General features: G+C 54.8%; 5 protein-coding genes across 9 annotated transcripts; 4 read left to right on the forward strand and 1 right to left on the reverse strand.

Moving 5' to 3' along the window:
• The first annotated feature begins 4,016 nt into the window (after positions 1 to 4,016).
• Positions 4,017 to 10,244, forward strand: SP6 (Sp6 transcription factor). Its single transcript, XM_045488582.1, has 2 exons — positions 4,017 to 4,433; positions 6,630 to 10,244. Exon 2 carries the CDS (start codon positions 6,688 to 6,690, stop codon positions 7,816 to 7,818), a length of 1,131 nt encoding a protein of 376 aa, XP_045344538.1. The 5' UTR covers positions 4,017 to 4,433; positions 6,630 to 6,687; the 3' UTR covers positions 7,819 to 10,244.
• A 4,153-nt stretch (positions 10,245 to 14,397) lies between these two features.
• Positions 14,398 to 18,032, forward strand: SCRN2 (secernin 2). Its single transcript, XM_045488583.1, is given in 9 exon segments — positions 14,398 to 14,506; positions 14,851 to 15,024; positions 15,269 to 15,450; positions 16,039 to 16,238; positions 16,688 to 16,903; positions 17,042 to 17,207; positions 17,309 to 17,349; positions 17,352 to 17,488; positions 17,752 to 18,032. Coding segments are annotated over 8 exon segments (1,275 nt in total). The 5' UTR covers positions 14,398 to 14,506; the 3' UTR covers positions 17,911 to 18,032.
• Positions 18,033 to 18,529: 497 nt separating this feature from the next.
• On the reverse strand, positions 18,530 to 23,699 carry LRRC46 (leucine rich repeat containing 46). 2 transcript variants are annotated; one of them, XM_045488585.1, is made up of 8 exons: positions 23,337 to 23,699; positions 23,140 to 23,245; positions 21,679 to 21,787; positions 20,468 to 20,514; positions 20,081 to 20,190; positions 19,818 to 19,887; positions 19,339 to 19,466; positions 18,530 to 19,020 (listed from the first exon to the last, which is right to left on the reverse strand). In XM_045488585.1, the coding sequence occupies exons 1-8, from the start codon at positions 23,344 to 23,346 to the stop codon at positions 18,653 to 18,655; spliced, it is 948 nt and encodes a 315-aa protein (XP_045344541.1). In that variant the 5' UTR covers positions 23,347 to 23,699; the 3' UTR covers positions 18,530 to 18,652. The 2 variants fall into 2 exon arrangements, with proteins under 2 accessions (XP_045344541.1, XP_045344540.1); XM_045488584.1 differs by having other exon boundaries at positions 19,318 to 19,466.
• Positions 23,700 to 23,770: 71 nt separating this feature from the next.
• On the forward strand, positions 23,771 to 29,587 carry MRPL10 (mitochondrial ribosomal protein L10). Of its 2 annotated transcripts, XM_045488587.1 has the most exons (6): positions 23,818 to 23,897; positions 25,806 to 25,962; positions 26,045 to 26,214; positions 27,289 to 27,453; positions 27,668 to 27,812; positions 28,611 to 29,587. In XM_045488587.1, exons 3-6 carry the CDS (start codon positions 26,110 to 26,112, stop codon positions 28,865 to 28,867), a joined length of 672 nt encoding a protein of 223 aa, XP_045344543.1. In that variant the 5' UTR covers positions 23,818 to 23,897; positions 25,806 to 25,962; positions 26,045 to 26,109; the 3' UTR covers positions 28,868 to 29,587. The 2 variants fall into 2 exon arrangements, with proteins under 2 accessions (XP_045344542.1, XP_045344543.1); XM_045488586.1 differs by lacking the exon at positions 25,806 to 25,962 and having other exon boundaries at positions 23,771 to 23,897.
• Positions 29,588 to 31,200: 1,613 nt separating this feature from the next.
• OSBPL7 (oxysterol binding protein like 7) lies at positions 31,201 to 47,584 on the forward strand. 3 transcript variants are annotated; one of them, XM_045488588.1, is made up of 23 exons: positions 31,204 to 31,380; positions 32,726 to 32,880; positions 32,997 to 33,122; positions 33,308 to 33,361; positions 33,997 to 34,110; positions 34,468 to 34,578; positions 34,699 to 34,816; positions 35,465 to 35,568; positions 35,939 to 36,031; positions 36,117 to 36,249; positions 36,332 to 36,426; positions 36,616 to 36,711; positions 37,810 to 37,947; positions 38,497 to 38,590; positions 39,252 to 39,499; positions 40,390 to 40,527; positions 43,731 to 43,794; positions 43,926 to 44,004; positions 45,322 to 45,583; positions 45,687 to 45,831; positions 45,920 to 46,046; positions 46,268 to 46,390; positions 46,542 to 47,584. In XM_045488588.1, exons 2-23 carry the CDS (start codon positions 32,806 to 32,808, stop codon positions 46,648 to 46,650), a joined length of 2,646 nt encoding a protein of 881 aa, XP_045344544.1. In that variant the 5' UTR covers positions 31,204 to 31,380; positions 32,726 to 32,805; the 3' UTR covers positions 46,651 to 47,584. The 3 variants fall into 3 exon arrangements, 2 of the variants coding, with proteins under 2 accessions (XP_045344544.1, XP_045344546.1); XM_045488590.1 differs by having other exon boundaries at positions 31,207 to 31,380; positions 45,439 to 45,583; XR_006714928.1 differs by lacking the exon at positions 46,542 to 47,584 and having other exon boundaries at positions 31,201 to 31,380; positions 45,662 to 45,831; positions 46,268 to 46,382.
• The last annotated feature ends 19,422 nt before the right edge of the window (positions 47,585 to 67,006 follow it).

Consider the following 67,006-nt stretch of genomic DNA (forward strand, 5'->3'; position numbering starts at 1 on the left):
CAGATATACTATCCTCAGCTGGGTTCATCTTCTAGACTAAAAACAGATGTGGATGCCAGTGAGCGTTGGATTTGTAATAGATTTAGGGTCCCGTATAGTGCCTGGCCCTAGGTAAGCCCTCAATAAGTGCTGAATGAATACGGATGAATGAAGGAGAACCATTTGGTCCCAGCTCTGGACTCTGCCCAGTTTCCCAGGAACATGGGAGAGCAGGGTGGGAAGAGGGAAGGATAGGAGGAACGTGTTGGTGTCCAGGATCATTAGTTAGCAGGTTTCCGAGTGCAGCCTGAAGGCGGGAGTGGAAAGTGGAGAAGAGAGAACAATCGGGAATTAGGAGATGGGGGGGGGGGGTTGGTCCCTGCTCTGCTTCTGACTTTCTGTGTGACTTTGAGCTACGTGCCTCCCTGTTCTGGGGTCCAGTTTCCCTACCAGTAAAACAAGGACTTGCATTGGACAATTGTTAAGGGCAGACCAGCTTTAATACTTTCGTAGGTCAGTCTCCACAGAAGGACAACTGAGATTTAGTTATTTTTTTTTTTTAATTTTTTTTCAACGTTTATTTATTTTTGGGACAGAGAGAGACAGAGCATGAACGGGGGAGGGGCAGAGAGAGAGGGAGACACAGAATCGGAAACAGGCTCCAGGCTCTGAGCCATCAGCCCAGAGCCTGACGCGGGGCTCGAACTCACGGACCGCGAGATCGTGACCTGGCTGAAGTCGGACGCTTAACCGACTGCGCCACCCAGGCGCCCCAGGACAACTGAGATTTAGAAAGGACCCCGGATATAACTGTGACTTGTCCCCGCAATCCAAGATGGGACCCGTTTGTCCTATTACAGTCGGGATCATGGATGGCTTTGATAGGGAGTTCAGTTTAAGAATGCCACCCCCTTCACCTTCTGCATCTAGGGGAGCCGGACTCTCTGGGCCATTACTTCTGCCCTAGCGAGGCCAGATGGAGTAGCAGGCAGAACAATGGCCTTGGAGCCTGACAGATCTGGACTCCGTTTCCTTCTCTGTCTCATTTAACAGCTCTCTAATCTTGGGCAGGTCATTTCACATCTTTGATCCTCAGCTCCTCGTTTGCACGATGGGAATAATAATAATAGTGACTTTGCTGCATGCCCGTGAGAATTAGAGATATTTGTGGGAAGCACCCGGAGCATAGTATATGCTCAATAAAGACACGGCAGCTATGGTGTCCACGGGGACTAGTGAGGCTCCTCCAGGTACAAAATGATTGCTGATTGCTGACCGTAAATGAGGTGTAAGAAGAGGGGTAGCAGGACTGGACATTTGTGGCAACATCTATCTATTTACGTCTTTGGGGGAATGACGAAGAAGGCTAGAAGTGGCCCGATTCCTGGGCAAATCTCAGTCTGTGTGGGAGACGACGTGGTAAGCAGCATTGTTCAATGTTGAGAAGACATAAGAGTACCGGGCAGTGGTTCTGTTAGCAGTCATATCGACATCAGACCATGGGCACCGTTTAGTAGGAAAACGTCTGGCCAGTGGGAAATGGAAAGGACTGGAACCAGAAGAATGCACGTAGAGGGGGACCTGGAAGAAAGATAGCACCCCGAGTCAGAGGCAGACAGCTAGGCAGGGCAAGAAAGCAGGATGGCTGAATTTTTCTGAGAGGACTGGACTGGGACCCTAGGCGGCTGCCAGTCAGGGTGGGGTGAGATTAAAGGGGGCCTGGGGTGAAAGTGGGGTGGGAAGTATGCTATCCAGGGGCTGGATCCCTTTCTCTGTTGCTTTCCAGGGAATGATGGAAGGAGCCAGGAAGATAAGATAATCTGGTGCCTATAAATAAACGGGAGGGTGGACTCAGATCCCTCAGCAGAGTGTTAGCACCTTAAGAGCAGTAGCTTCAGGAATAGCCAGAAGGCCAGCGGGCTGCAGGGAGGCGGAGGCAGAGAATGCCTATGGGTAAAATCAGACTTAACATAGGAGCCTGAATCACAGGTTCCCTTCTGGACGTTGACTGTGAACTGGGATGCAGACCCAAATGGCAGAGATTTGCAGGCTGAGTGAAAAGAGATAAAACCATGTTGATAGAGAATTGTTGATGTTGCAGGGGCCACAAAGACCCAGAGCAGTTCTAGAGAGTTCTACATCACAGGGGTCTGAGTGTCCGGAAGAAGGAAATTCGACTGACTGGAAAGTATGATCCCTGACATCCCGCAACACCCCGAGGCTCCCCAGGAGCTTGTCTTTTACTCTGCAGGGCAGCTGCTCTGCCTGCATTTAACAGAGGAGGAGACTGAGGCTCAGAGTGACTTAACCCACCAGCTCAGCTCAGCAAGTACAGGGCTGGGGCTACAATTTGGGTCCACTAACTCCCAGTCCAAAGATCTTGTGAATATACCTTAACCCAACGAACATTTGCTGGGAACCTACTTATTTAATAATTACAACCACATCTTCCCTTTTCTGCGACCTTACCAGGGGACCCAGGGGCTACGTGTTTTAGGTACATCAATTCCTTTAAGCCCCAGGAAAGTCTCCCAACTTGAACTCAGGTTGCCCAGATGAGGGAATTGAGTCTTAGAAAAGAGGGAGATGGACAGAACGAATCAGACCTTGACTCTGAATCTAAGAACGTGTGTGTTTGGGGAGGGGGCGGGGAGCACACAAAGACTGATTTTCAAGTGGCTTGTGGATTCAGTTTAGCCGTTTTATAGTGGCACTTCGAGCGTGTCCCAAACGGAAATTCGAGTCTAGTAAAGCGATAGTGGCGGAATCGCGGCTGCAGAGGTGAGATTGAATCAGCCTAAACTTTGGTGCTGCTGTGCCTAATAAGGCTGTAAAGACAAAAAACGAAATTTAAAAGGCGGATGGCAAAACGCGTAGGAAAAGCCAAACGGCGCAACGAAGAAAAAAAAAAAAAAAAAAAAAAAATATATATATATATATATATATATATATATGGAAATTGATCAGAATTCCGGTGCAAGAAAGGAGTCGCTTCGGGAGGTCAAGGCGGCGGGTAGAGGAGGCACCAATCACCAATCGGGAAGGGAGCATCGGACTATCCGGGCGGGCGCACAGGCCAGCCCGGCGAGGAAGAGGGAGGAACTCCTCTAACCACCGGGCGTTCCGTATCTCGATCAACTGGGACCTTGAGAGTTTTTCGGTGGGCGCCGTGAACTCCCTGAAATTTTGCCAGAATGTTGCCCTGTGTATGTGCATTATTTTCCTCAAAGGAATCCCAGACCCTTCTCCAAACTTGGGTTTAGACAGTCAGGTGAGAATCGTGGCAAGGGGTCGCTCAATTCTTTCCAGAAGTGTCCCTTCCCAGGGCCATTCAGGAGCCTGCCCCAGCTTTCAGGGCTGGGTGCGCGGGGGGCAAGGGTGGCAGGGCGTATGTAGGCTGAGCAGCTCCCGGACGGAGGGGGCCGCCTACTTGAGAGGTGGTCTTAGGTGGTGCTGGGGTTGCTGCCCAAGGGGAGACGGGGAGTGGGGACTGAGGGGGTCTGGGAGACGAATAGGGGAAGGCAGACCCGGGCAAGTTGGGGAGCAGGGGAGTAGGGCAGAGGAGAAGAGGAGTCCACCCCAAAGAGGCGAGCGGCCGGAGAGGGGGGAAGCCAGAAAGGCAGGGCGAAAATGCCCGGGGAGGGTGGTGTTGGTGGAGAGGAGCGGCGGAGAGAATGGTGGAGGAGGGCCACAGCCCAGAGTTCTCACGGCCTAGGCCCGAGGTAGACCGGACACAGCCTTGGCGCTCAGTCCTGTTTCCTTTTCCTCTCAGTACCCGGACCGCGCTGCTGGGCCGGGCGGGTGGGTCGAGCGCCCTGGAAGCAAGCGGCGCCCCAAAGGAGTCTCCTTTTCACGCGGAGAACCCGGCCCCTCCTCCAGGCCCCCAGGGTCCGAGTCCTGCTTCCCCCGCCACCCGGAGCCGGCTCCGGGGCAGTTTTCCACCCGAGGGGCGTGTCTCGGAACCTGGGGAACGCTCCGCCCAGGACCCCCTCCTGAGGACTGGAGGGGCGAGGGAGGAGCGAGGGAGGGGCGGGAGGCGACCCAATTAGCGAGCCCGCCCCCTCTCCGCCGGCCGGGCCTTGCCGGGCCTCCCGTCCGGCCGAGCCCGCAAGGGTTAAAGGCGGCGGCAGGTGAGGTGGGCGGGGCCGCGGACTCGGGGAAAAAGGAGCGCAGGGCAGAGGATGAAGGCAGAGAGCGCGGGTGAGTCACGGGCGGAGCTGGCCTCGCTCGCTCGCTCGCTCCCTGGCTCCCGCCCGCCCTCCGCCCTCCCGCTGGCCCTCCGCCCCTCCTCCGCCTCCCGCTGCCCGCCGCCCGCCGCCGGGTCCGGTCGCGGCCCCCGCTCGTCCTCGGCTCCTGCCCCTCGCCTCCGGAGAGCCCGCCGGCGCGCGGGGCCCATGAGCGCCCGTGGGTAGCGCGCCAGCCAGCCGTGCCCGGAGCCCGAGCGCAGCCTCCAGGTAGGAGCCAGGGTCTGGGCGGCCAGGGGTGCGCGATCCCGGGCTCCTCTCGGAAAGACGCGCCGCGCACTCGCCACAGCCTCCCGTGGCCTTGGGGGAGGTGGTCCTAAAGAATCCGAGGGGCTTGGAGCCCCGGCCGAGTGAAACCTGGGCGGAAGGGCGAGACGAGGGACCGAGGAGGCTGGAGACCGGGGAAACTGGAGCGACTGGGACAACCGGAGGACTGGAACCTTGAGGACTGGGAGTACGGAAGTCCTGACCACCTGAGCGCCGGTGATCGGGAGAGGGAGGCGGCGGAAGGGGGAAGAAGGGTGTCTCTACCCGGCTTCCTGCGTTGGGGAGCGGGAAGCCGGGAGTGCGCGCCCTGCTGTCTCCCTTCCCGAAACTTTGCAGGCAGGCCACGGCATCCCAGGACTGGACTCCCTGGCCCTGTGTCGGGAGAGGCCTCTCTGGAGCCTGGGTCGTTAGCTTCCCTGCCCCCCGGTCCCTGGGGCAGTTCCCAGACGCCAAAAGCTATTAGGGTCCCAGGCCTCTTTGCTCCCGCCCAGCCCCTTCTGGGCTGCCCCGCCTGGGCCTGAGGCTCCATTCCTGCTGCTTCATCCTTGTTCCTTTTTTGTGGTAAGGCAGCGGGAGCCTGAGTAGGCGCCCCAGTCCCCCTCTCCCTCCCTCTCCAAAACTACCAGGGACACCTCTTCGGTCCCAGAGGCCAAAGGTGGTAGGGTCAGCTGCACCCTGCTGTGGGAAGAAGTCCCTGCCCTAAACCACTGCACCTCCTCCCCCACCCTCAGAGAAGGCCAGGCACACAAGCCCGACACCTGAGGCACCAGGGCTCCCAGGCTTTAGAGAGGTGGTGAGAGAAAAAGGACTTTCAAGTCACAGATATGTGGTTAAGAAAGAGAGGGGTGGGTATCTTTTGGTTCCCAACGGTGTAGGGAAAGGGTAACAGACCAGGAGTCCGGAGACCTGGTTCACAGAGATACATAAAGTATGCATTTGTTGATTGAACAAATAAATGAATGTCTGTTCAAGTCATTTCTCCAAATGTTCCCTCAGTTTCCTCTTTTTTTTTTTTTTTTTTAATAAGAGGGTTGGCCTGAAGCAGTGATTCTCAGTTTGTCTGTATATTAGAACTGTCTGCAGAACACCTAAGAACGATCGAAGCCTAGAATGCACCCCCTTATATAGTCTCTTGGGGTAATTCTTCTCAGTGTCTGTGATTCTGGCTTTCCTTGTTGCCCTTCGCTGTCCCCACTTCGACTCTGCATCCCGTAAGGGGGTGACAATTTTACCTTTCAGAGCTTGCTAGTAAGCTCATCTCTCGTTGACCCCCTTCTCTGGAGAAGCTGACCCCTCCCAGCTTCACATCTGGGTCTCCCCCAGATTGGAGGAGGGCACGGGTAACAGCCAGCCAGCCAGCTGTGTGGCTGTGTGGGTCAGGACAGGAAAGGAAGCTTAACTTTCTCTGGTGGGGAGAAGTCCCCTGGGAATCAACACTGAACCTGCACCCCAGGGAGGTGAATTCCTGCCTGAGAGAGAGGGGTGGGGGCCAGGAATGGAAGTGGGTTTGGTGGAGCCATCTGGACAGAGAGCGGAGGGCAATGGTAGAGAACAGTGAAATGCTCTTCCTCATTGAACATGCCTCAGGGGCGGAACGAGGTCTCTTTCCCCAATATCTCAGAACCTGCTTTGAGCTTTGGAAAATCAGGTCACCTCAAGCTTTGAGTTTCAGAAACAGACCACCTCCCTCTCCTCATCTGTGTCCTGAGTTAAACTAGGGAAGCCGAGATGGGTGTTAGAGCCTCCATTTGGGCTGGAAGCAGGGCTGCAGAAGGTAAACGCCACACTGCCCTTTGCGCTGGTCTGGGCAGATAGGGTGGGGATGGTTTTAGCATGGAACTGTAGGTGTATCTGACCTACCAGCCTGGGACCAGCCCAACTGCCAGGATGAGCTGGGCCCCATAGGAGGGATCAGCTAGGAGAAGGTAGACTCCCCCGCCTTGGCTGAGAACTTCACACCCTCAACCCTTCCTAGCACTCCCAAATTCTGTTAACTGGTCGTTAGTCCCCACTCGGAGGTGTGCTCCTCTTTTGCAGCGGCCAGTCGGGAGAGGAGCACTTTGCGGGGAGGCCGTCTGGGTTAGGACTGAAAGTGACTTGGTTACTTTGCTCACTTCACCTCCTCTTTGCCTCCTTTAGGTCCTACCTGAGGTGCCCCTGACCATCCCTGTTCCCCACCCCACCCCGGATCCCGGCAATGCTAACCGCTGTCTGCGGCTCTCTGGGCAGCCAGCACACGGACGCGCCTCACGCCTCCCCGCCGCGCCTCGACCTGCAGCCTCTCCAAACATACCAGGGCCACACGAGCCCGGAGGCCGGGGACTACCCCTCCCCGCTGCAGCCTGGAGAGCTGCAGAGCCTCCCGCTGGGCCCTGAGGTGGACTTCTCACAGGGCTATGAGCTGCCGGGGGCCTCCTCTCGGGTAACCTGCGAGGACCTGGAAAGCGACAGTCCCTTGGCCCCGGGACCCTTTTCCAAGCTCCTGCAGCCGGACATGTCCCACCATTACGAATCGTGGTTCCGGCCAACTCACCCAGGCACTGAGGATGGCTCCTGGTGGGACCTTCATCCGGGCACCAGCTGGATGGACCTCCCCCACACTCAGGGCGCGCTCACCTCGCCTGGCCACCCCGGGGCGCTTCAGGCTGGCTTGGGGGGCTACGTCGGAGACCACCAGCTTTGCGCACCGCCTCCCCACCCGCACCCGCACCACCTCCTCCCAGCCGCCGGAGGGCAGCACCTCCTGGGGCCTCCCGATGGGGCCAAGGCCTTGGAAGCGGCCGCCCCGGAGTCCCAGGGGCTGGATTCCAGTCTGGACGGAGCAGCCCGGCCCAAAGGCTCCCGGCGGTCAGTGCCCCGCAGCTCAGGCCAGACCGTGTGCCGCTGCCCCAATTGCCTGGAGGCGGAGCGACTGGGGGCTCCGTGCGGGCCCGACGGGGGCAAGAAGAAGCATTTGCACAATTGCCACATCCCGGGCTGCGGGAAAGCCTACGCCAAGACGTCGCACCTGAAGGCGCACCTGCGCTGGCACAGCGGCGACCGTCCCTTCGTGTGCAACTGGCTCTTCTGCGGCAAGCGCTTCACGCGCTCCGACGAGCTGCAGCGCCACCTCCAGACCCACACGGGCACCAAGAAGTTCCCCTGTGCCGTCTGCAGCCGCGTCTTCATGCGCAGCGACCACCTGGCCAAACACATGAAAACCCACGAGGGCGCCAAGGAGGAGGCCGCCGGGGCGGCCGCGGGCGAGGGCAAGGCCAGCGGAGCGGTGGAGCCTGCCGGGGGCAAAGGCAAGCGGGAGGCCGAGGGCGGCGCGGCTCCCTCCAACTGAGCTCCTCCGGTACCGCCCCCCCCCCCCACATTGGTCTCCCCTGGGGGCATCCGAAGAGCTTTCCTCCTGGCCTGATGCCTTTGGGGGGCGACTTGAGGAAGAGGAGAAGGTGGTTATTTATTGAGGGGGAGGAAAAGTGGTGCCGGGTCGGGGAGACGGGGCGCTAGGTAGGGGTGTTTTGGTCTCGGGGCCGGACGAAAAGTGTTTGGCTAGGCTGGGGGAGCTGCGCATGCCCCTCTGTCCCCCCCCCCCCTTCATCCCTTATTTCGCTCCTGTCCCCAGGCTCGGGGGTTGGGGTGGGGTACCCCTACCGCGCCTGGAGGGTGGAGGGGACCTGCTGGAAGAGACGGCGCGTCCCTGGAGCAGAGAGGAGTGGGGCCGCCCCGGGCGCTGAGGGTAGTTGTCTGGACACGTCCTTAGCGCCTGGGAACCGGGACATAAAAGCGCCTCCGGACCCGCCCTGCGGCCCGGGTCCCTTTCATCCCGCTTTTAGTGCTTCTGTCCCTATGGTTTCCCGAGGGAGAGCTGAGGTGGGGTAGGGGAGGCAGGGGTCCCCCTTAGGGAGCGGTCTCTATCTGGTTGGGAGGGTTGTTGCTGTAGAAATAACTCCTTTGATGTGCCTCCCGGTTAACCCTTCGAAACCCACTCTGATGGGGCCATGAAGGAAGAGAGGAAGCGGCCAGAATCCGGGACAGCCGTGCAGCCAGAGCTGTGGGGTCGAGGGGAGAGCTAGATTGGGAAGGGGGAGGGCAAAAAAAAAGTCCCCTTCTAAAAGGAGAGAAAGGGATTTGGCGGGGCAGTGGAAGGAGCTAACCCCTTCCCTCTCTAACTCGGATTCAGTCCTTAACTCATGGTTTTTATGAAAAATAAAGTTCAGTATAGTCCACATTCCCCATCTGTTACCTGATGTAGGTTTTCAAAACCGCCAGAAGCCCCCACCCTAGAATTGATGTAGGTCCCTCATCCCAGGTCACCCATCATTTGCTTCTCCCTTAGGGACGAGAGGAAGAGGGTTACTTGGTTGACCAGCGAGTAGGTGAGGTGTCCCAGCACAGGGACCTACAGTGGTCCCCACTTGGAGCGGAGGACTCTGCCCCTGCCCACCTGCTCACTAAGCCCCAGCTCTTTCTTTGCTCTGCCCTTTCCTTTCTCTGCTGCCTGCAAGACTGGCCCCTCCTATAGAGTGTGTGTTAGAAGGCTCCTTTCTCCCCATTTTGACTCTGGGCAGGGGGACTCCCTTTGCATATGAAGGAGGTGTTCTCCTAGTGGAAGGGGTCTGTCTTCTGAGGTGATACCCAGGAAGCTGTTCCTGTCCCCTTCTTTAGATGCTAGAAATACATCCTGATTGTGATCCTGGAGTGGGGACTGGGGAGGGGAAAGCCTAGCAGGGGCAGAGCCAGAGTCAGGCAAAGGGAAGGAAGCTGATGGGGGAAGGATCTGGAACTAGCGGGCTTTCCCAGGCTAGAGGTAGAGGCCATAACATTCCCCCTGACCTCCCCTTCCCCCTTGCCCCTCTTTCTCTACCCGGACCCCTATGCGAGGATTAGTTGTGTATTGATTTTTAAGTTATAAGCAAAAGGTATTTTATTTAATATTAGGGCACGTGTGTGTGCATGTTGTTTGTACGTGTGTGTGTGTTTCTCTACTGAGCCTGGGGTCTCCAGCTAGAGAGACCCCACCTTGTTCACCCCGTCCAAGGTCCTAGGACATAGGCCCACAGCGTCTCTTCCTCCCTTAGGGATGCTGGAGCCCAGTCCCCAGGACTGGGAGCTAAATGGGAAGTGGGTCTGGGGTCTGGGTAGGAATATGTGTTTGTGTAAAAAAGGGAGCCCTTCTTAAAAGGGACAGGGTGACTCTCCCGAGAGGCTCATGGGCCTGGGGTAGTTTAAGAAGTAATGTTCTTTCTTTTTGCTCCCTCTTTTCCCTACCTCTTGCTACCCCAACCAGAGGTCCCTTTCCTTGCTGAGAGGGTTGGGGGCAGGAGAGATCTGACAGCGCCTGCAGGCTGCCTGGGCAGGTGGAGAGAGGGGGAGAGAGGGAGGGCACTGTGGGTGTGGGATGCCTTTCTCCTCCACCCATCGAAACCAGCCACCCCCTCCTGGTGCCACCAGGACAGTCTTCCCCAGTGACCATCCTATGGGGAACTCCTGAATGGCTGTTCAAGGTTGTAGGGGGACACCGATGTTCCCCCTACGGAGGCCTTGAGCTCCAAGGGTGCCGGTGCGGGCTTCGGATAGGTTTTCTTCTGCTCCCCTCCTTCATAGATCTAGGTTGCTTGGCTGTCTGCCCCCTTCTAGGCAGCCCCCTAGAGGAGAAATGTAGGATTTTTTTTTCTTTTAACTGCTGTGAACCCACTTTGGGGGCGGGGGGAGGAGGAGGAAGAAACAGCCTGTGTTTTTTATGCCATAATAAAGTCGTCAACCACATCATTGCTTCATTTGTCTTCCAGCTCTGGTTTCCTTTTTGACTCAGTGTCCCTTAGCAGTGAGGACGAGGCCGGCTGCTGGGTGGGGTGGACACTTCCCTTTGATCCTGCAGCCCTGCGCAGCCTCACCTCCCTTTGTTTGGGGCAGAGCTGAGCCGATTGAAGAAGGGTCAGATCCTTCCCTGGAGGTGGCTAATGCCGAAGGAAGGAGGAGCTCCCTCAGGGTTGATAGCCGGGCTGACTGTCCCTTCCTGGGGGATAAGAAGGGTGTAGATATTTCCTTCCTCCACATATAAGCCCCCTCTTTCCCCTCCTCTGCCAAGAATGCTGGTTCCCTGCCTTCCCAGGGAGAACCAGCCTCTGGGGCCCCGTCACCCCGCCCCCGTGGGGGTGTGATCAGTCCCTCTGGCTGTCAGTGAGGCGGGGGTGACTGACAGCGATTTCTTCACCCAGGATGATCCCTATCAGGGACAAGGCGATGAAAGGCAGCCAAGATATCTGATGGGCTCCCGCCCAGCTGGAAAGTATGAGGGAAGGATCCTACTGCAACTCTCAGCTAGAGGGCCCGCCACAGTTACACAACCACAGTGTGCACAAACGCACCCTCACTGGACCCATCGGGCATCCTTGAATATGCAGAAATGCCCATCTGTATACACTTTCCCGGGCTGCCCAATTTCTGGTATTGCAGCTGGTGCCTAATTCATGTGCAATGAGAAACAAACACCTTATGACTCCAGAGCCGCAAAGCTAGGAAGGTTGACAGAGGATCGATTTGGGACTCCAAAGGGGCAGGCCAGATTACTGTGTACTTTTACCTTACCATCCTACATTTTGGCCAAAATTATTATCTTCCCTAGTGGGATTCCTGTTTCCCCCATTCCACCCCTAGCCCAATTTCCTGGAGCCAAATCTGGTACCCAGATTGGCTCCTCATCACTTGTTTGGGAGAATCTGGAGTCACAAAGTTTAAGGCCACTTTGGGATATGGGGGGCGGGGTATCAGAATGATTTAGGGGGTGGAGCTGGAAGCAGACTCATTTTGGGGGGAGCAACTGTTTATTTTCTCTTGCTCCTGGATTTGGAAGCCTGGGAAGAGGGGCGGGCACACAAAGTTCCAGCGATGGTGACCTCATGCCCATCCGCCCCACTCCTTGGGGTGCTTCTTTTGTCTTCCAAGAGGTTGGGGGCGGGGGGGGAAGTTAGACCCCAGGAGCCTGGTGAGTCCTCTCCTCCTTTAGCCCATCGCTGCCCCCAGGGACAGGAGGGCAGCTGTGGGGCCGGCTGGGCCTGTCTGGGCAGGGCCAGGGCCACCCCTCCTCCCCTCACAGCTCCTCCTGCTGACCCGCATTCTTAGCGGGGGCCTTTGGTGGGGCTCTGATGTTTGCTCACTGGCTCCAACCGGCAGCAATGCTGCTTGGCTGGCCTGGCCCCCCTGAGGGAGCCCAAGGCCACCATTGATGCCTCAGATCTGGTGCCCCCACAGGGATGATCCTGGAGGGGCCAGGAGGGAATTAGGGAAGTCAGACCATGTGGGCTGACCCTTTGGGCAACCTCTCTGAGTGGCCATCTGCTGTCTTGGGAGGTGGGAGTACAGGCCTTCTAGGGTGTTGGAGTGAAATCAGGAATGGGAAAGTGACCGAGCCGCAGGCCGCCTGGGAACTGCAGCCTGGGGCTGCGCTGTGGTCCCGCGGACACACACTGCCCCACCGCGGGCAGCAGGGGAAGTGCAGGAGTGGAGCTGGCTTTGCGGCAGGCTGCTTCGGGTGCTCATGTTCGTCAGCACGCAGCCTTGATGTTTGCTTCTGGAATGACGTCCAAGGGCAAGCTCACAACCCCTCCCCGACAGCGCACCTGAAGACGCCTTCACTTTCCATTAATTCTGGTGAGCCCGACTGCTCAGCATGTTAGCCGTGCAGGTTTGAAAAGAGTCTCAGGATCCAAATAGTCTGGCTGTTTCCGCCTGGTAGAGGGCATATTAGAGTCACCCATGGAGTTTTTCAAGACACCCTGATTCATTTTCCAGCACCCCACCAAGTTATGCCCTTAGGGACATATTAGAGCAGCGCTTCTCAAACTTGACACTAGGGGTGGTTTTTAAAAAAAATAACTCAAAAAAAAAAAAAGTATTTCTTTATTTAGAGAATGCAAGCAGGGGAGGGTCGTAGAGAGAGAGGGAGAGAGGATCCCAATGCAGAGCCTGACGCAGGTCTCGAACGCACAAACCTTGAGGTCATGACCTAAGTGGAGGTCAGACACTTAACCAACTGAGCCACCCAGGCGCCCCTGCACTGGGGGTGTTGTTAACATGATTCAGTAGGTTTGAGGTGGGGCCCAAGATTCTGCATTTTTAACAAGCTTTCAGGTGATGTTGATGCGGGCAGTCTGTGGAACACTGAGTAGTGGAGTATTAAAGTATTATGTTGTGCTGTGGGAGTCACGTGGTTGAAAACTAATGCCTCTCCTCCCTCCCCAAACCATGGCTGAGAACCACTGATCTAGTTCAATGCCATCATTTTGCCACTGGGGAAACTGAGGCCCTCAAAGATAAAGTGACCTGCCCAGACAGCCACTGCAGCTCCATAGCAGATGCAAGACAAGATGCCAGTGTTTAGAGTTCCAGGCGATGCTCTTCCCTGCCTCCAGCCCAGCTTCTAGGTCAATTCATCTTACAAGTGGCAGTCCCCCTTCTGAAAATGAAGCCCACCTCCTTGGGGACAGCTTCCTCTTCAGAATCAGCCTCAGATACCTACAGGCAATTAGAAAGTATCTTAGAGGGGCGCCTGGGTGGCGCAGTCGGTTAAGCGTCCGACTTCAGCCAGGTCACGATCTCGTAGTCCGTGAGTTCGAGCCCCGCGTCAGGCTATGGGCTGATGGCTCAGAGCCTGGAGCCTGTTTCTGATTCTGTGTCTCCCTCTCTCTCTGCCCTTCCCCCATTCATGCTTTGTCTCTCTCTGTCCCAAAAATAAATAAACGTTGAAAAAAAAAATTAAAAAAAAAAAAAAAAAAAAGAAAGTATCTTAGATTTCAGCTCCCCCAACACCCTTATCTGGTACACCTGCCCACAGTCGGCCTCCTGGGGAAGCCATGGCCTCTGTGCCTTCATTCCCATCCCAGGAGAGACCACAGGCTGGGACGCTGTGGCCAGGGCTCTGAACAGCAACCCTGACTGTTTGGCAGGATGGATGTGGGAGAAGTAGATAATCTGCAGTATCTCTCCTGTCCCCATTTCTGGAGGGCTTCATAGAGCAAAAAGGGGTGAGATGCGTTTGCTTAAATGCTGGTAATGGAGATGCATTATAGAGGAAAATGACCTGGAAAGCAGAACATTTGGGATCAGAGTCCAAATCCCCACACCGGTATGTGCCCCCTTGGCCAAGACTTCTCCTTTGTTGTTTCAGTTTCACTATATATAAAGGCACAAAATCTTTGGACTAGAAATTTCCAAATTTCCTTCCAAAGCTATTTTCCTATGAGTTTGAGAACTGTGGGCCAGAATCTACCTTTGGGGAGTCAGATGGGGTTTGAGCATATGTGCATTTAAAAAATGCATTACAGGCGCCTAGGTGGCTGGGTTGAGCATTGGACTTCCGCTCAGGCCACGATCTCGCTATTTGTGGGTTCGAGCCCGCATTGGGCACTGTGCTGACAACTCAAGAGTCTGGAACCTGCTTCGGATTCTGTGTCTCCTTCTCTCTCTGCCCCTCCCCCATTTATGCTCTGTCTCTCAAAAATAAATAAATGTAAAAAAAAAAAATTTTTTTTTCTTTTAATGCATTAACTTAAGTTATCCCTAGACCTCCTTCCCTGTAACAATCTTTCAGATCTTATGCCCTGGGGGGGAGGTAGGGCTAGGTTGCACCTTCGTAATTGAAACCAGGACGCTGCGAGCTGAGGTTTTTCCTCCAGATGCCCCAGCAATCCGCGCTCTCTAACAAATCTGGCCGGTTTTTCTTTCCTCTCTTTTTACGTGGGTTCCTTTCCACCTGCAGATGCCTCTCCCCATGGTGTCTCGGCTGGAAGTGTCCCTGAGCCGTCCGAGCTAGGAAGGGCAGGCGGACGGGCAAGGTCTCCCACGCTGCTGCGCTCCAAGAAGTAGTATTGGCGCGCACCCTGGTGGAAAACCAAGGAACTGCAGGCGCTTGGTTCCGGCTCCGCCCCCCGGGTCAAAGCCTTCCAGGTCACCTGTGAGCCTCCGCCCAATGACCCGAAGCGGAGGCGGTGGCGCCCGGGACTAAGCCGGGGATCTTGGAGGGAGACAGGGTGAGGGGCAAACGGTATTGGGGAGGCGAGAATGTGTACAGAAAAGGGGCGAGGGAGTGGGGTGGGGTGGCGAGGGAGGTGGTCCCGCGACGGCACTGGTGGGTCGGGCTCCCCGTTGGGCAGGGCCCTGGGAGCTTGCGGTGTGCGCCCGCCTGCTGCCCCCCAAGCCTGGAGCCTGGGCTGTGCACGCCGCGCATCGAGTGTGTCCAGAACCCAACAGCAGTGTCTTCCCTGAGTGCCTGTTTACACGCGTTGGGAAGCGGGGGGCTCCCTACGGCTGAGCTCTGGCCAGGATGGTGGAGAGGCGGCGTGAGGGGGACACATGCACCTTCACCTCTCCCCAGATGGCTTCGTGGAGCTCTGACACCCCGTGTTCCTGCGATTGCTTTGTTTCCGTGCCCCCGGCCTCGGCCATCCCAGCTGTGATCTTTGCCAAGAATTCCGACCGACCGCGGGACGAGGTGCAGGAGGTGGTGTTTGTACCAGCAGGCACTCATGCCCCTGGCAGCCGGCTCCAGGTGGGTTAGGCCTTATGGAAGCGGCGGGAGGTGTGGTCGATGTAGGCATTCTTCTAAGGCCCTCCTCCTCTGCGCCTCGCACCTGGCAAGTCCCCGGATGTGGTGGGAAGAGCGTGACCTTCCAGTCTACCAACCTGGACCTGGCCTGTTAGTTAGCTGCTGTCCACCTCGGTTTCCTCATCTGTACAATGGGAATGATAAAACCCTTTCTGAATGGACTCCCTCTCTCCTCCCTTACCTGCAGTGCACCTACATTGAGGTGGAACAGGTGTCAAGGACTCACGCTGTAATCCTGAGCCGCCCTTCTTGGCTGTGGGGGGCCGAGATGGGCGCCAATGAGCATGGTGTCTGCATTGGCAATGAGGCAGTGTGGACCAAGGAGCCAGTTGGAGAGGGGGAAGCCCTACTAGGCATGGACCTACTCAGGTGCGGACCCTGCCTTCCCTCATCTCTACACACTGAAAGGCTGAGAGCTGAGGACAGACCCAGGCCATCCTCCCCTCCCCTCAGCTAGATTCACCAGGGCCTCCTCGTTTTTGTCCCCCTTGCCGTCACCAGAGAGGCCACCCCTGCTCCTCCTCTCTCCTGGCCCCATCGCCACAGTCTGGTAAGGAGCTCCCGAATGTGGCCACTTCTGGGCCTCTCCTGGCCCAGAAATAGGGCAGTGGTTTCAAATTTCTTTTTTAAATAGAAGTACTTTTTTTTTTTTTTTTTTTTTTTCCCTCCCAACTGAAATCTCATACGGAGTCCCGATTTACAAAACCAGTGGTCCCCCTCTCTGGTTGAAGAGAGGCTGGGGAACTCAGGCCCCTTCTTTGAAACCACGTTTGAGGCCTCTTCCTGGGACCCTCAGAGAAGAACTTGAAAAACACCCGCCTAACTGCGCTTTAATACAACCAACTCTGGCGGATGTTTTTCTGTGACTTGGGCCTCTCTGGGCGCCTTCCGTCCATTGGAGCTTCCGTCACCAGCCACTGACGCTGCGTTCCCCTTCCGTGCATCCCTTCATGCCAGGCTGGCTTTGGAACGGAGCAGCTCTGCCCTGGAGGCCTTGCATGTGATCACAGACTTGCTGGCGCGCTACGGGCAAGGGGGCAGCTGCCGGGAGGACCCCACACCGTTCTGCTACCACAACACATTCCTGCTGGCTGACCGGACTGAGGCGTGGGTGCTAGAGACGGCGGGGAGGCTGTGGGCCGCACAGAGGATCCAGGGTGAGAGCCCAGCGCCGGGGCTCGCCTCCCAGAGCTGTCCCCTTTTGCCAGCCTCGGGAGGGGGTGGGAAAACCATGGGTGAAGGGCAGGGCGGATCCACGTGCAAACTTCTCACTGGCAGGCACACCCAAGGAAGGTGGGAAGTGAGCCCAGTGGGGAACTTCTCTTCCCACTTGACCTGCTTAAATCCTCTTGTACTTTAGCTGGCCGCCTCCTCTGGGGAGCCTTCCTGGACTCCCTGATGGTCAAGTTTCCCCTTATATGCAAGCAGGTGCCTTTTCATCGTGTGCACCACGGTTGCAAGCTCACATTTATTTCTGTGATCGTTTTGTCTGTCTCCCGCTCCACGGGGGCAGGTCCGTTCTCTTCACCATCATCTTTTTAGCACCTGGCACAGAGTAGGTGCTTAATGACAAATGAGCCACCCCCCTCCCCCCACTTCTCCACAGAAGGGGCTCGTAACATCTCCAACCAGTTGAGCGTAGGCACGGACATCTCGGCCGAGCACGCAGACCTTCGGACCCGTGCCCTGGCCCAGGGCTGGTGGGATGGGCAGAGCACTTTTGACTTCGCTCAGGTCTTCTCCCTGACCCAGCAGCCTGTGCGCATGGAGGCTGCCAAAGCCCGCTTCCAGGCCGGGCAACAGCTTCTGCAGCAGCAACAAGGTCAGTGAGTGGACGGCAGTGGGGTGGGGGCCAGGAGGGCCACAGTGGTGCCAGCCTCTCTCCTCTCCCACAGCTTTGATCCAAGGCCAGAGGTCCCCCTTCTGCCCGGAGGGCCCCTCAGCCTGTCCTCCTTCGCAGGGGGCATCACGGCAGAGGTGATGATGGGCATCCTCAGGAACAAGGAGAGCGGCATCTGTATGGACTCTGGAGGCTTTCGCACCACGGCCAGCATGGTGTCCATCCTGCCCCGGGATCCCACACAGCCCTGCGTCCACTTCCTCACCGCTACTCCAGACCCATCCAGGTGAGAGGAATGGGGGCGGGGAAGGCAGGGGAGAGGGTGCCAGGCGGGGGAAGATCGGGAGGATGTGATAACCTTTGCTCCCTCCATCTCTGTCCCGTTAGGTCAGTGTTCAAACCTTTCATCTTCGGGGCGGGGGCGGCCCAGGCCCCCAGGTGCTGTCCCCCACTTTTGGAGCACGGGACCCTATTCGGACTCAGCCCCGATTCCAGACTCAGGTGGATCGCCGGCACACCCTCTACCTCCGGCACCAGGTGGCCCTGGGGCTGATAGAGAGCGAGCAGGTAACCCTCGGGGAATAAGGGCTACTCTGGGGCCATGACTCACTTCTCCCGCCCCCGGTCGGGATTCTGGAAACATGAGGGGATCCGGGAGGGGAGGAGAGACTCCAGAGTTGGGGGGAGTGGAGTCTTTGCCTTCAAAGCCAGCTGCCCAGGAGAAGACCGGGTGCCCTGTCCTTCCTCCTGCTTGTGGCAGATGGCAGGCGTCTCCCTTCCGTCCAGAGGGAAGCCTGTCCCTGGGACCCCTCTCTACCTTTCCTGGGCAGGATCGGGGGCAGCAGCTCCGGCAGAAGCAGCGGGATCTGGAGCAGGAGGGCCTGGAGGCTGCGCGGCGGCTGCTGGCCGGGGAGCAGGTGCCACCCCCACAGGAGCTGGGCGGCCTCTTCCAGGCCTTTGTGGAAAGGGAGAGCCAGGTGTATGCCTGAGCACCACGGGGCCGGGGTGGGCACAGGACCCCAGTGCAATCCCTTTGCTCCCCTCAGCCTTGTTTTGGGTGGCCAGCTCGGCCTTTGCCTCAATAAAGTATGTTATTTCCCTGTTCAGTGAACTTGATCCCAGGTCTGGCAGGGGCAGGAGCGCCAAATGAGGGCAAAGGACAGCCCTGAGCTGGCTACAGGGCTTCTGGTGGGCTTGCCAGGCAGCACAATCTTCTCACTTGGGTGATGGAGAAGGTTGTGGAAGGGGCCTGTGAGGAGAGGTGCCCCCCCCAGGTGTGTGAGCGCGTGTGTGCAAGAGATCACGCCTGGCACAAAATGGGGCTACTATTTGGGGAGAATTAGAACCGCAGGGTTTTGGGTCCTTGGCTTGAGCCTTGGAAGGGCAGTCCCTGGGAGTGGCAGTGAGATGGCATCTACCACAAGGTGATGCCCACTCAGGACCCAGGAAGCTGGGGGGGAGGGGTTGAGGTGTGCCAGCCCTTTGGGTGGTTCCCGAAAGGTCAGACGTGTGTTCTTTAGAATCAGGTTCTGTGTTTCTGTGACTGTTTCCCACTACCCTGACGGCTTGCTTCCCCTGAGATGTCCCCCAAGTGACGTGAAAGATGCATTCAGGGCCTGGAGACATTTTATTGGGGTGGGCTCCTGCCACAGGAGAGGGGTCTGAGAAGGAGACCCTGTTTCTTCCCCGTTCCTTGTTCCTGTGGCTTTGCTGATAGGGAGGGGCCGCACTTCATTTCCTGACTCTTTTGGTCACCATTTTGGTTGTGCTGGGGGCCCCAGCCAGTGAGGCCTTGGGGGCTGTGGCTGCTCGGGCCCCCTTCTTTGCCTGGACACTGCTTTGCTGGCTGGAAACCAGAGGGCAGGGTTTCTTGGTGGCAGAGGTGGCTTGTGGCAGGGAGGCGGGCTTGGGAGGTGTCTCCTTCCTCGGCGTGGGAGTGACAGAAGGACTGCCGTCCCTAGCCAGGGCCCCCCCGGGCAGCTGGGGGAGGTCGGTGAGGGCAGGCTTTGTCCCCATCCTCAGAAGGTGCTCGGTCAGGGCTGCCTGCTGCCTGAGTTCCTTGTGTCTGCTCATCTCCTGCTTCAGCTCCTCGAGGAAGCCTGCGAGGGGCCAAGATGGGAGGCGGCAGATGGCTTGGCAGGACGGCCCCTGGGCTGAGGCGGGAGTTCTCTGGCTGACACCCTTCCCAAACTAACCCTCTGTTGGCCCTAATGGGGAGGGTGAGTCGCCTGCACGCCAGGCCGATACCTGGCCCCGGCTGTACCATCCTGTGACCCAGATGCTGGTCTGGGCCTGGGGCCTCCTCCCTCGCCCCCGCTGCCATCTTAGCTTCCCCAGTGCCCCACAGGGCAGAGGTGAGTTCTAGGGAGGGCGCAAGCCTTGGAAAGCCCGGCCACCTCGCTCTGTGCAGAACGGACCACTCAGCTCCGGGAACTCCTCGTTCTCGTCGCTTGAGTCTTTATCCTCCTCGTCCGAGACCCAGCGCTCTAACACAGGCTGCTTGTCCAGGTCCAGGAGCAGCGGCAGGGCTTCTGTCACTCGCTCCCTGCAGGGCAGAAAGGGCAGAGGCTACCCAGGAGGGCAGCCCCGGGTGGGGGGCCTGGGAGGGCGTGCAGGCACAAGCCATAGGAACTGCACCCAGAGGGGTGGTGTTCACAAGCTGGGAGACGGGCCTGCGCTCAGCCCCAAAGAGCTAAGGGCTGGCTCCATGTGGACCTCTGGGGGGGGGGGGCAGGGTGGAAGAGAAAAAGCGGCCCACTTGAGCTGGGGTGAGAGACGAGAAGGTGCCATGGATGGTGACCCCAAGTTTGCAGGCCGAGAGGGAGTCCGTGTGGAGTTAAGAATACGAGGAGCTCAGCCATCACCCCGTTTCTTCCCACCGTCAATGCATCCTCACCTGTACCCATCCCGGTTGGTGCAGCTGTTTCCACTCAGGTTGAGGATGAGAAGGCTCTGCGGGAATTCATCTGCACACACCAAAGAGAGGGCAGTGAAGGTCCCATACCCACCTTCTGGCCCAAAGCCACTGCCTCTTTTCCACCTCCCAGGACCCCCAGAGGCTTTGCCGCCAATACAAGCATAGGGAGGTGGTGGCAGAGGGGAGGGAGGGAGGGTCCTGCCCAAGTCTTAGCCCGTGAGCTGGGGCAAGGACATTCCTACCCAGCTTCAGTGTTTCTATCAGGTTCTCTGAAAGGTCCAGAAACTGGAGATGTGGGAGGTCATGGAGGTTTTCCACCTGCCTGATTTGGTTTCCTGCCAGAGACAGGAAGCTGCAGGGGAAGGGAGGGGTGCAGAGACAGAGCTGAGTCACAGAACCACCAAAGGAAGGGAGGAAGGCAGCAGGCGCTCGGGGCCCCTGGCTGAGCAGCCACACAATGGATGGGGACACATGGTCTTCTGGGGTGAGAGAAGCAGAGTGAGGCTTGCGGGGTCCTGAGCTGACCAGACGTTGGGCTTGGAGATGTCTGAGCCAGTCAGTTCTCTGGGGTGTCCCCGTGTTTCCCTCCCGACCCCCTCCCCACGGGCCTGAGCCCTGACCCCACGTACCGCAAGGAGGGGATGCAGGCCAGGTTCTCAATTCGCTGGATCTTATTCTGCAGAAAGCAAATGAGGTGGGGAAACTAAGCAGACCATGTCTGCTCTTGCAGCTGGAGGGCTGGCACCCTGGGAATAATCACCCCACTCCCGGAACTGGAGTTGTCACTACCTCGAAATGATTTGCTTTCTCTGGGTGGATGGTTAGGGGTGTAAACTTAGGGGCTAGATAAACTTTACATTAAAGTATACCCTGCTCACCCCACAACCAAAGAGCGACCTGGAAATCAAGAAGGAAACCAAGGGGCCACGGGGAAATAGGAAAAGCCTTGGTGGTGGCTTATGTACACGGAGGGAACAATGAACATATATTACTTTGATTTCGAAGGTTTCTGTGAAGAAAGGTTAAGGGCACTGGATATATTCACCCTGGAGGAGTTGAATATGTTTATCCAATCAACCAACCACCCACTACCACCAGACAGCCTTCAGGGTTCTAAAGGATGCAGAGGAATCTTCTGGTTCCCTCTTTCATTTCCTCAAAACAGGAAATGCGCGCGAGCTATAGAACACGGGAGATTTAGGGTAGACACCAAAAAGAACTTCTAAACCAAGAGAAGTGTCTGACATACACAAGAAAAACAAACAGTGATTCAAGAGCATGCTCAGGATATCTTTTGGGAGGATTGGTCTTTCAAGAGAATTCCTGATTCATCTGGGAACATTTTCTTTTCCTTCTCTCTCTTTTTTTTTTTTTTTAACGTTTATTTATTTTTGAGACAGAGAGAGACAGAGCATGAACGGGGGAGGGGCAGAGAGAGAGGGAGACACAGAATTGGAAGCAGGCTCCAGGCTCTGAGCCGTCAGCACAGAGCCCGATGCGGGGCTTGAACCCACGGACCGCGAGATCGTGACCTAAGCTGAAGTCAGACGCTTAACCGACTGAGCCACCCCGGTGCCCCAACATTTTCTTTTTTAAAAAAGATTTTATTTTTAAGCAATCTCTACCCTCAACGTGGGGCTCGAACTTACAACCCTGAGATCAAGAGTCACATGCTCCACTGACTGAGCCAGCCAGGTGCCCCTCTGGAACAGTCTCAATGAAGGTATGCCTACCTGAACACCAGGGAATGGGCAAGATGGCCTGACTGGTTGCTTTCACATTAAACAGACTTGGTCCAGAGAGGGCAAGGGGGGAGGGAGAGCAGGAGGCAAGAAGGTACCGCTTGCAGATAGAGGCTGTGAAGATTCTGGAGGCCCTCGAGGTTGCTGATAGCAGTAATCCCCTCTCGGTCCAGGCGGACAGTCTGCAGTTCAGCAAGAGTGTGAAACCTGGGGGAACAGTCAGCAGGTGGTGTAACAGATCCCACTTCTGTGGTCCCTTGGCAGGGAAGATGGGAGGGGGTAGGAAAGGGTTTTCGAGCTAAGTGGCTTGGCTGAGATGTCAGGACTTCTTGACTCATGAGGCAGTGTCCAGATCATGAAACCAGGTCAACCTGGAGACCTGGATCTCAATCAGTAGCACCAGGAAGAATCAGAGGGTGAGAGGAATAGGACCCTTGGATTGGGAAATGGTTGAACAGCTTATGGTTCCCAGAGAGACTCAGAGGCCAGGGAAGGCTTCCCTGGGCCAGCTCAGATGGTGGAAGCGGGCACTGGCACAGGGATGAGACAATCTCTGCAGGAATATCCTTCCTCGCTTCCCTTTCGAGTGGTCCATGGAAGGAAAATCACTTGATTCATCCACTCATTCATTAATTCCACAACATTTACTGAGTGCCCACTGGAGACAAATGAGAGTCCCTGCCCATCACTATTAGGGAAGCAGGCCAAACATCTAGGACAAGTGGGTGACAGACACATGAAGGGACTAAGGGGGTACATGGACTGTGGACTGAGTCCTCAATAGGGGAGCAGGGAATGCTTCCTGGAGGAGGTGACATACAAGTAGGAGTTAGCCAGGAAAGTGAGAGGGGGATGAGGAGAAGGCATTTCAAGCAGAAGGAACAGTATGTGAGAATCCAGGCCTTTTCCAACATTAGTTGCCCACGAATCCCTTGGGGGTCTTGTTAAAATGCAGATTCTGATTCAGTAGGTCTGAGGTGGGCCTGAGAGTCTTCATTACTAACAAGCTCTCAGGTGCTCAGCACCATCTGAAAGGGTGCTAAGGTGTGAGAACAGAGGGTCTTGGAGGAATTGTGGAGAATGGTGAAAAAGGCAGCAACGGTCAACTAGGGTCATGCTAGATTTTATCCTGGAAGTACTAGGGAGCCAAGGAAGGTTCTACCAGGGAGTGCCTGATCAGATTTGTCATTTAAAAGGATCACTTTGAAAAAAAAAAAAAAAAAAAAGGATCACTTTGGTAACCATATGGGGAGCCTGGACTGGGGGCAGGGAAACTGATGAAGAGTTTATTGAGAGGCGATGGCTTACTTAAGAGCCTTATTCAAGGCAGTTGAGCGGGCATGGTAAAAAAAAAAAAGAAAAAAGAAAAAAAAAAGAAAAAAAAAGGAAATAGAATACTGTTTCAGGAGGCAAAGTCGATTGGACATTACCACTGACTGGATGCGTGGAGTAAATAAAGAGAGGGACAAAGATGAGCTGAAGAAACAGTACAGCTCAGGGGACTGGTCATTCTGTGTGTTTCAATTGTCCAGCACCCCTCTCCTCCCGCCGGCACTCACATCTTCTCTGACAGATCCTCATCCTCAGGGAAGGCCAAGTTCCGCTTAGTGATAAGGGTTTCAGTGATGCACACGCCTCCTTCCTCTGGACTCTGGGCAAAATTACCTGTGAAAAGACGAGAACGATTCCCTTATTCTTGGAAGCCTGACCCTACTGTCATCCAACTGTTCTACCCACCTCTCCATCCCCTACTCACCTCCGGTCATGATCTAAAGGCTACTGGCCTGGCGCGGGATTAGCACGAAAGGAAGCAGAGCAACTTAGTCCCCGGGATGGCGGAACCCAGGATGGTATGAGAAGAGAGAATTTCAGAGACAGGAGGGACAAGGGAAAGTGTTGATTCAGAGCAAATTAATGAGGCGGGGTAGAAGACAAAAGTAAATCGAGGAGACGGGTCTGGAGTTTGAGGGGCGCAGAGGGGCTTCGCTAGTCCCCAATGGGGGACTGTGGGCAGAGAGTGGAGGGTGAGGATCCTGAGAAAAGAGCTGTGCGGAAGAGGCTAACCGTCGTTGCTAGGAGACTGGACGCCAGTTGGGGCGTCAGGGAGCGCGGACTAGGCGTTCCTGGGCTTAGCGCGCATGCGGATTACTGCTCCAGCCGGGAGGGGGGGGGGGGCGGATCCAGCGGCTGCTTCCGGCCCCAGGGCTTCCCACAATCCTTAGCTCCTTCTGTCTCGCCCGGCTCCTGGCTGTTCTTCCGGTGGAGATGGCTGCGGCCCTGGCTGGGAAGTTGCGAGGGGGTCTCCTGCCCCAGGCGGGTAAGGAGCGGCCCAGGTCCTCACGGCGCGTTCCGGCCGGTGCTCTTAGTTCTCCTCTCCCCTCTTCCACCACTGATCCCCTTCCGTAATCTCTCCAGACAGCTCTCGATGACCCCAGACACCAGCCAGATCGCTGGCCTCCTTCCTCCAGCTAATTCCCTGTGACTCCAGATACTAGTGATAACAGCAGCGCAGCAACAACGTCAGCGACAACTGCTGTATTTCTTCCCTATGCCCGAGTACTCTTTCTTTTCTGGGTTTCTATAGTCTACCACCTGGCTCTTGCTCGCCTCCAGTTTCCTTTGCTGGAACCACTGCCCGTCCCGACCTTGGCGCTATGCCACCTTTTTACGGTCTCAGCTTAAATGTCATTTTCTCAGGCCTGCCCTGGCCACCTTCTGCAAAGCAGAAATCTGTATTTTGCACCCTGTTTATTGACCCCCTTTACCCATCATGTAATTTTGCATTTGTTTATTATGTGTCTGTCTCCTGTGTTAGACTTCAAACCCCCTAAGGGCAGAACCATGCTCATTCACCATCGCCAGCAGGTGGCGTGGTGTGGGCGTTAGTAGGCATGAAATAGATGTTTGTTTAATGAATGGTTTTGAGCACATGATACAGGCCAGGCACAGTGATAAAGGATTTACATGTATTATCTCATTTAAATCTTAAAGCTTGTCATGAAGAAGTCATTACCATGGCCTCTTTACAGGTGAAGAAGTTCAAGTTTAGACCAGTCGAGTGACTGGTCAAGGTCACAGCTAGTAAGTGGCAGAAGAGAGATTAAAATCTGGTTCCATCTGATCCAGAGCCCTGTGTTCTTAGGTTTTGTGGCTGCTGGCAATAAAACCTCTCACCCCAGCAAACCTGCATGCTCCCTGTTAGAACCACCTTCTAGCTGAATTTTCCCTGAGATTCCATCTCAGTCTTGGGAAGGGCTGCAGGTGGGAGGCTCTAGCCTGGGTCCTTTTGTCCAAGATGAAGGGGTCACTTGGGCTTAGGGCTTTCAAGTGGCTCCCTTGTCTTCCGAGGGCTACTCTTCACCGATGGCTGCAAACAAGAAGAGAGGCAAGGGAGGCCTGTTTGGGGGAGCTGTGAGCGATGTATAACTTCTTTTCCCTCCTGCTTCAAATCATGGGAGAAGGCTTCAGAGCAGTGCTGAGAGCAGTGGTTTTGCGACATCAGCATGCATCTGTAACCCCTGCAGGTCTTATTAGGACACTATTTGCTGGGCTCCCTTCCAGAGCTCCTGCTTCAGTAGGTCTAGGACAGGCCCTGAGAACTTGTATTTCTAACACGTTCCCAGATGATACTGATGTTGCTGGCTGGGTGGGAAGAGTGCACCTTGAGAACCACTGGCTTAGGCCAGGGGTAGGCATGTTGTGGCAGGACTGGTCACCATGTTTTAGAAATAAACTTTTTTTGGAATACAGCCACATCTGCTTGTTTCGTATTGGCTATGATTGCTTTCGTGATACAGTGGCATGGTTGAATAGTGGCGACAGACCATAAGGTTCTCGAACTTAAAATATTTACTCTTTGGCCATTTTAGAAAAAAAAAAAAATTGCTCAACCCTCGCCCCCCCCCCCCCTTTTTTTTTATTTAAAAAAAAAAATTTTTTTTTTTTAATGTTTATTTATTTTGGGGACAGAGAGAGACAGAGCATGAATGGGGGAGGGGCAGAGAGAGAGACACACACACACAGAATGCGAAGCAGGCTCCAGGCTCTGAGCCATCAGCCCAGAGCCCGACGCAGGGCTCGAACTCACAGACCGCGAGATCGTGACCTGAGCTGAAGTCGGACGCTTAACCGACTGAGCCACCCAAGTGCCCCCCCCCCCTTTTTTTAATGTAGTCAAAATACCTTTCCTTTGTTCTCATCTTTTCCCCCATCTCTGTGCATGAAGAAGAGCTGGCGAAATGGGAGCCTCCAAGGATCAAGCAGCTGACCTAAGGTCTCCCGTTAAAGAGAAGTTTGGGGAGTTTAGGATTCCTAGCAGACAATTCCTTGTTCCCCTCTTGTGTTGAGTCTAGCTCTGTGAGCTGTGGTTGGCTTGCCCAGAGGTGAGCTTTTTCTCCATCTGAAGCCCACCGACTAAGGACTCCCAGAGGGCACCCATCACAGCGTTGCCGTTTCCCCTCCCAGGCCGGCTGCCCACCCGCCAGACTGTCCGCTGTGGCTCCAAGGCTGTTACCCGCCATCGTCGCGTGATGCACTTTGAGCGGCAGAAGCTGATGGCTCTCACTGAGTATATCCCCCCCAAGCCTGCTGTCAACCCACGATGCCTACCATGTCCTCCCAGCCCCCCGCAGGAGGTAAGGAGGAGACTGTCCTTGGTGCTGTGATGCTGGCCATAATGAAGTAGGGCTCCAGGACACAGCCCTCCACGTCATTACTTCCCCTCTTTGACCCTGTGGTCCACATGCTTTAACATGAAACGTGCACTTGGTTCTGCTTGGCGTTTGGGGCTCCGTGGATCGGACAGGCCTCCTGGATTTCCTGCATTCTTTACTTGCCTCCAAAAATGTGTGTATGAAAAGCTGTCCAAGCAGGTGGGGGTAGGGGAAAGGATAGCTCCTGTCTTTTTTTTTTTTTTTTTTTTAAGTTGATTTATTTATTTTGAAAGAGAGCGTGCATGCTCACGCAAGTGGGAGAGGGACAGAGAGAGGCAGAGAGAATCCCAAGCAGGTGGAGTGCTGTCAGCACAGAGCCCGATGTGGGGCTCGAACTCACGAACCATGAGAACATGACCTGAGCCGAAATCAGGAGTCGGACACTGAACCAACTGAGCCACCCGGGCGCCCCATGTCTCCTGTCTTGAAAGGGCTTGAAGTTTCCATGTTTTCCTAGAGAAATGATAAGAGAGTTTTTGTCCTTAAAAAAAGAACAGAAGGGCCAGTGGAGAATTTGTAACTCCACGCTCATTGTCAGGTCCACAAGCTGTCAACTTTGAGAAACACGGTCTTCAGAAAATGAAGTCTTGTCCTGTGCAAATGCCTCAGTTCTGAATTAATGCTGCCAAAGAGCGATCTTGTCTTTATAATTGGTAAAATCGCGCAACACGAGTACAGTGTCAGAGGGATAAAGTAATTTTGACCACATTATTGTCAAATGTGGACTGGGTCAGATGGGTGGCCAGTTCAAGGGGATGAGTGTTGTCAGGTTTGAAAACACTGCTGTAAAGACCGTCGTTAGCTGATGAAAATGAAAGGGTGGGGTGGGAGACGGAACTCGACTTGGGAGGCGGGGCCCCAACCCTCCCGCTTGTACACAGATCTTTTCCAAGTTTGGGCGTCACTGAGAGCTCCAGCACCCGTCCCTGAGGGAATAAGGGGTACAAGGAGAGAAGGGCAGCTTATGTCCCCTTGGTCATCCCTTCCTGACTTCAGGACACAGGCCTTATCCGGCTCCTCCGTCGGGAGATAGATGCAGTTTTCCGAGACAACCGAATGATAGCTGTCTGTCAGAATGTGGCTCTGAGTGCCGAGGACAAGCTTCTTGTGCGGCACCAGCTGCGGAAACACAAGATCTTGATGAAGATCTTCCCCAACCAGGTAGGCAGCAGCCCTCTGGTGTGGGTGCCCGGATTCCCCTGCCCCCTGCCAATCAGACCCCGCCGTCCCTCCCCACTCCACAAGCCACCTTCCTCCAGTCTGGCACCTAAACTGCAGTTAGGGGCCGAGGAGACCGTCGGCTTGCACACTCGGCACGACCTGGCCTGTGATCAGGCCACTGGTCCCCAGTGAGCCCTCTTTCCTGCCGTTCCAGGTTCTGAAGCCCTTCCTAGCAGATTCCAAATACCAGAACCTGCTGCCCCTCTTTGTGGGGCACAACTTGCTGCTGGTCAGCGAGGAGCCCAAAGTCAAGGAGATGGTGCGCATCTTGAAGGGTGTCCCTTTCCTGCCCCTGCTAGGTGAGCACGCACCCCTGCGGGTTGAGGATGGGGGCGAAGGGGAGTGGGGTCTACAGCAGCCTGGTGCCATCTGCTGAGTACATGTGGGTAAGACTGCGGACATCCTTGGCAGGGACATCCTCTCACGGATGGGACCTGAGTCAGTAGCGCCATTTGTTGAGGGCCGCCTGTGTCAGTCCAGAAGCTGTGCTGGCTCACTACCCTGCGTCATATCTGCACTGGGTGGAAAAAGAAGGGAGGCAGAGAGAGGGCCCTGCAGGGAGAGAGTTCAGACACCTTGAGACTAGCAGTGGAGTAGGGGTGCTGAAGTCCATACAGACGGAGAAACTCAAATAGCCCAGGTCAAGGGCACTGAGGGACAGTGAGCAATGTTTCCCAGAGCCCCCCCTCCCCCGCCCCCCCGCCGCCCCCCCCCCCCAAAGGTAAGAATCCTCAGAGGTGATTCTTCTACAGAGAAGACTGGTTTCATAGGTCTCTGTGGACCCCCTGCCCCCATACACACATGCTCCTTGTTCTTTTAAGAAAGGTTCGGCAACAATGACTTAGTGGGGGTTGGGCCAGGTGGATGTCTTACGTAAGGGTTTTCTAGGCAAGAGTTAGGAAAGAAGAGAGGGGCTCGGTCCCAAACAGAGTGGCAGTGGGGTGGGGCTGGAGTGAGAACCAGATCAGGGTGGGGGGGGGGGAGGGTGGGAGGTGAGGCAGGGTGGCAGAGCGCGCACTGGAACATCAGGTCGGAGCATTGTTTTCAGAGGAGGGGAGGCGTTTGTGGGGAGCCCAGCTAACCCTGTGTTCTTCCAGGTGGCTGCGTTGACAACACCATCCTCAGCAGGCAGGGCTTCATCAACTACTCCAAGCTTCCCAGCCTGGCCCTGGTGCAGGGGGAGCTGGTAGGAGGACTCACCTTCCTCATGGCCCAGACCCACTTCCTGCTTCAGCACCAGCCCCTGCAGCTGACTGCCCTGTTGGATCAGTACATCAGACAGCAGCGTGAAAGGGACGCCGTCGTGCCAGCCAGCGGGCAGCCTGACCCTCCTGACCCTGTTCCGGACTCATAGCCAGCCTGTTGTACCCAGCCTGCCCACAAACACACTGTTCCCTTGCCGGCCGTGCCATCACCCATCAGAGATGTGGAAGAACTTGGGGTGGGGAGTGGCATGTGTTCCCCGACTTCACTGACCATGACCCCCTCAGATACAGGGCCACTCAGAGATGGGGAGGCGCTCCATTACTCCATTTCCCGGTGGAGGCTCTTATCAGTGTCTTTGTCCCTAGTTTTCCCAACCGGAGACCTCATAGAAGCAGTCTTTCAGCTCTCCACGTCCAAGGCAGAGAAGCTGAGCAGATGAGGGCGTTGCTCTCTGCTTCCGTGTCCACTGTCCCTTGCTGCCCGTGTCTCCCATCCTATCCCCTCGTGGGTCCAACGCGCTGGAATAGCTCACTTGGGTAACCGTGCTGAGAATGGCATCTCTGGAGAGCCTGTTGTGCCAGGCTCCGGGCCCACCACTTTACATGCTATTCCCCTTGTCACAGAGAAGAAAACTACAAGGTGGCGCAGTTCGACAGCCAGCCCCAGGTTGTGCAGCTGATAAGAGGCAGAACAGGACTTGAATCGGGTTCTGTCTGCTCTGAAGACCTTGCCCTGGACCTCTGCCCTAGACCTTCCTCATTAGGGTCCCGGTTGTGCCTAAATGTCAATTCTCCACCCTCGGGGTGTGCCATGTTACGGAAGAGGTTGGGAGCACTGCTTTGTGATAAAATGAAATGCATTTTACTTACTCTGTTTTTGCTGTTTGCAAGCTTATTCTCCCTGTCGACGAATTCTCAGGGCCACCCTTGACTCTCACTTCCTCTCCTAGAAAATCCTTCCTCTTTCCATGTCCAGGTCTCTTCCCTCCCTGGACCAATCCCACAAATGGCATCTCTTACATGCTTGTCCTTTTGAAAGCAGCTTCCGGCTTTGCCCAGTAGCTAACCTATCCCAAGTGGTTCTGAGCAAAAGAGCTGGGGCAAAACAGAATTCTGTCTTAGGAGGGGGTCTGGAGGGTCTCAAGTGGGAGGCCTCCTCCAAATCTTGGAGAACCAGAAGTTGCTAATGAAGGAGAGAGAATGCTTAACTAGAAGCCTGCCCTTGTCCATGACTGGCACGAGCAAAGTGGCTGTCAAACTTTCCTCCCAGACTTGGGGCAGTGCCACAGCTTCCTCAGTCCTGGACAGGCACCGTTCTGGCAGTGACGGTGCGCAGCAGCTTTTCTGTGGCCTGGTCCAGGACCGGCTTCCCACGGTGCCCAGCACTGTGCTGTATGCCCCAGGGATGGTTGATCGATGTGAAGTGAATTAAAAGGCCCTTGAGGCTTCTGGGTGTCAGAGCCCATCTGGCCAGTACCGCCCAGTGTTCTCCCTGACTCCAGAAGCCTGCCGGGTGCCAACAATGCCCTCCCGGGGCAGCAGGAGAGGTGCTGAGGCTCTGAATGGCATGGCAAACAGGCATCTCCTGAGAGATGTGTAAGATCCTGGAGGGTAAACCAAGGCCTGGGTGGGGCTGAGGTCAAAGAACCCTGCATCGCCTCCTTCACCTGCTGGCAATGCCTGAGGCCCCGCCATTAAAAACCCACTTCTTTCCAGAAAGCAGCTTCACTGTCCTTAAAGGTGTCCGTCCTTTTCACATTCATTTTAATGTGGTTCAGACCTTTCTTAAGGGCTAATTTTTAATTAGAATTGAGTACTGTGCTAAACACAGTACTCCAGCAGAAGAGCAGAGGTGCTCAGAAAGGGAGGCCGGGGGGACCTGAGTGGCTCCAGCTAGCCCTTTCCAACAGCCAGCTGGTTACTGCTGCAGACCCTCTCCTGATCCAGAGACCATGCCAGCTGGGGGTTCTGTGTTAGGCACGGGTACCGCCAGCCCCAGTGGGTCCTGACCTGGTGGGGCATCACCCACAATGACAGAGCCTCTGTGGGGGTTGCCCACACAGGGCTGCCTGGCCCTCTCTAGCCACGGCTGGCCTGCTGACCGTGCTCTTGGCACTGTCTATCGTGGTCCCCCGGGGGCATCCATCCCTTCCTGTCAACCTGATACATTTGCTGGCTCCAAATTTTGCAATCTATTTTCAGATGTAAAACGAGAGGCGGGGGGCGTTAATAAGGAAATGGCCTTGGGTACTAACTAGGGTCAAGGCCATGCTAGTAGGAGTAAACCCTTTACCACCACTGGCTTGAGGCCAGCAGCTCCCCAGTCCTCCGCGGTCTATCTGGAGCTGCGCCCAGTGGGGACTCTGCCCCCACTCCCAAGCTACCTCAGTGCTGGGGAGTCCGCTCAGCCCTGAGTCCTCCCGGGAGCAGGGGGGCAGAGCTGAGCGGCCGCCCGGAGCTTGGCGGGAGGAGGGGCCGGGAAGGGGGAGGTGGGGAGATCCGGCTGGAGGGGAGGCTCCGACGTCTCCTTCCTTCCTGGTTCCTGCAGCAGCTGCTGCCACTGCTAGGCTCCGTGAGGAGGGAGCGGGCGACTCGGAGACGGTGACTCAGAGGCGGAGAGGCGCGCGCGGGCCAAGGAGCACTGGCGTCCATGGACCCTGGGGTAAGGGGCCCGCGCTGGCTTTGGCTGACATTCCCCAGGCAGGCTTCCTCCCACCTGAAGCTGGCGGGTCTGCCCCTCTGGAGACAGGGGTGGGAATGGAAGTGGAAATGGGGCACCCGCCGGGCTCCCCTCGACCCTGCACCCTCTACTGACAGAGCCCCCCCACCCTCCACCCGCCAGCAGTGAGGGGCCAGGATTCTAGGGGGCCAGGAAAAGGACACAGAGATACCCAAACACCAGGAGAGTTTGGGAACTTTCAATGGCCAAATGCAGGAGTTTTACCCCCACCGGGTCAGCCTCTCGCACTCCGGGCCCCTCCGTCCCTACCTCCTGGCCACCACTACCCCACCGCATCCCTGTCCCTTCCCGGCCTTCGCTCCTCAGGTGCTTGCTGGCTCCACTGGAAGATCTGAGCTGTTTCCCCAGCCTCGGGCCAGCCTCGCCCCTCCAGTCCCCTCCCTGTCTCACACACACAGAACCTCATGCATTATTGATCTCCTCGAGGAGCCAGGATGGCCAGGGCTGGTGCCAAGGGCGCCTGTGGGCACTGCTGCGGGACCTGTGTGGACCTTGGCATGTTCTTGGCCGCCTCTTCTCCCGCCCACAGTGCCTCAATGGGCACTGAAGCAGGGTCCCCTGCTTTCTCTGGGTGGGTGTTACTTCTCAGGAACCCCAAGGACCGGGATGGTAGAATGGAGGCATTGAGGGGCACCGAGGGTCTCAGGTGGGCATCCTACGGTGGAGGCACAGAGAACAGTGGGGGCTGGCTCAGGCCTCAGTTTCCCGATGCCTAAGACAGAGGATCTGGAGACTGATTAGTGGGGAGTTGGGATGACAGAGAAGTCTCCAAGCCACGACGGCAGGTGGAGGAGTGTCTATAGGGGTCCTGGAGGAAGAGAAGCCAGATTGAGATCTTGCTTGTCCAGTCTCGGAATGCCTCTGCCCTGTTTTAGAGTCTCTTTTTTTCACTCCCATGCCTCCTCTCTGCTCCCCCCCCCCCACACCACCACACCCCCCCGCCCTAGGGAATCTTCCAGAGAAAGCACCAAGTGTTTCCTAGAGCCTGAGAATGTGGGCCCAAGGTGGGGCTGGGCGGACTTTTGTGGTTGTCTCTTGGCGCTGGCCTGCGGACTGCGTGCTAGTCCACCTCTCCGGGAGCAGTGGCCACAGCTGGAGGGTGTAGACAGGGAAACCCGCCCAGGGTGGGGAAGGGACAGATTCAGAGAGGCATGGCAGGTGAGCAGAAGATGTTGGTGAGCCCTTATCTCAGAGGGTGCGGGAAGGGTTGGAGGCGGGGAAGGTGATAGCAGGGTCTGTGCTCATGGGGTCTCTCTCTTGCTTCAAGGGTCCCCTCAGGACAAGGTGACATCCTTCGCCTTCCACCCTGCTCTACCATCTCAGCAGGGAGTGGCTGCTCCCATCTCCATGGACTTCCAGGAGAGGGTCCCTAACTCCTTGGCCGAGAGCATTCAGTCTGCAAAGCCCAGCAGTGCCCTGCAGGTCTGAGATGGGGAAGCAGGCAGTGGGTGGATAGAGCTTGGCCCCAAAGTGGGGGGGGGGGGGCAGATTTGGTCACCTCACCAACTGCTTTCCTACTTCTCTGTCCTGGACTGCAGGCCTCTGAGCTGTGGGAGGTAGAGGAGGAGCCTCGGGGCAGGCTGGGAGCAGAGGGTGTCATGCCCGAGAGGCAGGAAGGCCACCTGCTCAAGAAAAGGAAGTGGCCTCTGAAGGGCTGGCACAAGGTAGGGTGGGCTGGGCAAAGGGAGGGGCCAGATGCAGAGGCGAGTGGGGGATGGGGGGGAAGGGTGTAGGCAGCACTGGGTGTGTGTGGAGGAGAAGAAAAGTCCATGTGTGTTGTGTGGTTGCTCTCTCCCCATACCCTTTTCTGTCGGCCTCCTGGGTTCTCGTTCCTTCTGGGCAAACACAGAGATACTTTGTGCTCGAGGACGGAGTCCTTCACTATGCAACGACGCGGCAAGAGGTGAGTCAGGGCCTCTGCTGGGGGTTGTGGGCTGAGTGTGGGCCCAGAGTGGTCTGCACGAACAGGGGACTTTATCATCTTTTTTTTTTTTTTTTTATGTTTGTTTTATTTTTGAGGCAGAAAGTGACAGAGCATGAGCAGGGGAGGGGCAGGGAAAGAGAGGGAGACACAGAATCCGAAGGAGGCTCCAGGCTCTGAGCTGTCAGCACAGAGCCCGATGCGGGGCTCGAACTCACAAACTGCAAGATCATGACTTGTGCTGAAGTCGGACGCTTAACCGACTGAGCCACCCAGGCGGCCCAGAGAGCTTTATCATCTTTACCCTTGTTTCATTCTGGTGCTGGGGACAGGAACTAGAGGCCGGCATCCTCAGGATCTCTTTCTGAGAGGGCGTTTCCCTTCTCAGCCTTCGCGTTGCTGAGATTAGTTTTCCTTGCTCTCTGGCTCCCTTGTTCAGAGTATGACTTGACGTAGTGGGGTGCTCTGTGCACCAGAGGACAACTGACGAGTCCCTGCTGATGCTGTGAACCTGCTGCCTGGCCCTGGAGCCTAAGGTCACCTCAGGGAGATGATGGCTCTGGGGTCCCGGGGGCCTAAAAACAGTCCCATTTTTCCCTGCCCACCATCCACCCTAGATCACCAAGGGGAAGCTTCATGGCTCCATTGACGTCCGACTGTCTGTTATGTCCATCAACAAAAAGGCCCAGCGCATTGACCTTGACACTGAAGACAACATCTACCACCTCAAGGTGACATCCCTGGGAGCCAAGTAGTGGCTTGGGCCCCAGCCCAGCAGAGACACTAGGGCACGCAGGAGAGAGGGGCGGGTTGAGGGTCTGTCCCTGAGGTTGACAGCAAGGGAGTTCCCATCGTATACCACAGCCAATGGCAAGACGTCCCTCTCGGTTGTTACATGAACAGGTGCAGAGCTAAGGGCTCGGTCACCCCGGGGAAGCTGCGCTCTGTCTCCTTGCAAGGAGCCTTTGCACAAGCCGGGGACGACAGGGAGACACTCTCCTTGCCTGGGAAGCAGAGCCCCAACTTCTTGTCCCTGTGAAGCAATCCTTCCTTTCACGCTTCCCTCCCCATCTCCGTCACTTCTGCAGATCAAATCCCAGGACCTGTTCCAGAGCTGGGTGGCCCAGCTTCGTGCCCACCGCCTAGCCCAGCGCCTAGACATGCCCCGAGGCTCGCTGCCCAGCACCACTCACCGGAAGGTAAGGGAGGTCCTGGGGAGGCGGGGGGCAGTAACATGGGGACTCAGGGGTGGGAGCTTCAGGGAACTGCGAGATCCACGGAGGGGGTGCTGCCTTGCCTCACTCTTGACTCACCCACAGGCTCCTGGTGCCCAGCTTCCAGCAGCAGGCAGTGCTTCGGCTCTCCCTGGGGTCGGACCTCGGGAGAAGGTGTCTTCCTGGCTGAGGGACAGTGATGGGCTAGACCGCTGCTCTCATGGTGAGGGGCCCCTGGCACTGTGCCTCTGTGGGCAGGGCGGGTGCCGTTGGGTCTTGGAGGTGTCGGCTGTCACGAGGAGGTGGAACCGTTACCTCCAGCCCTGCCTCCGGGAACCTGGGGCCTCCAAGCCAACAGGATCTCCTTGGGCCTGCCCTGGGGAGCACCAGCCTCACCGAGAATGGCGGGGGCTTGCGTCTCAGGCACATAGACAGGACTCGGGGCCGGGGCTCACGAACAAGAAGACACAGAAAGCCAATCGGGGAGGGGTCCCGTGGAGTAGTGTCAGAGAAGGGGTGTGCTCTAGAACCCGTTCCTGGAGTAGGCAGCTGAGATGTTGGCCTGGGAGAGGGAGAGGGGGAGGTGCCACCAAGTGGGGACAGAGAGTCAGGGCCACCCCCACCCCGCACCCTGTGTGGAGGCGGCAAAGTTTAGGTATGTTATGGGGACCGAGGATGCCAGCCCTCTTGGGAAACCAGTGGTGGGAACTGGGAACTGCTTTGGCGTCCTGAGCCGAGGAGGGGGACACAGTGTCAGGGTTTCTGTGGCCGCCCAGGTGAGATGTTAGGAGGAGGAAGGGAAGCCGAGGGACAGACTCTGGGGCGCCCAGGCAGTGTTGGGAGAGGATATCCTCATTCATTCTTCCCGCAGAGCTCTCTGAGTGCCAGGGGAAGCTCCAGGAACTACACAGACTCCTCCAGAGCCTGGAGTCCCTGCACCGGATCCCCTCGGCCCCTGTTATCCCCACGCACCAGGTGAGGGCCAGGGGAGGAGACGGGGCCCTGCCCAGGGGACTCCTGCTTGCCGCCCTCACCCTCACCACTTCCCCGGGACAGGCCCCCAGGCCCCCTCGTGTGCTGCGGTTTCCTGGAGAGCCGCACATCTCCCTAGCTGACCCACCTCCCGTGTCCAGACGGCCTCAGGGTTGTCTCTCTGCCCCTTTGGAGTGACCCCTGCCTGCTGTACCCACGCCTCTACTAGGGTGTCATCTTCTTCCTCTGGGACGTCAGATGTCTCTGTGCCCTCCTCCGTGGCCATCTTCCCCTCTCCTGGCTTTCATGGTTGCTGCCCTTTTCCCCACCCTGAGTGAAACTCACCCCTCACCTCCCGCCTTCGACTTGCCAGGCCTCAGTGACAACTGAGAGACCCAAGAAGGGGAAACGGACCAGCCGCATGTGGTGCACACAGAGTTTCGCCAAGGACGACACCATCGGACGGGTGAGGTGGGGTGTGGACCCCAAGTCACCGGGGTGGGATGTCCTGGAGGAAGCTGTCACCTTCGACCCCTCTCCCTCACCCCCAGGTTGGTCGTCTCCACGGCTCTGTTCCCAACCTGTCTCGCTACCTGGAGTCCCGGGACCCCTCAGGCCCCCGCGGGCTGCCACCTCCAGACTATGCCCACCTGCAGCGTACTTTCTGGGCCCTGGCCCAGAAGGGTGAGTGCATGCTGGAGGGCGGTGGGGGGCAGGCGGGGAGAGGGAGAGGGAGAGGAGTCTGATGCCTGCCCTTGCCCCGCAGTGCACAATTCCCTCAGCAGTGTCCTGGCTGCCCTCACCGCTGAGTGGGACCGACTGCGGGACCTGCACCAGGGTTCAGAGCTGTCGCGGATGGGGGTGAGGCTCAAGGACAGGGGAGCGTGTGGGAGGAGAGGGCTTGAAGCTGAGGACCGCAGGCCTGGGGAGGAGAGCGGAGCTGGGTCTGGGGAGAGTGGTTGGCGGAGGCCATCTGCGCAGAGGGCAGTATCGCGGGGCGGGGAGGGCTTTGTCCTCCTGGCTCCCTGTCCCCTCACTGTCTCCTCGCAGGTCTCTGAGGCCTCAGCTGGCCCGAGGCGCCTCCACTCGCTCTCCGTCTCCTCGGACACCACTGCAGACTCTTTCAGCTCCCTCAACCCTGAGGAGGTAGGAGCCGGGCTGGGTTGTGGGAACCATTTCTCCTGCACCTTCTTTCTTAGCAGAAGTGAAGGCATGGTTGGTCTTCAGACCCAAAACAGGGTCCAGAAATCCTAGCTCCAACCCAATTCATGTAACATTGGCAGCAGCCTCGCCTTGGTCATTCCTGCCCTGCCAGTGTGCAGATTGCTTATACTTTTTTTTTTTTTTTTTTTTTTAAGTAGTGGAGCCCAACTCAGGGCTTGAACTCAGGGCTCTGAGATCAAGACTTGAGCTGATATCAAGAGTTGGAGGCGTAACCGACTGAGTTACCCAGGCACCCCAGAGTGCTTTTACTATTTTTTTTAAGAGTTATTTATTTTTTAATTTGAGAGAGAGAGAGAGAGAGAGCGCACAAGTGGGGGGCAGGGGGAGAGAGAGAGAGAGAGAGAGAAAATCTTAAGCAGGCTCCACACTCAGCACAGAGCCCGATGTAGGGCTCCATCCCATGACCCTGGGATAATGACCTGAGCCGAAATCAAGAGTCAGACACTCAAGTGACTGAGCCACCCAGGTGCCCCATGCTTTTGCTTAATTCAGTCCTATGCGGCCATGATCCTTACCCTCAAGTTCATGGTGGAGGAAACTAAGACTCAGGGAATCTGACCAATGGGCCCAGGATCCCCCAGTTGAGGATTGGCTGAGCTGGGACTTCCGTGTTCTGAGCACAGACTCTGGGGCCGGGCTCTGTGGGTTTGAATTTGGCTCCCGTGCTTGGTGGCTTTGTGACCCTGAGCCTCAGTGTCCTGGTCTGCAAAGTAGGGGATCATAACAGTACCTACCGCTTAGGGTAAGTGTCAGGATTGACTGCATTAATGCACACGGAAGGCTTGGAACCCATCTCAGAGTGAGTGCCTAGGCCATGTGAGCGGCTCTTATGGAACCCACGTTCCCCTGTCCCAGGCCCCAGTTCAGCCGCCACACCTTCGTATCCCACCACATTCTCTCCCTTCTGCGTCTTCTGCTTGGTGGGCTCCACACTCAGGCAGTAAAAGTCCCCAGCATGCTTCCCTCTCAAGGGAACTGTCAGGGCCGGGGAGCCCTGCCTGACACCTGTCCTTCCCACAGCAAGAAGCCCTGTACATGAAGGGGCGGGGGCTGACCCCCCAGCTGTCCCAGAGCAGCGTCCTGTCCCTTGCTGATTCCCACACAGAGTTCTTTGATGCCTGTGAGGTTCTCCTCTCTGCCAGCTCTTCTGAGAATGAGGTGAGGTGGGGGACAACCCTGGGAAAATTGGGATGGGGTCCAGAGAGACTAGAATTTGTAGATTCCCAAATCCTTTCTAACGCCTCAGCTGCTCTCTCGGGTAACACATCCAAACCTGTTGGGTTTGTGTGGCCCTGCTCAGAAATCTGCTGGAGACCCTTCCTCTAGTTTGATGTGCTTTATCCCCGTGGGGTCTTCCCGAAACTGCTGCCGCAGCCCCACCCCAGCCCTCTTCCTGTGAGCGGGTCAGCCCCAGCACTTCCCCTAGCCCTGAACCCTGGATCTCAGCAATGCCCTGCTACCTTTCCTTGGTGTTCGCCAAGTCCCTGTGCTCCCTCTCTGCAGGGAGAGGGCCAGGCGTCCCCTCCCAAAGTGGCAGGGCACACTCCATGATGTCAGTCTTAGGGCTCCCATCCTCCCCTCCCCCAAATACGTGTCTTCCCCCTTCCCATCAAAGGACTAGCTGGGCAGAGTCTTGCCAGGCCCTGGGCACTGCCCAGCTGCCCGGGGAGGCCCAGTCTGCCCAGCCTGTCATCTGTCCTGGCCCAGGGCTCGGAGGAGGAGGAATCGTGCACCAGTGAAATCACCACCAGCCTGTCTGAGGAGGTGCTGGACCTCAGGGGAGCTGAGCGCTACCAGAAAGGTACTAGCTGGGTGTGCAGGCATGGAGGGGTTTGGAGGGAGGTGCAAATCGTGTTTGTCCACAGCCCAGACCCCTTGGGAGGCAGTCTATTGTGGTGACTCATGGGCTAACAGCTTAGGGTGACCCCAGGAGATAAGGAAGGCTAAGCTGTGAGCTACAGAATGTTCCAGGAGCGGCTCCCGAGGTGGGTCGGGCTCAGGCCTGGGGGCTGGCCGTCAGTGCGGTCTTCTGAGAAGACTGGCATGGGGCCTGATACAGAGGCAGATGGTCCCATCTTGCCACTCTTTAGCAGTGCGGCTTTGGACATGTCATTTTACTTCTTGGAGCCTGTTCCCTCATCTGTAAAATGGGCTGAATAATCTGTATCCCAACATTGGTTTCTGTGTTTATGGAGGGGAACTGAGGGCCAGGGTGGGGGCTCAGGAGGGGCTTCTGGGGTTCAGGGTTTCCAGCAGCGGGAGGTGCCCTCTCTGAGTGGTTCTCGGCCCTGCTACCCACCTAAATCTCCCCGGGGGCTCGACTGCAGAGTCCAGAGGGGTGCTTGGGAATGAGTGTATCTAGGAGCACCTCAGGACTGGGGGCGGCGCTGGGGTTGGCCTGTGTGCCCCCCAAGTCTGGATACCCTGCGGGAGGAAGAGTGACGTGGCCGGGTGGGGCCCAGGGGCGTGTGTTCCAGGGAGAGCTGCGGGGCCACCCCGTCGCCGCTGCCTGCCAGCGGCCAGCGGGCCAGGGGCTGACGTGAGCTTGTGGAACATACTTCGGAACAACATCGGCAAGGACCTGTCCAAGGTGTCCATGCCTGTGCAGCTCAACGAGCCGCTCAACACTCTGCAGCGGCTCTGCGAGGAGCTGGAGTACAGCAGCCTCCTGGACCAGGCCAGCCGCGTGGCGGACCCCTGCGAGCGCATGGTACCCCCGGCACTCCTGGCGGGGCTCCTCCCCGCCACTGAAGCTCTACCTCCGCGGGTCCTTGCTTGTAGTGGGGTGGCAGCCCCCCTTCTCTGCAACCCCCCGGGGGCATGTCCCCCGCATCTCCCCGTCCCCGCAGCGGCATCTCCCTGCCCCCCCCCCCCAGCAGCGGCATCTCCCCCCTGTATTGGCATCTCTCCCCCACCAGTGGCATCTCCCCCCCACCAACAGCATTCTCCCCCACCCCCAGCGGCATCTCCCCCCACCCCCGTAGCTGCATCTCCCCCCCCACCAACAGCATTCTCCCCCACCCCCAGCGGCATCTCCCCCCACCCCGTAGCGGCATCTCCCCCCCAACCAACAGCATTCTCCCCCACCCCAGCGACATCTTCCCCCCCTCCCCGTGGCATCTCCCCTACCCAGCGTCATCTCCTGGCCCCCCGCCCCAGTGGCATCCCTGCCGCCCCAGTGGCATCCCCCCCAACCCCAGCTGCATCTTCCCGCCCCCAGTGGCATCTCCACCCCCCCCCCCCCAGCGGCATCTCTCCACCCTAGCAGCATCTCCCACCCACCCACCCCGTGGCATCTCTCCCGCCCCCAGCGGCATCTCCCCCGCCACCAACAGCATTCCCCCCCCACCCCAGCGGCATCTCCCCGCCCCCAGCGGCATCTCCCCCCCACCAACAGCATTCCCCCCCCAGCGGCATCTCCCCTCCCCTGTAGTGGCATCTCCCCCCCGCCAGCGACATCTCTCCCCCCCCCCCCGGTGGCATCTCCACTCACCCCCAGCGGCATCTGTCTGCCCCAGCGGCATCTCCTCATCACCCCACCCCAGCGGCCTCTCCCCGCCCCCCTCCTCCAGCGGCATCTCCTCGCCTTTCCACCCGCAGGTGTACATCGCGGCCTTTGCGGTCTCTGCCTACTCATCCACGTACCACCGAGCAGGCTGTAAGCCCTTCAACCCCGTCCTGGGGGAGACCTACGAGTGTGAGCGGCCTGACCGAGGCTTCCGCTTCATCAGTGAGCAGGTGTGGGCCCCGGAAGAAGAGGGGCCCTCACGGGTGGCTGGGGCTTCAGAGGGGCCAGGGTGCGGGAGAGAGAGCTCAGGGCGTCTGGCTCCGGGCCGAGCCCTGTGCCACATGGCGGTGGTGCAGAGGGCTCTCTGCTCCAGGGAGCTCCCTGCCGAGTGTGGGGGGTGGACTTGAAATGGGGAGTTATTGGACCATGTTCTAGAGCTGGGACCCTGGAGGCTCTGAGGCTGCCCTTCAGCCAGGAAGGCATGCTGTAGGGGCTGATCTCCACCTAGGTCTTGAGGGAGGATTGACGTGCACCAAGAATCCAGGGGGTGGGGAGAATGGGAGGCTCCAGACAGGGTATGAGAGACGCAGCTGGGTGGCAAGACAGCCCCAAGCCCTGAGGAGCCCTGCAGGCCAAATGGTTGCCTTCAATGGGGAGTCATCGAGGGTTTTAGGCAGTAGAGTGACAATGCTCCAAATTGCACTTTATAAAGATTGCTCAGACCGTGGTGTGCGGATGGGTCAGCCAACGCCATTAAGAGGCCATTTCAGTCATCCCTGTTAAGAGCTGACAAAGACCTGCACTTAGGCTGTGGCATCTGGATTGCGAGGACGTTGGATTCAGGAACTGTGTCATGTTGCCCTTGACAGGACACAGTTGTCAACAGAATGCTGTTACATGTAAGAGATAGGGGAGGTGGTCAATGATAGGGAAAAGCTGGAGATGGCCTTGAATTTCTGGTTCGGGGGCTCCAGCAGGTGTATGGAAGTGCCAGTTAGCAAGATGGGAAGTGTGTGAGGAAGGTAACTGCATTGGTGAGGCTCCTTGTCTACGTGGGCTTGACTTCCACGGGGAGATGTCTGGGAGGCCCTGGGCCGTGTGGGTACGGAGCGCCTCTGGGAACAGGTGGGGGCTGACAGACCCGGAAGTCACCAGCTTAGAGGACGGATGATGTCACGGGCTGCTCACGGGAGAGGGTCTGAGGAGGGTGGGCTGGGAAGGCGGAGGAGCTCCGAGGCCAAGTGCGGGTGGATGGTCCACAGGACTTTGACGGGGTTGGTTGGTTTACTGAGTGAGGGAGGTTTCTGAGAAGGGCTGTGGGCCGAGGCCGGGTTACAGCGGGTGGCTAGGAAAAAGGAGTATCGTAGGAAAAAATGAGACTTTAAAAAAATTAAAATTAGGAGCTCCTGGGTGGCTCGGTCGGTTAAGCACAAAACTTCAGCTCAGGTCATGATCTCATGGCCTGTGAGTTCAAGCCCTGCATTGGGCTCTGTGTAAACATCTCAGAGCCTGGATCCTGCTTCAGATTCTCTCTCTCTCTCTCTCTCTCTCTCTCTCTCTCTCTCAGGAAGAAATAAAAAACATTAAAAAAAATTAAAATGAAATGGGGCACCTGGCTGGCTCAGTCAGTGGAATGCACCACTCTTGAGCTCGGGGTCATGAGTTCGAGCCCTGCGTTGGGCGTAGAGCTTCCTTAAGAAAAGAAAAAATTAAAATAGAGAAAAAATGCAGCTTGTTTTCAAAACAGTTGACCGGGAGAGAAAGAGGAGAGAGAGAGAGGGTTTCAGCCAGAGGTGGGGATAGAGCTGAGGCAGGTGTTTTGTTTGTTTAGATTTTAAGTGTTTTTGAAAATATAGTGAAAAGTTCGTCCAGTACAGGAGTGTGTACAATAGGAAATGAGCTCCAGCTCCTTCTGAAGAGATTGCTGCTGCCAGTGTTTGTGCATATGTGAGCAAAAGTGTGTGTATCCAGAAAAGAAAGGTTTACTCTTTTTTTAAAATGGAAGAAACAGGAAATATTTCTTTAGTTTTTTGTTTTGTTTTGTTTTTTTAGAGAGGGAGGGCGCAAGTGAGTGAGAGGCAGAGAGGGAGAGAGAGAAGCAGCGTTCAAGGTCACCAGATGCCAGGCTCAAGCTCACGAACCGTGAGATCACGTCCTGAGCCAGAGTCCAATGCTTAGCTGACTGAGCCACCCACGCGCCCTGATATTTCCTTAAAAAAAAAAACATAAAAAAGTTTATTTATTTATTTTGAGAGAGAACAAGGACAAGCAGGGGAGAGGTAGAGAGAGAGAAATCCAAGAAGGCGCTCTGTGTCAGCACAGAGCCCAACTCAGGGCTCGATGTCATGAACTGTGAGATCATGACCTGAGCCTCAATCAAGAGTCAGACACTCAGCTTGGCTGAGCCACCCAGGCACCCCAGGAGATACTTCTATTTGGAGAGAAAGAGAAAAGTAGAGGGAAAGGCTGCAGGACAGTGGGGTGGAGGAGGGCAGAGCCTGCAGGAAGGGGTGTGAGGCAGCTGCACCAGGAGGAAGGTCCAGGCCTGGCAGTGGGTTCGGGGGGCTGGGGTCAGGGTGGGAGCCATAAATTGGTGGGAGGAGTTGCCACCTCTAGTCTCTCTCTGGGGGTGGGCGTGTCAATGTGGTTTGAAGGTGATGGGTTGGGTGTGGGTCCTCAGAGAAGGATTGGGCCCAGGTGTAGACAGAGTGTAGCATTAGAAGTTTCCAGGCGTGTGCTCTGTGTGTTCCTCGGCTCCGTGGGGGTGAATGAAGAGCAGGGAACCAGGGGCAGCACAGAGGAGGCCGATGCCAGGTGTTGTGACAAGTGGTGGCAGAAGGTTGTGGAGGGTGCTGTGAGAAGGTGGAGGTGACAGCAATGTCAGGCGGGAGTCGGTGGTGGAGCAGGGCGGATAGGGCACAACAGAGCAGAGTGGCTGAAAGTCTTGGGAGGAGTCATGGACCACAGGGAATGAGAGAGGCAAGGCTGCAGGCTTTGGGATACCCAAGTTCAAGTTCCAGATATGGAGCCGTTCCAAGGAGGGCAAGGCCAGGGTTTTTTTTTGGAGGCTGTGACGATGGTGAAGGAGAAAGCAGTGAGGGAAGAGGGCCCCCAGGAGGGCTGGCTTTCAGGCAGGGCACAGGAGGAAGCCTCATCTGTCACTACTAGAGGACTTGGTAGCCTCGAACAGGGGTCCTGGGGCTCCAGAAGGGAGTGAGTGAGAAGGAAGCATGTGAGGCCTCATGGGAACAGAGAGGGCAACAGAATCTGGGTGGTGGCTGAGGATGACAGAGACAAGAGACCTGGAATCACTGGTCTTCTGGTTTGGAGAGGAACTGGGATTGGGGATAAGGGACTTTGGGGAGCCCTGGGGTGAGGAGCAGACCCCATAATCCTCAGGGGCAGCGTCAAGAGACCTTCTTTGTTCACCAAGGTCTCCCACCACCCCCCCATCTCGGCATGCCATGCGGAGTCTGAGAACTTCATCTTCTGGCAAGGTGAGGCATGGGGGGGGGGGTGGTGAGGGGTGGGGAGGCGGACATGAGGGTGAATGGCAGATGGGGGAGGGGCTGGAACATTCTCTGGTCTCTTTTCTGCCCTCCCTCTCCCTCTCCCGACCCAACTCCAGACATGAAGTGGAAGAACAAGTTTTGGGGCAAATCCCTGGAGATTGTGCCTGTGGGGACCGTCAATGTCAGCCTGCCCAGGTGGGTGTCCCTAAGGCCCCAGCCTATGGGGCTGCTAAGGTCAGCAGCCAGGCCCAGCCTACGGGCCGTCTTCCAGGCTGGGGTGGTAAGGTGATAGGGGCAGGATCGAAAGGTCTGGCCTGAAGCTGGTTGCGGTAGGGTAGTGTCTATACATCTCACACCTATTTTTACAGCCATTGTGCATACAGAAACAGGAAAAATCCTAGAACGGTAGAGCTGGAAGGGCTCACTGAGGTCATCTGATGCAGTGGCTTTCACACTCCCTTGACCGTGACTCACAGTAAGAAATCCATTTGAGACTTCAAGCCAACGCGCAGACGCACCCACCCTCATACACACACCCACAGAGACCTAAGTTGACCTCAGGACTGATCGCAAACCACATTGGAAACACTGTCCTCTAGCTCATGTCATTTTCCAAGTGGGGACAGCAGCCAGAGAAGAAGGGGGCTTACCCGGCATGGTCCAGGAGTTAGCGAGAGGCCAGTCCAGGGCCGGGAAGATCCTGGGCTTCAGAGTTAGAAGTTCTGTCTGGCAGCTTTGATAATTATGCACGCAACAAAGAGGCTTAATGCTTCAGAGCCTCCCGTCCACTCTTCCGTGAAATAAGAGTAATGAGTAGAACCCAGAGGAAGGGGGGATTAAACAGGGTAACGTGTGAATGGGCCTACCCTGGTCCCTGGCACCCACGGGCAGGGACTCTGTGTATTTATCCCCATGACGTAGGCACTCAGGAGCTTTATCAATGAATGGAGACCTGTTGACTCAATATTTTTTGTGAGGACTGTTGTGCTTTGTAAATGTGTCATCTTTTTTGTTTTGTTCATATATATATATATATATATTTTTTTTTTTTTTTTTAACGTTTATTTATCCTTGAGACAGAGAGAGACAGAGCATGAACGGGGGAGGGGCAGAGAGAGAGGGAGACACAGAATCGGAAGCAGGCTCCAAGCTCTGAGCCATCAGCCCAGAGCCCAACATGGGGCTCGAAATCACGGAACGCGAGATCGTGACCTGAGCCGAAGTCGGACACTCAACCGACTGAGCCACCCGGGCGCCCCTATATATTTTTTTTAACATTTATTTTTGAGAGAGAGCACATGCCTGTGCACAAGCAGAGGAGGGGCAGAGAGAGAGAGGGAGAGAGAGAATCCCAAGCAGGCTCTGTGCTGTCAGCGCAGAGCCCAACTCGGGGCTTAAAGAGGAGTTCGACCTCATGAGCTGTGAGATCGTGACCTGAGCTGAAATCGAGAGTCACACGTTTAACCGACTGAGCCACCCAAGCGCCCTATAAATATGTCATCCTTCACGCAGAGGCAGAACCAGGACCGCAGTGTTCCTTCCACAGACCCACATGACGGGCATCCTGGCTCAGGGTGGCACTTGTTCCCGGGGCCAGCCAGCTGCCCTCCCCTGCTCTGTCTCTCTCAGATTTGGGGACCACTTTGAGTGGAATAAGGTGACGTCCTGCATTCACAACATTCTGAGCGGCCAGCGCTGGATCGAGCACTATGGGGAGGTGCTCATCCGGAACACGCAGGACAGCTCCTGTCACTGCAAGATCACCTTCTGCAAGGTGGGCATCCCCACCCTGACCCTGCCTGTCTGCCGCCAGCAGCTCACCCTGGGGGAGGGGAGGGGACACCTCCCTAAGTCCCCTGCCTCCACCCCCACCCCAGGCCAAGTACTGGAGCTCCAACGTCCACGAAGTGCAGGGGGCCGTGTTCAGCCGGAGCGGCCGTGTCCTCCACCGACTCTCCGGGAAGTGGCACGAGGGGCTATACCGGGGATCCCTGCCCGGCGGTCAGTGCATCTGGAAACCCAGTAAGTGGCCTGGTCAGGGAGGGCCGGGCAGGGGTGAGGGTGCCTATGGCACAGTCCACCTGCCCCAGCCCCTTGCCTTCTCCCCCAGACTCCATGCCCCCAGACCACGAGCGAAACTTTGGCTTCACTCAGTTTGCCTTGGAGCTGAATGAGCTAACGGCAGAGCTGAAACGGTCACTGCCTTCCACGGACACGCGGCTCCGGCCAGACCAGAGGTCAGTGTCAGGTGGGCCCCACCCTGGAGCCTCTGGGCTCCTCCCTCTTCCACATGAGCTTCCGCATCCTGCTTGGCCTGTTCTTCCCTCTTGGCGTTGCCCCAGGGAGATGGGTCCCATCTGGGGGCAGAGCTGGGCAGGGGATCTCTGTCCCCTGGGTTTGGCGGGGGGGGGGGGGGGGAGGGGGGGGCAGTTCCCCTGACTGCCATGTGGGTGCTTAGGTACTTGGAGGAGGGGAACATACAGGCCGCTGAAGCCCAGAAGAGAAGGATCGAGCAGCTTCAGCGGGACAGGCGCAGAGTGATGGAGGAGAACAACATCGTCCACCAGGCTCGCTTCTTCAGGTACCTCTGCCCTCTCCCTGGGCCTCTGCCATCCAGGCTCCTTGCCACCTCCCATACAGCCCCTCCTCACTCTGAGTGGGGCCGGCTATGGGAGGCAGCGTCCGGGGACCCTGGCCTTAGTTCGGGATGTTCACCCCTCTCCTTCCCCCAGGCGGCAGACAGACAGCAGTGGGAAGGAGTGGTGGGTGACCAACAACACGTACTGGAGGCTGCGGGCCGAGCCGGGATACGGGAACCTGGATGGGGCCGTGCTCTGGTAGCCCTGGCCCTCGGGGGGCAGGAGGCTCAGGTTCCTCCCTCCTGCCTCTACCTCCCACGGACACACGGGTGAGGCCAGGCTTCCCCACTCACCGCCCTGGAGACCAAGGGGGCAGCCCTGGCTTTGTCCCCTCTGCCGGCCAGAGGGGCTGCATCCCGGCCCACTGCCCACCCCCTGTTTGGGGTGGGAAGCAGGATTCGTGCTTCCCCAGTCTTGTTTTCCCAGACAACCAGCATGTAAGACCCTTCTTGTTCTGTCATTCCCCTTCTGTCCCCTTTGGGGTACTTGGGGGAGACTCCAGGCTCTCCAGGATCTGTTCCCCATTTAGTGCCTTCCTAGGACACAGGGGACCCCTTGATGCTCCCCAGGCTTCCTATGCCCAGGGCTCTGGCCCCGGCTGTGCGGTTGGAGTGAACGAAGGAGAAGAGATGGCCTTTTCTCCCACCCCCCGTCCGTCCCATCCCTCTCCAGCATCTTCTCCCCTGTGCCCCGGCTCAGCGGGGCTCCCTTTGCTCGGTCCTTGGCAATCTCTCCCATCCTCCTGGATCCCCGTCTCCCAAACTGCAAAATGCCTGCAGCTTCTGGCTCCTTCGGCCCTGGTCCTCAAGCGGAAGGGAACTTCAGTCACAGCTCGGCAGGTCCCCGCTGTGTGGACAAGACCCGTCCAAGAGGCGGGGAGCGAACTGAGCCGGCAGGGTGCCTGGCCTCAGACCCCCTGGGAGTGAGTGAGCACGCGTGAGAGTGTGAGTTTGTGTAGGAGTGTGTGCATGTGTGCGTGTGCCCGTGTACTGCTTGCAGGCGAGCAGGGTTCCCAATGTAGCCCGATGGCCCCTGCTGGGGGTCCGCCACTGTTGCTCATTTTCGCACAGTCTGCCTCTGATTAAGGTGAATCGCAGTGACATTCCAAGCTCCAATAAAGACAACCCCGAACTTGGGCCTGAGACCATTCATTTAAAAACACGTGTGGTCAAGCTCAGTGAAGCCTCACAGCTCCCCACTCCCCTGGGCTGAAAATCCCCTGTCCTCTCTCCCTTAATCCCCACATCCTGTCCATTCTCTCTCGGAGGCCTGAGCTCTGGTCCCCTTCTCTGGATTGCTCCTGGCTTAGGCTGGGCCCTGAGCGACCCTCGCCTGGACTGTCACCTCACCGCCCCTCTCCCCTGCCCAGGCACCTCCGTTCTGATGCTGGCTTTCAGGGTGATATTTTTAAAAAGAGATGGGGTTTCCTCATGCCTGTTTCAATCAAATATATCCGTTGCTCCTGGGGACCTAGAGGAAAAACCCACACTCTTCAACTAGGCTGGAAACTGTGGTCCGTGTCCCCCCTCTGGCATAGAGTGCTGACCCCCACACCCAGCATCGATGGTCAGGTCTCCTCCCACCCCAGATCAGTGAGTGTCCACGGAGAGACGGGAGCAGAGGTGGGGGCAGGAGAGTTGGAAGGGGCCAGGGAACAAGGCCAGCTACACGTCTCCTGCTCCCCTACCCAGCCAAAGCTAAGTTTACATCCGAGCTCTGTTACCAAAGCTGTGTGGTCTTGGTCAAGTGCCTTCTCTTTCTGTTTGGAGACTTTGTTCCTTCATTTGATTTCTCTCTTTTTTTTTTAAAGGGTGATTTATTAAAAAAAAATTTTTTTTTAATGTTTATTTATTTTTGAGAGAGAGAGACAGAGCATGAGCGGGGGAGGGGGAGAGAGAGAGGGAGACGCAGAATCCGAAACAGGCTCCAGGCTCTGAGCTGTCAGCACAGAGCCCGACGTGGGGCTCGAACCCACAGACCACGAGATCATGACCTGAGCCAAAGTTGGACGCTCAACCGACTGAGCCACCCAGGCGCCCCTCCTTCATTTGATTTCTTATATGTCCAAGGAGAAAGTATGGGAAGGGGCCCAGGCTCCTGATCTCATTAGCTGCCTCAGCCCCTCACCCTGTCTTGTGGCAACAACAGGCCCCCAAGCCCTGCTCTGGTTTGATGGCTGTGCCAAGAGCACGTCACACTTTCTCCAGGGGGTGTGTGTGTGTGTCAAGAACGGAGGGGACTCCGGAGCCACGGCCGCCCCTCCAATCCTAGTCCTTTTCCTCTCCCCAGCCCCCTCCGCATTTGCACAGTTTATTTCCGGAGGGCGTGAAGTTAAAATGAATACACTCATCCTGACACTACGTACCAGAAAGAACCTCAACCCACTCCAAAAAAAGCTAAAGCTTGCCCACTTTCAGGGGTTGTTTTTTAATACAAGGTGCACTGCCCTCCTCCCCAACCCTTTCCACTCAGAGCAACGCAGCACCTGACCGGCTTGTGTTCCACTTCCACATATTTTTAAGAACTAGATGGGGCGCCTGGGTGGCGCAGTCGGTTGAGCGTCCGACTTCAGCCAGGTCACGATCTCGCGGTCCGTGAGTTCGAGCCCCGCGTCAGGCTCTGGGCTGATGGCTCAGAGCCTGGAGCCTGTTTCTGATTCTGTGTCTCCCTCTCTCTCTGCCCCTCCCCCGTTCATGCTCTGTCTCTCTCTCTGTCCCAAAAATAAATAAACGTTGAAAAAAAAAAATTAAAAAAAAAAAAAAAAAAAAAGAACTAGAGTTTCAGATGGACCAAATTCTGAAGTTATTTTTCAAACGGAGATAGGAGACTAGCCACTTCTCTGCCCACGGGAACCAGGCCCGCTGTGGCCTGACCAGCATCCTCCCCAAGCCCGGGGTACCAACTCACTGCGGGGTGGGGGGGGGAGGGGAGGGAGCAGGGAATGGTCAGATTGGTGAGGCTTCTCCAGCTGGAGGACTGTCGTTTTCTTAGAAACCCTCCCCATCTGGCCAAGGTTTGGTGGGTCATCACAGACAGGGCTCTCAGGGCAGACTGAGGGGAGTCTGGAGCTCCGGCCCTGGGCTGTGCTCTGTGGACTGTATGTGCGGGGCCCAAAGCAGCTGTGGGCACAGAAGATGGCGTCCACCTTTCAGCTACCGAGAAGACGTGTGTGGGGGGTCCTCAAGTCCAGTCTGAGGAAGCAATGGTGAGCCCCATTCTCAAGCCTATCCCAGTCTAGTCTGGTGAGACACAGGAGCACTACTCACCACTGGGCTTGGGGCAGCCCCCCTCCCCAGACCTGGACCCCCAGCCTTGGATGGAAGAAATGGCAGGGCTGGGACAGAGGGGAGGAGTATGGGCTTAGAGGCCCCACATCTTAACTGAGCTTGGGAGAGGTGTGAGGTAGAAGGCACCCAGTTTGTAAAGCCAGAGACCTACATCCCTGGATGAGTGAAGGTCAGAGCTTGAAGAGCAGGGAAATGCTTGGGCCCAACAATGGCGGCAGAGGCAGGGGGAGCCAGGCAGGAAGCGTCAGTCCTCACCTCACACACTTTGGGCCCTCCACCCCCAACCTTTCCACTCAGAGAAATGGTCTTTTTTTTTTTTTTTTTTTAAATTTTTTTTCAACGTTTATTTATTTTTTTGGGGACAGAGAGAAACAGAGCATGAACGGGGGAGGGGCAGAGAGAGAGGGAGACACAGAAGCGGAAACAGGCTCCAGGCTCTGAGCCATCAGCCCAGAGCCCGACGCGGGGCTCGAACTCACGGACCGCGAGATCGTGACCTGGCTGAAGTCGGACGCTTAACCGACTGCGCCACCCAGGCGCCCCAGAAATGGTCTTTTTAAAACTTAGTTGAATAACTGATGGGGATGCCTGGGTTGTCAGGGTGCAAAAAGGCCGAGAATAACTTCTAACCCCCCAATACCCTGAATCTTCTGAATAAATGGGTGGTTTAGGGTGCCTGGGCGTACGTGTTGATAATAAACCAGAGAAGGGAAAGACTGCTGAGCCGGCCAAGGAGCTAGGTGTCAAAGATAAACAGACATTAAAGGGGCAAAGACAGATTTTATTCAGGAACCACTGACAGCGGGGCAAGTTTCATTCGGTCTGTGCAGAGGAGACTGGGCATTTCAAGGGAGAATGAGGGAGGAGGGAGGGGGCGAGCAAGGGCTCCAGTAGTCAAAGAAGTGAAAAATTACAAAGGATTGGCCAGTGTAAATGCAATGAGGCATCAGGGGTGCCTGCTAGCTTGCAGTGATCAAAGTTGGATCCTGTCCTCCCATAGAGCCTGGGAGACAGGCCCCAGCCTTCCTGATGATCACATTTCAAAGGAATGGCTTCCAGGTCCTTGAGAAAGACACTCCTGAGTGTAGGAGATACGTGTATACCTCAGAGGGACAGAGGAAGGAGTCATAATTATAAGCCCTTTCAGGTAAATGCTCTAAGAAAGGTAAGTCAGGAGCCCATCATCAGGTGTTTGCGAGGAAGAAACACTAAATTCTCCAGGCAGCACTGAGCTCTCTCAGACAGGCGTCTTAAAGAGGTCTCCTAGGGACATTCTAGGGACACGGCCCTGTGCTTCTGGAAGCCGTGCTGGAGTTTGGTGAGGGGATTGGATTGATTTGTTATGTGCTGGGTTCTGCCATTCTCAGGGGCACTTGACATTCCCTCCTTGAGATCAGGGTGAGGGCCCGATCCCCCTGAAGCTGGAGTGCCTGTTTAGGGCGCGGAAGGAGGCCAACAGGCCAGCACTTGCCTCCCTGCTGAGGTGGATGGGGTGGGGGCTTTCCCCCACCCGCTCTGCAGCAGACAAAAGGCAATCAGTGGGGGCAGTGGTGGGTGCCCACAGCCCTTGACCCACGCCATGGTATAAAATCCTCAGTTTGCAGAAAGGACCCCCTCCATATACATCAGGGTACTGGAAGCATCTTTAGCAACCTCAGGTAAGTCCAAACCGTTGTCACTTTGCCCCATGATGCCCGGACCCCAGGGATGCTGGATCTTGCTGGTTCCTAATATGACAGGCCTCTCAAAATGATGGGTGGGCTGGGCTATGGGAAGGGTGTGAATAGAAGAAGAAATTGGATTCGGCAGGAGAGAGAATGGGGATGAGAGTTGGCTTCAGAGTCTGAGCATCTAGGACCAAGGTGGTGAAATTCTTCCAGCACCCTCAAGAGGGCGCCTGCGTCTCTTTGAAAGGATCAATTCAGGCACATCCTGAGCCCACCTGGCAGATGCCTGCACCCACTGTGGGCTCAGATTCAAAGGCCCCCAAGAATCTGGCAGTGTCTGGGTCCCAGCTGGGCAGTGATAAACAACAGTGGAGACACTATCAGCCCACGTTCCTGCGGATTGTCAGTGTGCTCAACCACTGCCCACCTACACTTTTCAGACGACACACTGGGTCAGGAAACTCCTTCTCTGGGAGACCCAGGTGTCCCCAACCACTCCTAGAGACTGCCCAGGAGGGCCGGGGGAGGGTGGTCAGGCTCCGTTTGCCTCCTCTCTTGACAGGTAACAGCCGGTCAAGGACAACGGGTCCAGGATCACACTCTCACACCTACACACACACACACACACACACACACACACACAAAGCTTTCACAAGAGAACTTTTCCCTGGGTTTCTGACAGCCCTCCTGCTTGTGCAGCCCCCAGAGCTATCACACACTGGGACAGGAACCATGATGGTGCCTCAAGGGGCTAGGATCCGTGGGTACCCGGAATTCCTGACCAACTGGCTTCCAGGTCACAGCGCAGGTATCTTTCCCAGGTACACCCTGCCGGAGATTGTGCCGGCCACTGCCTTTACCCCCTCCCAATGCATGACAGACACGGGGGTCAGCCATTGGCCGGGGGCCAGGTCTCCCTGCACTGGCCAGGAGCTCAGAGGAGTGTGAGAATTCTAAATTCCAACCAGGCTTTTCAGGTCCTAATGAAGTTATATTTTGCAAAGGCTGGAAGACAGAACCTATTTTAAGCTATTAGCTTGGTTTGTAATCTTTAAGTATTTAACATATGGTGTATGGGCTCGTGTTTGTACTCCTATCCTGGGCCCTCCAAATGTTAGGGGCAGGGAGGGAGGAGAAGATTCTTTGCAGTTTGCTTCTGAAGGGTATGGAGGCAGGGGGAGCGGTCCACCTGTGGCCTCCCGGGAGGGATGACATTGGGAACGAGAAGGAAGTAGGCCACAACCAGTTTGGCAAAGAGGTCTTGGCTGATGTGGGAAGCCATCTCACCGAGGGGCCCAGGAGGTGGGAAAGGCAGGTCCTATTTGCCCTCTCTCCCTCCTCTGTCATTTAACAAGGCACTCCAGGCCCAGGGTAGCCTCTCCCCTCCTCCCTGGACCACTGGAGGCCGCCATACTTCCATTCTGCTACCTGCCAGGCAGGGTGGTCTGGGAAGAGCACTGGACTAAGAGCCAGGAGATCTGGCTGAGGCCCGGAACTCAGCTCTCCCCGCTCTGCCGTTTCTTCCCTGCCTGTTTCCCCTCCGCGGACTGGGCATAATCCAGTGGGCATAATCCACTGCGCAGTGGAACGACCAACAAAGGTGGCTTTAGAGGATGTGGGCTGGCGTCACCACGGGCTCTGCTGCCCCCAGCAGTCCCCCTTTGCAGGCAGGTCCTCCTGGAGAGAGGGAAGCAGAATTGAGGGCGCGAGTGTGCAGACACCAGCGGGTGCCCTAAGTCTCCCAATACTTTTTGCCAAGAAAGGAGCACAAAGTATCTCCCCAAATAGTGAGGGGGTTCACACACCGGTCCAGGGGGGGAAGGGGCAGCACCCTTCATCTCTGTAGTCCCCTCACCATCACTCCCTGAGACAGAGCCCAGCATCCTTCTGTGAGCTGACTCATCCCCTCCCTAGTTAAGGAGCTTCGGGGCGCGGGAGCTCCGGCCCCACCCGCCTCACACGCACCGGGAAACCTGGCAAAAGGGGCCAGAAGGTCCTCGAGGCCAGGAAGTCCGGGCTGACAAAGTTGAAGGTCGGGGGAAGGGGCGGAAAGGGGCCCGCGCCCCCAGGCATCGCCTTCAGCGCGCGCTCCCGCACCGACCCCGGCGGGGGGCAGGGGGAGGCCGGGCTGGCGGGTGGCCGGGGAGCGAGCTGACTACCGACTTCGCGGGAGCCCGGGGACCGGAGCCGCGCCGCCCAGCCCGGCGATCGGCTGCAGCGGGCCCGGTGGCCGCGGGGCGGAGCCCGAGGACCGGAGACGCGCGTGCGCGAGGCCTCGGCCGCGGGGTGGGAGCGAGCGCGCCGCGTCCTCTGTGGTCTCTGCCCGGAGCTGCGCTGGAGCCCCGCTTCCCCCTGACCTGCACTGCCGGGCTCGGGACGCGTCCTCAGACCCGGTGGCCCGCCGCGGGGAGCCCGCCTGGGACGCGGGACGGGAGGGCGCGGGGAGCCCGGGCTCCGGAGCGGGACCGAGGGGGCCGGAGTCATCTGCGCACACCAAGGCGGGTCCCCTCCCCAGCACGGGCACCCGGGACCCTGCCCCCCACCCCCACCAGCCTGCAGAGACAGCAGGCCCCGGGCACCCCTATCCTGGATGACCTCCCCCAACACAGCATCCTCTGCCACTAGCCGCCTCCATCTCAGTGGGTTTGCGATGTGTCAGGGGATAAGTATCTGGAAAAAGGTGCCTTGGCTGAGCGGGAGGATCGAAAAGGGGAAGCATGGGACGGAAGAGCCACAAGGGGGTGAGAACAAGAGGCTGGAGGCAGGGATATCTGAAGGCAGAATAATTTAGGGCCGCGTGTCTGGAGAGGTGGTGACTAAGTTCTCTTCCTAGCTTGTCAGTTTCTCCTTGTATTTCTTTAAAACAACATAGCACAAGTTTTTTGTTTGTTTGTTTTCCCCCTCCTCGCCCCTGTTAAAATTAATGCATGTTCATTGTTGGACAGTTAGAAAGTAACAAAAAAGAGTAAAGCAAAAATACAAATGGCTTACAATCCATATCCCAGGGACTTTCTTTCTTTCTTTCTTTCTTTCTCTTTTTTAATTTTATTTTTAAGTAATCTTACGCCCAACATAGGGCTAGAACTCCCAACCCGGGGATCAAGAGTCAAAAACTCCACTGACTGAGCCTCCCAGGTGCCCCCAGGGACTATCTTTCAAAGATTAACATTTTCTTCCATAAATGTTACATGATCACACCGTATGTGGTTTTGCACCCTACATCAGGATCACATTCCCACATCCTTCAAAAACATGATTTTTAAAGTATGTGGAATATTCCATTGGAAAATAAGAGGCTTAGACTTATACCCTTTAAAATATATCATAATATAGCAATGAAAGTCCTTGAATCCTTGTCATCTGATTTTTTAGGCTAAATTACTGAAAATGGAATTATTAAGATCTAATGCAGTGGGTTTCAAGCCTGGCTGAACATTCCATTGCTCTGAGAACAGGTTTTACAAAGACCATGGCCAGAGTGGGGCCAGTTGTCACATGTTCTACTGACTGAGCCAGCCAGGTGCCCCTGGGCCTTGCTATTTCCAAAATGTTCCTCAGGGCACTGGGCAGCTCAGTCGGTTAAACGTCTGACTTTGGCTCAGGTCATGATCTCAGGGTTCTTGAGTCCGAGCCCCGCATCTGACAGCTCAGAGCCTGAAGCCTGCTTTGGGTTCTGTGTCTCCCTCTGTCTCTCTGCCCCTACCCTGCTTGCATTGTCTCTCTCTCAAAATAAATAAACTTAAAAAAAAAATGTACGTGATGGAAAAACGGCACATCAGGCAAACAACAGTTCCCCCCACCCTTTATACAAATAAACAAATAAAAGAATACATACTCATTATAAAACAAATCAATAGTATATACAAAACAATATAACAAGCAATATAATAGTATAGTATAATACAGTGTACCCCGAAAGCGATAGATTCAGGCAGCTGAAAACTGAGCCCATTACTGTTGAAACGAGACCACAATTTCAACCCTTATCAGAATTGCATTTTGAACACTGGGTTTTGTGAGAAGGAGTGAAGGTGGACCACAAAGGTTTTGGGGAGAGCACCAAAAAAAAAAACAAAAAAAAAAAAACCAAGCTGTGCTACTTCTGGCAAAAGCTAACACTCGCTTGGCTAGTGCTATAAACTGAATGTTTATGTTCCTTCTCACCAAAATCCATATGTTGAAACCCAATCCCCAATGTGATGGTATTAGGAAGTGAGGAGGGGTTAGCCCCTGGCTGGTTCAGTCAGCAGAGCGTGTGATTCTTGATCTCAGAGTACGGAGATGGGGCTCCACTTTGGGTGTAGAGATTACTCAAAAAAAAAAGAAGAAGGAGGAGGAAGAGGAGGAGGAGGAGAAGGAGAAGGGCATTTGAGAGGTAATTAGGTGGTAAGGGTGGAGTCCTCATAAATAGGATTCGTGCCCTTAGAAAAGAAACCTCAGGGCCGCTTGGGTGGCTCAGTTTGTTAAGCGTCTGACTTTGGCTCAGGTCATGATCTCACGGTTCCTAAGTTCGAGCTCCAAGTGGGGCTCTGTGCTGACAGTGTGGAGGCTGCTTGGGATTCTCTCTCCCTCTCTCTCTGCCACTCCCATGACTTGCACTCTCTCTGTCTCTCTCAAAATAATCAAATAAACTTAAAAAAAATGCTGCAATAAATATCTGTTCCTCATTTGTGCTTTTATATGGGTAGTTTCAAGATTGGGGTGCCAGAGTCAAAGGGTACTTCTCTCCATGAGTGAGTGAGAGGCAGGGGTGAAGCTTCAAAGCCTGAGGGACCTAGTGGGAATGAGTGCTGCTGGGGACAGCAGCAGAGCTCTCCTTTGTCACCCCTCAACCCCCACCCCGCTCCCCAACCCCCCGCCTTGGAGAAAATCAAGCCTCTTCCCTATTGCCTGTCTTACCCTAGTCAGGCCCAGAAGTTTTAGTAACACTGACAATTAGTACATTTGCTGCAATTAAAGTAACATTCGTAACGTTTTAGCGCTTCTGTAGAATATAAAATTTTACATCACTATGACCCCAGCAAGGAAAAATGAATGCACTAAATGGAAAGAAATGACCTAAAAGGCAGCGTTTATCATGGTCTTTGGCGGCAGGAACATGAATGGTCATTTTCTCTTCTATGCATCTCCACATTTTTCTATATATTAAGAGAATCAGGTTATGTTTTAAACCATGGAATAAATGAAAAGTTGTAGGCAACTTTATAATGGAGACTTTGAGCTGTTACCAACAGAAGCCACAGGTCAATGCTGGCATCACTAAGAATGGGACAATCTGACATAATGTGCCTTGTGGGGACATGTGATGTGAAGTACTTAGCACCACCACTCAGCGCCACCGAAATATCCTTATCCAATAGAAAAGTTAAACATTAATCGTCTTTTTTCTTTAAGTTTATTTATTTTGAGAGAAAGAGAGAAAGAGAGCAAGCAGGGGAGGGGTAAAGAGCCAGACATGGGTCTCGAACTCATGAAATGAGAGATCATGACCTGACCCGAAATCAAGATTCCCACCCTTAACCTATGGAGCCACCCAGGTACCCCGCTCATCAAGCCTTTAGATCTAATTTCATGTTCACAGGAAATACAGAAGATAAGGGACAAGTTCAGTACCATCACAAAGTCACAAACAGACAAATCTAGAATATGGGACATTGTATAGGAAAACCAGCCTGATGTCTTTAACAAGATAATAGTATGAAGAAGCTTGAGAGCAAGGAATACTCTCGATTAAAAGTGTGTGGACTTAGGGTGCCTGGCTGGCTCAGTTGATGGAGCATGAGACTTGATCTCAGGGTCATGAGTTCAAGCCCTACATTGGGTGTAGGGCTTAAATAAATAAACTTAAAAAAAAAAAAGACTATTTATCACCTCCAAAAAATTAATTTAAAAAATAAATACATAAAATAAAAGTGTGTGGACTTGACCAGACCCAGATTCAAATGGGCCAACTGCAAAAAAGACATTTTTGGAAAATTTGGAAAATTGGGAAAGAAACGGACTAGGTGTTAGATGGCTAGGTGATATAAAAAAATTATTATTATTATTATTTTAGACATCATAATGGCACTGCGGTTTTGAAAAAAAGTCCATATGTTAGAAATGTAGGGTTGAAAGATGTAAGTTCTGGAGTTTAAAACAATAATAACAGGGGGGCGCCTCGGTGGCTCAGTTGATTGAGTGTCTGACTTTGGCTCAGGTCATGATCTCGCATCCGTGAGACAGAGAGAGAGCACGAATGGGGGAGGAGCAGAGAGAGAGGGAGACACAGAATAGGAAGCAGGCTCCAGGCTCCACGCTGTCAGCACAGAGCCCGGCACGGGGCTCGAACCCACGAACTGTGAGATCATGACCTGAGCTGAAGTCAGACGCTCAACCGAACAAGCCACCCAGGTGCCCCTATATGGTCTGTTTTATATTTTCATAATGAAAACATTTTAAATTATTTTTAAAGGTTTTTTTTTTTTTTTAAGTAGGCTCCATGCCTAACGTGGAGCTCAGACTCACAACCCAAGATCAAGAGTCACACACCCCACCCACTGACCCAGCTGGGCGCCCCTATACGTTAAAAATTTGTCCAACAGGTGGTTACATCGTGCAGGTCACAAATAGCTGGTGGGTATCCTGGGATAAAATTTCCAGGAACACCGTCCTACATGATGCAAAAATTGCTTCTTTTCTTTTCTTTTTTTTTTTTTTTAATTTTTAAAAATGTTTTATTTATTTTTGAGACAGAGAGAGACAGAGCATGAACGGGGGAGGGTCAGAGAGAGAGGGAGACGCAGAATCTGAAGCAGGCTCCAGGCTCTGAGCTGTCAGCACAGAGCCTGACGCGGGGCTCGAACCCACGGACCGTGAGATCATGACCTGAGCCGAAGTCGGATGCTTAACCGACTGAGCCACCCAGGCGCCCCCAAAATTGCTTATTTTCAAGTAGCTCAGATGAAGGTGCTCAAATGGTTAGTTTCAGTGGTGAAAACAAGAAGCATGATACCAAAGGAACAATTTGGATCAAACAGTTTCATAAAACAGGAAAGCGACAAAGCAGTATTTCTAAATGTCTGTAATACCTTGCCTTATTCTGTGTAGTGTCCTTCAATAAAAAAGTGTAGTGAACCTAGCAATAGAAATTATGAAGCTACTTTAAAAATGTATATGGAGGGGCGCCTGGGTGGCTCGGTTGGTTGAGCGTATGACTCTTGATTGCAGCTCAGATCGTGATCCCAGGGTTGTGGAATCGAGCCCAAAGCTGGGCTCTGCACTGGGCTTGAAGCCTGCTTGAGATTCTCTCTTTCCCTCTGCCCCTGTTCTTTTCCCCTGTTTGCTCTCACTCTCTCAAATAAATAAAATGAAAAAAAAAATTAATGCATATGGAATGGTTTTGAGGTAAAGACTACAGATTGAATATATGCACATATTTTTCTCCTTGCCAAAGCATTGCTAAAGGAAATGAAATGGATTTATTTTAGCAATATTTGATTGAAGTGTAATTATCATACAAATTTACTCTTTTTAGATACAGTTCTGTTTTTTTTTAAGTTTATTTTTAAATTTATTTTGAGAGAGATAGTGAGGGGGGAAGGGGCAGAGAGAGAGGGAAGAATCCCAAGCAGGCTCTGTGCTGTCAGCACAGAACCCCATGCGAGGCTCAAACTTGCAAACCGTAAGATCATGACCTGAGCTGAAATCAAGTCAGACGCTTAACCGACTGAGCCACCCAGGTGCCCCGCAGTTCTATTATTTTTGACAAATGCATACAGTTGTGAAACCACCACCACAGTCACCTCCCAGAATTCTCTGTGTGTTTATGTTGTCAGTTTCCCCCAGCTCCCAACAGCCACTGATCTGTTTTATGTCCCTATAGTTTTGCCCAATAGTTATCCCGAATGTCATACAAATGGAATCATACAATATATAGCCTTTCGAGCCTGGCTTCTTGCATTTAACCATAATGCGTTTGAGATTCATGCGATTGCATATATCTACAGTCGATTTCTTTTTGTTGCTGGGAAGTTTTCCCTTGTATGGGTGTGTCATAATTTGTTTATTTATTCACCAGCTGAAGAGCATTTGGGTTATTTCCAGGTCTTGGCAATTGTGGATGAAGCCACCATAGACATCCTTGTACAGATATTTGTGTGAACTTAAACTTCCTCTTCACTTGGATAAATACTGAGGGGTGGAATTGCTGAACCTTACACTAGGTGGGTGTGTGCTTAGCTTTACAAAAAATTGTTAAGTATATGTTTGATCTTATTAGAAACTGCCAAACTGTGGTTTTTAGCTATTTTATTTATTTGTTTTTGTTTGTTTATTTTTGAGAGAGTGCAAGCAGGGGAGGGGCAGAGAGAGGGGTACAGAGGATCCAAAGTGGGCTTTTGCGCTGAGAGCAGCCAGCCCGATATGGGGCTTGAACCCATGAACCACGAGATCATGACCTGGGCCATCCATAGTGGGACGCTCAACCAACTAAGCCACCCAGGTGCCCCTGTTTTTAGCTATTTTAACAGACATGTTAGTGGTATCTCATTGTGGCTTTTTAAATTTGCATTTCTCTAAAGAGTAATGATCTGCGAATTTTTTCATGTGTTTGTTATCAGGAATATATCTCCCTTACGGAAGCACCTGTTCTTGGCCCTTTTATTATTAGGCTGTTTGTTTTCTTATTATTGAGTTTGGAGACTTATTTACATATTCTAGGTCCAAAGCCTTTATCAGATACATGTTTTGCAAATATTATCTCTCAGCCTATGGCTTATCCTTTTTTTCTCTTAACAGTGTCATCTGAACAGCGTAGGTTTTTAGTTTTGATGAAATCCAGTTTTATCAATTTTTTTTCTTCTTATGGATCATGCTTTTGGTGTAGTGTTAAGAAGATTCCTGCCTAACCTAAAATCAAAAATATTGTCTCCTGTGTTTTCTAGAAGTTTTATAGTTTTACACTTAGGTCTATGATCCGTTTTGAGCTAATCTTTATAGTAAGGCTCTTTAGAGAGATTAAAAATAAGGAAAAAAATAGATTTTACTGTCACTTTCATTTTTTACCATCACCACCACACTTGATTTCTTTAGGTGGAGCCAAGTTTCTGTCTGTTTATCACATCCAAAGGGACATTTACAGGCATTAAAAGACAAGCATGGTGATTGAGATAGGACACAGGATCCACAAAATGTTGGAAGCTGGAAACAAATGGTGAGTGATAACTGACCTGAAGAAGCTGCCTGTGAGCCTAGTAGTGGAAAAAGCCTAGGGCAACCCTGAGTTTTACATGGTTCCCTCTGGTATGGAAGGTGCCAGATACGTCTGGAAATGGGGGAGAAGGTAAGGTTGGAAAAAAAAAGGGGGGGGGGAGGAAGGAGGGTTATTTAAGACCCTGTTTAAGAAACAGGTTCGGGGGCACCTGGGTGGCGCAGTCGGTTAAGCCTCCGACTTCAGCTCAGGTCATGATCTCGCGGTCCGTGAGTTCGAGCCCCGCGTCGGGCTCTGTGCTGACAGCTCAGAGCCTGGAGCCTGTTTCCGATTCTGTGTCTCCCTCTCTCTCAGACCCTCCCCCGTTCATGCTCTGTCTCTCTCTGTCTCAAAAATAAACGTTAAAAAAAAAATTTAAAAATAAATAAATAAAAGAAACAGGTTCGTCCTCAGACGCTTCCCATTCAACACAGCTGAGCAACCTTCCTTTCCAATTCCCCAGAGAAAACTGGGGCTTTATCTGATGGAGAGGTTAGAATACATGGTCTCTGAGCCACAAGATGTCAGGTGTAGCTAAGGGCAGGACCACTGTTCAACAACCAGGAGGATAAGGGATGTTTACATAAGTTAAGTTTTAAGACCACCTTCCCAAACCTCTTCTTCCACTTAGTGCCCAGACTCCGGCCATGATGCTTCGGCCCCATGGGCGAGAGGTCAAGGGGTCCTTCTTAGAGAGTCCAACTAGCTCATGAGGAACGATGCACAAAAGATCCAGCCTGACTTCTACACGAGTCCACTGGAGATAAGCCCACTCATGAACTCAGCTATTCCAATACGTTTTTAGTGCCCCATTCTCAAACATAAGCAGAAAGGGTCACTCCCTCTCTGCCCCCCTGGTAACAAGGCTTTCCCAAGCGATAGCCCATCACCACATGTGGATTTTGAGCATTTCAGGTTGGAGCGGACCACAAGCTTTCAGCAGAGATCTCTTCAGCGAAGATAAAATAGATTCATATCAAAGCACAGCATCACAAAACGCAAATACTAGTGATCCAGAAAAGACCCTGCAAGCTTCCCGAGAGAGAGAGAAAAAAGTTCACGTATGAAAGATCAAAAATCAGAAAGGTTTAGACCTCTCAGGAGCAACACTGGAAATTGGAAGACCGTGAACCATAACTTCTCGGAGGGAAAGTTATTTCTTAGAATTTTGTAGCCGGGAAAACTAGTAGTTTCGTGTGAACCAAATGAAAAAATTCAAGATGTGCAAATCCTGAAAACACTTACCTGCCACACGGCCCTTCTCAGGAAGCTACTGGAACATATCCTCTACCAAAATGAGGACAGAAGCCAAGAAAGAAAAGACACAGGACGCAGGAATCAGGAACCCAATTCAAGAGAGACGCCAAAGGACTCCCCAGGGTGAGAGTGGGCTGCAGGTGTGGATAGCTCCCCCACCCCCTGGCTGGCTCAGCCCGCAGAGGATGTGATTCTTGATGTTGGGGTTGTGCGTTCGAACCCCACATTGGGTGTGGAGATTACTTTTTAAAAATTGTCAGAAAAGGAGGGGCGCCTGGGTGGCGCAGTCGGTTAAGCGTCCGACTTCAGCCAGGTCACGATCTCGTGGTCCGCGAGTTCGAGCCCCGCGTCGGGCTCTGGGCTGATGGCTCGGAGCCTGGAGCCTGCTTCCGATTCTGTCTCCCTCTCTCTCTCTGCCCCTCCCCCGTTCATGCTCTGTCTCTCTCTGTCCCAAAAATAAATAAACGTCGAAAAAAAAAATAAAAAATAAAAAAATAAATTGTCAGAAAAGAAGTATTCATAGCGTTCTATGAGTTTCAGTTGTGAATAGGGTTTTACATGGTCCCCCTAATGTAAACATGGAATATTGATCTAGCGTATCGTATTTCCAGCCATACTTAAGATCTAATTCTATTGCAAATGTGTGGGGAAGTGAGCATGTTCATGAGACAGGGATGGGAGGTTATAAATCCTTATCATCCATGCTGGGAAGTAGATAATGTCTCCAAATTGAAAAATGAATAAGCAGCTATATAAACATGTTATTTTGAGCCCAAAAAAGATCAAAGGGGGTTGCCTCTGAAGAACAAATAAAGGGGGGGTGTGGGACGCTAACACTTTTCATAACAAGCCTTCTGGAATAATTTAGCTCTTTAAACTACTGTGTGATAAAAGTTAGAAAGGAGAGCGAAATTTTAAAAATTAAATGGTGGAGATTTGTGTTTATTGACCAGGAAGCATTTCTATGATTTACTCTTGAGTAAGGAAAGCAAATTTCATAAGTAATGTCAATTGTATGATCCAATATTCATTATTATAAAGTGAAAAGAAAAAATCATGACTCTGGGTATATATTTTTATGTTTCTAGAAGCATAACGAATGGTATGCAAAGGTACATACTAAACTCTAAACAGTGGTTGTGTCAGTGGGATGGAAGAGAGGGAAACTATTATGATGCCTTTTGCATTGTTTGACATGTTATTATGAACAGATACGCATATTACTTTTGTAACAAAAAATGTTAACGGCATCTTTGCAACTTGACAATGTGATTCTTTTTTTTTTTTTTTTAATTTTTTTTTCAACGTTTATTTATTTTTGGGACAGAGAGACAGAGCATGAACGGGGGAGGGGCAGAGAGAGAGGGAGACACAGAATCAGAAACAGGCTCCAGGCTCTGAGCCATCAGCCCAGAGCCCGACGCGGGACTCGAACTCATGGACCACGAGATCGTGACCTGGCTGAAGTCGGACGCTTAACCGACTGCGCCACCCAGGCGCCCCGACAATGTGATTCTAAATGTTACTGGTATTCTAGAAGAATAAGCACACGAGACCATATAAGAAAAAAAATTGAAAAATACTTTTAATTTTTTTATTTTTTTCAATGTTTATTTATTTTTGAGAGACAGAGACAGAGCATGAGCAGGGGAAGGGAAGAGAGAGAGGGAGACACAGAATCCGAAGCAGGCTCTAGGTTGTCAGCACAGAGCCCGACCTGGGGCTCGGACTCACAAACCGTGAGATCATGACCTGAGCGGAAGTCGGACGCTTAACCGACTGAGTCACCCAGGCGCCCCTGAAAAATACTTTAAAAAAATTTTTTTAAGTTTATTTATTTAAAAAATATATTTAATCTTTATTTATTTTTGAGAGAGAAAGACAGAGTGCGAGCAGGGGAGGAACAGAGAGAGAGGGAGACACAGAATTCGAAGCAGGCTCCAGGCTTTAAGCTGTCAGCACAGAGCCTGATGCGGGGCTTGAACTCACAAACTGTGAGATCATGACGCGAGCCAAAATCAAGAGTTGGGTGGTTAACTGAGCCATCCAGGTGCCCCTGAAAAATAGTTTTTTGCCCCCAACAAATGTTTAATTCCCAGGCCTTCTGCGTGTGATGTTATCTTGCTCCCTGTTTCGGTCTTTCGCTGCGGTTTAACAAACTACCCGAAACTAAGTGGCTTGAAACAACTATCTGCTCATGGTTCTGTATTCTTGGCAGGCTCAGTGGGTGGTTCTGTCGGTCTTGCTGGTGGCCCATATAGCTGCATTCAGCTGGCAGGTCAGCTGAGGCGGGGTCAGCCGGGACAGTCAAGCTTCTCTCTCTCCATGTAGTCTAAGGGCCTGTGTGTTCCGTCTCTCTACTTCATCTGGCCAGCAGGGTACCTGGACTTCTTAAATGGTGATTCAGAGCTGCCAAGAGCACAAACAGAGAACATAAGATTTAAACCCGGAACTGGCACACTTCTGCCTCCATGCACCAACTGAAGCAGGTCATAGGCCAGCCCAGGGCCAACGTGAGAGGGGACCACCAAGGACACGGACATCAGGAGGCGTGGGTCGTTGGGACCTGCCCACGTGTCTCACTGCCGGTCATCCTAATTGAACTAATTGTACTTTTTCACATGTCTCATGTTTGCTCAGTTAACTCTTAGGACATTAGAGCTTCCACTGGGAGGACGGTGCGCCGCCAGAAGGGATGAGCTGGGAGTTCGTCTTCTGCGTGCGAGGACATCTAGATCCTTCCTTCCCAGTCATGGGGCCCACCCTCTGTGAAAACATTTCTGCGAGTGTCACTCACGCCTGCTGCTCAGCAGCAGTGGCTGAGGGGGAAGCCAGGCACCGCTCCCTGCTCCAGAGGCAGCCACCCTGACTCATGCTCCAGAACAGTCTTCTACAGAAATGTGTGTTGTGATTTTCTTCCTCGGGAAGGCCGTTCTTGACTGATCTCCGTATTATAGGAATTCTTCGGCATTTCTGTTTTTGACATAGTATGAAGCCAGCACCCCACCTTTCCTGTCGGTCTGTGGGGTTTGGTGTGAAAGAAGGAGCAGAAGCGTGCTTAATCTACCATGCCGGTGCAAATCCAATGCACAGATTTGCCATAACATATGTGATCAGGTTCCTCCACAAAGCCCTGGCTACAGGGACCCCTGGGGCAGTCCGTTTCTCAGCCACATCTGGCCCAGCCTTGAATCCTGACCCCTCCTCCCACTCTCCCTCAGGAGCCCACAGAGATGTCTAAGAGGATGGTGATACTGACCAGAATATAAACTCTGGGGTGCCAGGGGCGCCTGCGTGGCTCAGTCGGTTGGGCATGAGGTCGGAGGGCATAAGACTTCGACTCAGGTCATGATCTTGTAGTTCAGGAGTTCGAGCCCCACGTGGGGTTCTGTGATGACAGGTCAGAGTCTGGAGCCTGCTTGGGATTCTGTGTCTCCCTCTCTCCCTGTCCCACTCCTGCTCGTGCTCTGTCTCTCTCTCAGAAATAAATAAGCATTTAAAAAAAGAATTTTTTTTTTTTTTTCTTTAAACTCTGGGGTGCCCAACAAGCAGTAAGTGCGCTTTAGGAGACACAAGACTGAAGATCTTCGAAGCCTGGCCAGTGCTCCGTTCTGCTGTCCAGCACGCCTCCCCATCAGGCTCCCATTCCCGCTGGTGGTCAGGCAGGGGTACCCAACCCCGGCTTCAACACAGTGCGCTCCATGGAGAAAACACAACATCCTTCCTCCCAATATCCTAGTTTGTCCTCTCCCTAGTTAAGGAGCCTCGGGCCGCGGGAGCTCCGGCCTCACCCACCTCACACGCACCGGGAAACCTGGCAAAAAGGGGCCAGAAGGTCCTCGAGGCCAGGAAGTCCAGGCTGACAAAGTTGAAGGTCCGGAGGGCGGAAAGGGGCCCGCGCCCCCAGGCATCGCCTTCAGCGCGCGCACCGCACCGACCCCGGGAGCGGGGGCGGGCCGGCGGGTGGCCGGGGAGCGAGCTGACCACCGGCTTCTCGGGAGCCCGGGGACCGGAGTCGCGCCGCCCAGCCCGGCGATCGGCTGCAGCGGGCCCGGTGGCCGCGGGGCGGAGCCCGAGGACCGGAGACGCGCGTGCGCGGGGCCTCGGCCGCGGGGTGGGAGCCAGCGCGCCGCGTCCTCGGTCGCCTCTGCCCCGAGCTGCGCTGCCGGGCTCGGGACGCGTCCCCAGATCCCGTGGCCCCGCCGCGGGGGAGCCCGCCTGGGACGCGGGACGCGAGGGCGCGGGGAGCCCGGGCTCCGGGGCGGGACCGAGGGGGCCGGAGTCATCTGCGCACACCAAGGCGGGTCCCCTCCCCAGCACGGGCACCCGGGACCCTGCCCCCCAGCCTGCACCCCCCCCGCACCCCCCTGCAGAGACGGCAGGCCCAAGGCACCCCTACCTACCGCTGGGAGTGACCAGGGCGGGTGAGACCATAGGAGGACACGGAAAAGGCACCTCAGGCGCCACAAATTAAAGGACGACGGGGCAAGAGGCGGTTGGATTAGGGGAGCGGGGACTTTGGAAGAAAAGGGCGGTGGGGTCGGTGGGAGGCGTTGGAGGCGCGAGCCACTGCAAACATCATTTTATGGAGGGTCTGTGGACCCTTTCCGGGCTTCAATTCGCTTTGCGTGCATTTGATTAAATCGCTGCTGGTTGTTTCTTGCAGATAAAAGTGATGCGAATCGATTGTAGAAAGTCTGAGAATTTGCGACACAATTCAGAAAATTAGAAATGGCTCCTAATGTTATCCTCCAGGGACAGTCATCTGTAAGCAAACTGTATGTAAATGTGTATCCTGCTTTTAAGCTGCAGCATTCTATCAAGGTCGCTTTCCCATACCCTCAAATAATTTGTGAAAGCATTTTTGAAGTTGTATCATATTTCAGTGGAAGAGGACAGGCCCACTCGTTCAGCCAATTCTTTATTTGCTGGAAGGTTAGGCTGTCAATCTCTAAATAGTCTTCCCAGGCTGCAGCCAACATCCTGGCACAAGAGTCTGTGCCAACACATGCTTCGTCTTTAGGATCAGCACTAAGAGTAGAATCATTGAGTGAATATACAAATTCTTTTTCTCAAATTCATTCGAATTCTAAAAGAAGTACCAGGTCCTTGCAGAAG

This window comes from Leopardus geoffroyi, chromosome E1 (assembly GCF_018350155.1).
Source record: "Leopardus geoffroyi isolate Oge1 chromosome E1, O.geoffroyi_Oge1_pat1.0, whole genome shotgun sequence".
Classification (NCBI taxonomy): domain Eukaryota; kingdom Metazoa; phylum Chordata; class Mammalia; order Carnivora; family Felidae; genus Leopardus; species Leopardus geoffroyi.

What these genes read in the sequence shown, in the direction of transcription:
- SP6 (XM_045488582.1), top strand. Translation starts at nt 6,688, where the DNA reads ATGCTAACCGCTGTCTGCGGCTCTCTGGGCAGCCAGCACACGGACGCG.
- LRRC46 (XM_045488584.1), bottom strand. An exon ending in ACCAACCGGGATGGGTACAG is followed by an intron (nt 19,467 to 19,817) that starts GTGAGGATGCAT and finishes TCTGCCCTGCAG; the next exon opens with GGAGCGAGTGACAGAAGCCC. An exon ending in TCCGTTCTGCACAGAGCGAG is followed by an intron (nt 19,021 to 19,317) that starts GTGGCCGGGCTT and finishes GGCCCCTCGCAG; the next exon opens with GCTTCCTCGAGGAGCTGAAG.
- MRPL10 (XM_045488586.1), top strand. Translation starts at nt 23,846, where the DNA reads ATGGCTGCGGCCCTGGCTGGGAAGTTGCGAGGGGGTCTCCTGCCCCAG. An exon ending in TGAAGATCTTCCCCAACCAG is followed by an intron (nt 27,454 to 27,667) that starts GTAGGCAGCAGC and finishes CTGCCGTTCCAG; the next exon opens with GTTCTGAAGCCCTTCCTAGC. An exon ending in CCCTTTCCTGCCCCTGCTAG is followed by an intron (nt 27,813 to 28,610) that starts GTGAGCACGCAC and finishes GTGTTCTTCCAG; the next exon opens with GTGGCTGCGTTGACAACACC.
- OSBPL7 (XM_045488588.1), top strand. Translation starts at nt 32,806, where the DNA reads ATGGACTTCCAGGAGAGGGTCCCTAACTCCTTGGCCGAGAGCATTCAG. An exon ending in ACAACATCTACCACCTCAAG is followed by an intron (nt 34,111 to 34,467) that starts GTGACATCCCTG and finishes TCACTTCTGCAG; the next exon opens with ATCAAATCCCAGGACCTGTT. An exon ending in GTCAATGTCAGCCTGCCCAG is followed by an intron (nt 44,005 to 45,321) that starts GTGGGTGTCCCT and finishes TCCTTCACGCAG; the next exon opens with AGGCAGAACCAGGACCGCAG.